Source organism: Crinia signifera, chromosome 6, assembly GCF_055691185.1.
Source record: "Crinia signifera chromosome 6, ASM5569118v1, whole genome shotgun sequence".
Classification (NCBI taxonomy): Eukaryota; Metazoa; Chordata; class Amphibia; order Anura; family Myobatrachidae; genus Crinia; species Crinia signifera.
The window spans coordinates 43,157,448-43,217,499 of NC_139222.1; the positions used below are offsets into that span (position 1 = coordinate 43,157,448).

The 60,052-nt window shown below is 48.8% G+C and overlaps 1 long non-coding RNA gene across 2 annotated transcripts; it reads left to right on the plus strand.

Moving 5' to 3' along the window:
• Positions 1-19,607: 19,607 nt before the first annotated feature.
• LOC146006933 (uncharacterized) lies at positions 19,608-31,741 on the plus strand. Of its 2 annotated transcripts, none has more exons than XR_014444131.1 (3): positions 19,608-19,689; positions 25,793-25,983; positions 28,128-31,741. It is a non-coding gene; the product is annotated as an uncharacterized LOC146006933 (long non-coding RNA). The 2 variants fall into 2 exon arrangements; XR_014444132.1 differs by lacking the exon at positions 19,608-19,689 and adding an exon at positions 24,752-24,873.
• Positions 31,742-60,052: the final 28,311 nt, after the last annotated feature.

Genomic DNA, 60,052 nt, shown 5'->3' on the forward strand with positions numbered 1-60,052 from the left:
ATAATCTATTGGCAAATGAATCAACATACACAGTCACGTGTCAACATAATGGTCCCACGTCGACATATATCCTCACTTTGAATTATTACCTAACTTAGTGTGCACACTGACTACGAGCATGGCAGAGCAAATTAACAATCCCTTCAATAGGGTACAGGCGGGTTCCCGTTACCTAGGGCAACCCCCTGCTAGACATACAACGAAGGCTGTAGATATAGGCTTGGCAGTGGTGGAAAATCTGGCATGCAGCCAGAGGGGTGTTGCAGGTGTCTCTGGGCTGGTAATGTCGCAGGGTGATCAGCACCCCAATAACAGTTGTCCCCTATGCAGTGGAGAGCCACTTCAATAGCTGGGTAAAGTGGGCCAATTTGGGGTGCAGGCCAGCCTGGGGGTAGGGGAGCTCCTGTACCTTAACTCTCAGCTGCAGATGCCAGCTCCTGCTGGTCATGACTCTTCAGGGTCTCTCACTCCTCTCTGGGTCTCACTCTCCTCTCTGGGTCTCTCACTCCTCTCTGGGTCTCTCACTCCTCTCTGGGTCTCACTCTGCCTGGCACCTATCAGCAGCACCTGATCTCCTCTTCAGTGCAGGACAGGGGAACAGCTTCTCCATTCACTGCACACACGCTGCTGGGCTTTCTACTTCTCCTCTCTCTGCCTGAGTATCACCCTGCTTCCAGCACGTCTTCTCACTCTCTGGGATCACCTCTGACCTCTCAGCTTCCTGTCACAAGTGCAGGGGAGCTGGGACACTAGCTGTCTGTTAACCCCTCACAGCCCTGCTGTTTCTATAAAAATGCAGTTCTTTCTCTGAGCAGCATTAGCTGCAATTGACCTTCTTTGAGGGCACAGGGACACCTCTGGGGTGGACTGCCACACACCTCCCTGCTGGAAATTTGCCTGTCCGCAGGCAACTTACCCGGACCAACAAGTTCTTGACAAAGTCCTGTCAATGTCCATGACAACATTCAAACGCTAAATGAAAACAGGTGCGATCAATTATACATTCAATAACAACTATAAGCATCACTACCTTCCTGCCACCTGATATCTAATGTGGGCTCCCCAGGTCAACCATCCCTCTGCCACAGGACATCCATCCCTCCGCGGTCCAGCTTCTCCAAGGCTGTCAATGGATGGCGCCCACTCTCACGATGTACGCATCTTTAGGCATGTCTCACCTCTCGATCTTGCCTCTTCGACCTCTGTATCGCCTGCTGGATTCTGAGGGCGAATTCCTCTCCTGAGATGGTCGTATATTCACCACTTGTTACCGGCTTCCCACCGATGAAACAGATCTTGGCCTTGTCTTCTCTCTCTGGTGCTTCTACCTTGGCCTTGGATTCAGGCAGTGGCACAACTGGTTCTGCTGCTGACGGCTCCACTGTCTGTGTCACAGCCATGTGAACCACAATTTCTGGGCTTCTCTGCTGGTCTACCATTCCGACATTTCTCGGCCTTAGATTCGCCACCCGGTAATCGGCATCGTCCATCCTGGGCACATACTCCCGCGACGGCTCCGGAAGTTGAGGCCTGGTCGCTTTTTGCCAGTTCTGATGGACTGCCTCACTCCGCACGACCGGTTTCTTGCTTGACCTCGTGATGTCAGGTTCTGGTGGGCGGGGCATCTGTCCTGGTCGAGGAGGGTTGGTGTTGACCCTTTCGTTCTCCTGCTTGACCACTCTCGGTTCAACTCTGCTTCCGCTATATTGGTGGTAGGGTGGAGGCTCTTTACGGTGCGGGTAGTGCCACTGATGTTCTGGGGCATGTCTGTTGCGTAGCACCGGTGTTCCATTCGGCCCCGTCACTTTTGCGGCCTTGGTGCCTTTCTTCCCGCTTGTTAATTCGAATTCGACGGCTTCACCATCGCTCAGGCTCCGAAAGCAATTCTGGGGGTCTTCATTCTGTATTGCGGTGTAATGGACATAGACGCTCCGCCCAGTATCCGCACGTCTAATGTATCCATATCCGCGTGGCACATCAAACCACAGGACACGACCTGTGATCCTTCTTGGGCCGGTTCGCGGCCTATCAGTCATCTGCGTTACACCGGATGCTCTTGACGTGTTCTGGAACACTGCCGGTGGACCTCTTCTCCCATGCCATCTCACAGTCTGTGGGCATACATCGGCTCGGTCACGGTGTAGTCGTTCCGACCTCCATTGGCGATTCTGTTGCCATCTATGCCTTCTGCCACCTTCACGTTGCTGTCTTTCCTTTTCATCCTCCGCCCATTCCTGACGCATCTCACGGATCATCCTGGTCATTTCGGTCATCGCTTCGATGATGGCCCCAATCGAGTTCTGATTGGCTTGGGCTGGTGGAGTGGCAGTTCTTCGCATCTCCAGCGGTTCTATGTACTGCGATCGCCACATCTTGCCGTTCACAGGGGTCTTGTGCAATCCTGTTCGTAGACGCCAAGTGTGACAGTGCCCCTGTACGGTGTGGTGCAAGATGGCGTACCTTAATCTGGAGCTGGTGACGGCGGCGGCTTCTGGATTCTTTGCGGCTTCTGCTGGGGAACCTGTGGCAGGGAACGGCACAACCCAAGGGACCCACAAAAGACAACTCTACCACGATTAGCAGCGACAGTAATTTATTTACTAACACACGGATTGACCGCTGCAATATCTCAATGACAAATGACAAGAAGAAATACTCAATGAACAAACACCTACAGTAAAGCATACAATCAAACAATAATCATTCTATCTAGCAATCAATTTAAATGGCTCAGAAACCTTAATATAATCTATTGGCAAATGAATCAACATACACAGTCACGTGTCAACATAATGGTCCCACGTCGACATATATCCTCAGTTTGAATTAGGACCTAACTTAGTGTGCACACTGACTACGAGCATGGCAGAGCAAATTAACAATCCCTTCAATAGGGTACAGGCGGGTTCCCGTTACCTAGGGCAACCCCCTGCTAGACATACAACGAAGGCTGTAGATATAGGCTTGGCAGTGGTGGAAAATCTGGCATGCAGCCAGAGGGGTGTTGCAGGTGTCTCTGGGCTGGTAATGTCGCAGGGTGATCAGCACCCCAATAACAGTTGTCCCCTATGCAGTGGAGAGCCACTTCAATAGCTGGGTAAAGTGGGCCAATTTGGGGTGCAGGCCAGCCTGGGGGTAGGGGAGCTCCTGTACCTTAACTCTCAGCTGCAGATGCCAGCTCCTGCTGGTCATGACTCTTCAGGGTCTCTCACTCCTCTCTGGGTCTCACTCTCCTCTCTGGGTCTCTCACTCCTCTCTGGGTCTCACTCTGCCTGGCACCTATCAGCAGCACCTGATCTCCTCTTCAGTGCAGGACAGGGGAACAGCTTCTCCATTCACTGCACACACGCTGCTGGGCTTTCTACTTCTCCTCTCTCTGCCTGAGTATCACCCTGCTTCCAGCACGTCTTCTCACTCTCTGGGATCACCTCTGACCTCTCAGCTTCCTGTCACAAGTGCAGGGGAGCTGGGACACTAGCTGTCTGTTAACCCCTCACAGCCCTGCTGTTTCTATAAAAATGCAGTTCTTTCTCTGAGCAGCATTAGCAGCAATTGACCTTCTTTGAGGGCACAGGGACACCTCTGGGGTGGACTGCCACACTTTGTCTCCTTCATTCCTTGTGAAAATGAAAAATTTTGAGCCAGAACTGCATTTTTGTGTAAAGAAATGTAAACCCCTGGGGGTTTGAAATGTACACTATACCCCTAGATGAATTCCCTGAGGGGTGTAGTTTGCAAAATGGGGTCACTTGTGGGGGGGTTCCACTGTATTGGTGCTTCGGGGGTCTTGCTAATGCAACATAGCACCCACCATTCATTCCACCAGAATGTGTGCTGCAAAATCCAAATATCACTCCTTCCCTTCTGAGTCCTGCCATGCACCCAAATGGTATTTTTTGGTCACATATGAGGCATTGCCGTACTCGGGAGAAATTGGGGCACAGATTTTGGGGTGCTTTGTCTCCTTCATTCCTTGTGAAAATGAAAAATTTTGAGCCAGAACTGCATTTTTGTGTAAAAAAATGTAATTTTTCATTTTCACAGCCCAGTTGTACCAAAATTGGTGAAACCCCTGGGGGTTTGAAATGTACACTATACCCCTAGATGAATTCCCTGAGGGATGTAGTTTGCAAAATGGGGTCACTTGTGGGGGGGTTCCACTGTATTGGTGCTTCGGGGGTCTTGCTAATGTGACATAGCACCCACCATTCATTCCACCAGAATGTGTGCTGCAAAATCCAAATATCACTCCTTCCCTTCTGAGTCCTGCCATGCACCCAAATGGTATTTTTTGGTCACATATGAGGCATTGCCATACTCGGGAGAAATTGGGGCACAGATTTTGGGGTGCTTTGTCTCCTTCATTCCTTGTGAAAATAAAACATTTTGAGCCAGAACTGCATTTTTGTGTAAAAAAATGTAATTTTTCATTTTCACAGCCCAGTTGTACCAAAATTGGTGAAACCCCTGGGGGTTTGAAATGTACACTATACCCCTAGATGAATTCCCTGAGGGATGTAGTTTGCAAAATGGGGTCACTTGTGGGGGGGGTTCCTAACTTTTAGCATCTTATGGTGCCTAGAAACCTACATGGTGCCTAAAAAATAATCTCATAAAAAGGAGGCTCCAAAATCAAGTAGGTGCTCCTTCTATTATGAAGCCTGTGGTTTGGTCAACGTGCACACTAGGGCCACATATAGGATATTTATGAAAACAAAAGAATTGGGGGAATCAATTTTTAATCACATTTCTCTAGTAAAATCTACTGTGTTCCTTAGAAAAATGTATTAAAATTGAAAATCTGCAAAAAAAATGAAATTTTGAAATTTCACCTACACTTTGTTTTAATTCCTGTGAAACACCTAAAGGGTAAACAAACTTCCAAAAAAGGGATTTTTGTAAGAACTTACCGTTCGAATCCCTTTCTCTGATATGGTCCTGGTGACACAGCTCAACACTGGGATGTAGGAGGGTCCGAAGGAGCCAGGCACCTATCCTAAAGTTTTAGAGGGTAGGCTCCTCCCCTACTGCATCCCTGGACTCTTCAGTTCATCTTTCAAAGCCACTGGAATACATTAACTCAGTACAAACGCCTGCACATATTATATGCACATTTTATAACAGAAAACTGTTAACTTTTAACCATTTTAACATGAACATCATGAAACTTCTGGCATACTTACTGAGCGTAAGGGAGGGATCGCTGTGTCACCAGGACCATATCAGAGAAAGGGATTCGAACGGTAAGTTCTTACAAAAATCCCTTTTTCTCTTTCAATGGTCCTGGTGACACAGCTCAACACTGGGACGTTCCAGAGCCGGTCCTTTGGGAGGGTACGCTCAGGTCTGCAGCTCTCAGCACTGCTCGCCCGAATGATGCGTCCTCCGACGCGAACTCATGGAATCTATAGAATTTGGCAAATGTGTGAACAGATGACCAAGTGGCAGCTCTGCAAACCTGCTCAGCTGTGGCCCCATGTCGAACCGCCCAAGAGGTGGCAACTGACCTGGTGGTATGCGCATTTATTTTGGCCGGTACTGGTCTACCCACTTTGGTGTATGCAAAGGCTATCACAGACCGCAACCACCTAGCAATAGTCTGCTTAGATGCAGGCCAACCAATCTTGTGTACGTCATACAATACCAACAATGTGTCAGTCTTCCTGACACTCTTCACTCTGTCCACATATATGCGTAAGGCACGCACAACATCCAAAGTTCTCAACTTGTCCCTTTTCTTAGAACCCTCTGGGGGTTGAAACACAGGTAGAACTATCTCCTGATTTAAATGGAAGGTAGATACCACCTTCGGTAGAAACTGAGGCACTGTTCTTAAAACAGCCCTGTCATCATGAAAAATTAAGAAGGGAGATTTACATGACAAAGCTCCCAATTCTGAAACTCTTTTAGCAGATGCTACTGCTAACAAAAACACTAGCTTCCACGTGAGAAACTTAAAGTCAGCCGACCTTAAAGGTTCAAAAGGTGCCTTTTGAAGGCATTCCAAAACCAGAGATAGATCCCAAGGTGCTACTGGTTGCTTGTATGGAGGTTTCAACCTGGATACTCCTTGTAAAAAGGTTTGAATTTCCGGCAAAATGGCTATCTTTTTCTGGAAATAGATGGACAAGGCCGAAATCTGCACCTTCAGTGACTGAAGGCTTAGGCCCGATGAAAAACCATCTTGTAAGAATTCCATCATTCTTGATAGCTTAAAATGAGATGTATGAGCCTTTCTTCTCTCACACCATCGAATGTAAGTCTTCCAGACTCTATAATAATTTGACGAAGATACAGCTTTTCTGGCTTTTATCATAGTCTGTACTACTGCCTCAGAAAACCCTTTTCTTTTCAAAATGGTGGTTTCAATAGCCAGGCCGTCAAAATCAATCGATCTGAATCCAGGTGATTGAATGGGCCTTGTCTTAGAAGGTCTGGTCTCAGAGGTAGACGCCATGAGTCCACAGACAACCTCTGAAGCCTCGAGTACCAGGATCTCCTTGGCCAATCCGGGGCCACTAAGATCACTGGAACCTTCTGCCCCTGTATTTTCTTCAGAAGTCTCGGTAACATTGGGACTGGTGGGAATGCATAAAGGAGATCTCCCTGCCAGTGAATAGTCATGGCATCCACTGCCTCCGCTAGTGGATCCCTTGTTCTGGCATAGAACCTGGGCACTTGACGGTTGATCCTGGATGCCATCAGGTCCACATCCGGAGTTCCCCACCTCGAAGTGATTTGGTGAAACACCTGAGGGTGTAAGCTCCATTCCCCTTCCTTGAGCTCCTCCCTGCTCAGGAAGTCGGCTTCTATATTCTCTATTCCTGGGATGAATATAGCCGATACAGCTGGAACATTCTGTTCCGCCCATAGGAAGATTCTGGACACCTCCCACATGGCCAATTTGCTGCGTGTACCTCCCTGGTGATTCAGATACGCCACAGCTGTGGCATTGTCGGTCTGAATCCTCAAAGGGAGGTTCTGTAACCTGTCTCCCGCCAAGGAAATGACTTTCCAGACAGCTCTCAGCTCCAAGATGTTGATTGGTAACGCTGATTCCTCTGCCGTCCACAGGCCCTGAAGCCTGAGATCCAGGACTATTGCCCCCCAGCCCCTGAGACTGGCGTCGGTAGTTACTATCAACCAGTCCCAGGTCTGTAATGACCGACCCCACTGAAGGGAATCTACTTCTGTCCACCATTTCAAGGATTCTCGGGTGTCCGAAGACAGCACTATCATCTCGGATTTCATGGTCAAAGTGTCTCCTGACCAAGCTGACAAAATGTTCCATTGGAACCTCCGAGAGTGGAACCTGGCAAATTGAAGCGTCTCGAATGACGCCACCATCTTCCCCAGGAGCTTGAGACACCTCCATACTGAAATGCTCTGAGCCCTGAGAATCTCCTGGACTAGGGTGACCAGATCCCTGGCCTTTACCTCCGGGAGGAATACCCGATGAAGATGGGTGTCCAGTATGACTCCCAAGAATTGGAGCCTTTGTGACGGTACCAACTGAGATTTTTGCAAATTTAAAATCCAGCCGTGAGCCTGCAAAAAACTGATGGCCTCTGCCAAGTGACTCTGCAGCATGGCTGCTGACTCTGCTTTGAACAGGAGATCGTCCAAATAGGGTATTACTGTGATTCCCCTGAGCCTCAGCACCGCCGCCATTACTGACATTATCTTTGTGAATACCCTTGGCGCGGTTGCTAGCCCAAAGGGTAACGCCCGGAATTGTAAATGCAGGTCTCCTATGGCAAACCTCAACAAGGTCTGATGCTCCGGGTGTATAGGAACGTGCAAATATGCGTCCTGGACATCCATGGACGCCAAGAATTCTCCCTGGTCCAGACTCAGGAGTACTGACCGTAGAGACTCCATTTTGAAATGGTCTACCCATAAATGAACATTTAGAGACTTCAAATTTAGTATTGGTCTGAAAGACCCGTCTGGTTTGGGCACCAGGAACAGCGTGGAGTAAAAGCCTTTCTTCCACTCTGTCTTGGGGACTAGTGTCACCACCCCTTTTTCCAAAAGGGAGTGCGCTGCTCTCACAAGAGCTGTACGCAGCCGTGCCTCCTTTGGTAAGGATGTGGGAATGAACCTCTTCGGAGGTGGCCCTCTGAAAGGGATTTTGTAACCCTGTGTTATGATGTCTAGCACCCAGGCATCCTGGTCTAGAGAAGCCCAAGCGTCCCTGAAGTGTGTGAGACGCCCGCCCACTTTTGTCACTGTCGGGCAAAGCCCCTGACAGTCATGCAGAGGGTTTATCCTCTCCTTTATTGGCAGGCTTCTTGTGAAAAGAGCCAAATTTTGACTTTTGTGTCTTGCCTCTAGAGGGCTGAAACCTTCCCCTGAAAGACTGTCCTCGAAAGGACGCACCACCTCTAGGGGAGGGCCGAAAGGACGGCTTAAAAGCAGAAAATCTGGACGTCTGCTTTGCTGAGGAGGCCGGCAGGAATGTACTTTTGCCGCCTGTGGCCTGTTTTATAATCTCCTCTAATTCGGTACCAAAGAGTACCTTTCCTTTGAAGGCTAATGTTTCCAGAGCCTTCTTGGACTCATTGTCTGCTTCCCAGGCTTTAAGCCAAAGCACTCTCCTGGCATTAATGGAGACTGTGGACACTCGGGTTGCCATTTTAATAGCTTCCTCCTCTGCTTCAACTGCATATTCTGCTGCTGCCTTAATCTTTTCTGCAAGCAGTAATGCACCCGGGTCAGCCTGCAGCATGGTGCATAATTCACCAGCCCACTCTATCATGGCCTTAGAAACCCAGGCTGAAGCAATAAGGGGTCGTAAGGTAAACCCCACCCCTTCAAAGATAGCCTTGAGGTTTCCCTCCAGCTTTTTATCCACAGAATCTTTAAAAGCTGCACCGCCCTGTACTGGTAATACAGTAGCCTTGGACAAACGTGCCACTGAAGCGTCCACAACTGGGACCCTTTCCCAGAGCTCCGCATGAGACTCTGGCATGGGGTACAGATTTAGGAATCGTTTTGGCATCTGAAGCCTCTTATCAGGAGTTTTCCAAGCCCCTTCTAACAATTCCTGTAACCCCTCATCTGAAGGAAAAGTAACAGCCTCCTTCCGCTGTCGCTTAAAAACACCTTTAACAGGAGTCTTATCCTCCACAGTCAGCTTTAAAGCCTGCTTTACAGCTACAATGAGATCCTCTATACCAGCAGCAGAGTTCTCTTCCAAATCATCACCCTGATCCCAGGGGATGTCAGTATACTCTCCTTCCTCTTCATCTACCACAGTAGTTAAAGCATAAGACCTTCTAGGGGTCCCTGCCACATCATCCATTTTGTCCAGCATTTCACTGAACCTGTTAATCCCTTTTGCAGTATCCTGCATCACTTGGATAAGTGCAGGATCTGCCTGGGTAAGAGGCAAGGAGCCAGACGACTGCTGAGATGATGGCATAGGTCTCTGTGATTCTACCAGCCCATCACTCTGCCTGTCCAAAAGCTGCACCAAAGCGTTTACTGACCTGCCTAGGGCCCTGGCCCACGCAGGTTCCATATGCTCTGCCCTATGGGGATCACTGCCCATGGGTCTCACATCAGCGCAAGTAATACATAAGCCCCCCTTGGCCATCTGCTCAGGGACAAACTTTTGTGTGCAAACATTGCACGCGCTCAGTGCATTAAGGGCTCCCTCCCCCAAAACCACAGCCTGATGCTCAGACATGATGCAAGTGATAAATGTATATCTATCAGTATACACAGTGCAAACAATGTACAAGCGTTTATACAGAGGCAATGCACCCAATCACTTATCTGTCTGTTGGTTTCAACTGCGGGGAAGCGATGCCCAGGAAATCCAAGTCACTCTGCCAGGATCAGTAAGCCAGCTCAGCTCCGCTGCAAGCGTTCTGAAAGGCGCCAAAGTCAGAGTGAAGGAAGAGACCACAGGTCCCTGCTGCTGCGGGGTCCGTGACCTTTTGGCGCCAACCACCCCCAGCAAGCCGCTCCTTAGGTAGGATTTCCTAGTTCCAGTGTCTCCCCCTCAAATGGGGATCACTTGGAACATGCCTGTCACAACGCTGCTGTCCTCTCATCTAGGAGCTCAGCGTGTAAGCTCCGCATAAAATGGCCGCCGCCATCACGGAGCGCCTGTCCCCCATGATCCCCACCTAAACGTGGAGCCGGTTTCAGGGTACTCCGGAGCCCAGGCAGCCTTTTAGAAAAGGCTATAAGCGCTGCACAGGGGGACCAGACAGTGTCTCCCTTGTGCACAGTGAGCTGACAGGACGCGCTTCTGTCAGCTCCTGCTGCGCAAGCAGTGTGAGGATTCACTATGAGAATCCTCACACTGTGCCTACCTAGCTAGGGTAAAAGTTAATAAAATAATAAAAATCCCCTAACTACTCTAATTCTTCGGCTGCTCCTGCAGCCCTTTAGAATAGCACCCACTCCAGTGGGCACCTAACACGAACTGAAGAGTCCAGGGATGCAGTAGGGGAGGAGCCTACCCTCTAAAACTTTAGGATAGGTGCCTGGCTCCTTCGGACCCTCCTACATCCCAGTGTTGAGCTGTGTCACCAGGACCATTGAAAGAGAAATGCTGTTTTGAATACTGTGAGGGGTGCAGTTTTTGAAATGGCATCATTTATGGGGGTGTCTCACATACAAGTCCCTCAAAGTCACATCAGAACTGAACTGGTCCCTAAAAAAATCAGTGTTTGAAATTTTCTTGAAAATTTGAGAATTTGCTATTCATATTTTAAGCCTCCTGGGGCGAAATGTAATAGGGTGTGATTTTTGGACGAGTTCCAAACTCGCCAGAAATCGCACCTTTAAAAATCGCATTTTTTGCTGCGAATTCGCATATGTAATGAGATGCGAATTAGCGGCAAAAAATGCGATTTGCCGCGATTTCGGGCGATTTTTAGTCATGAAAATGTGCGCATTTTCAGTCATGAAAATGTGCGCATTTTCATAAATGCGATTTTGTGCAAAAAAAAAAAAACGGCGTGGGGTCCCCCCTCCTAAGCATAACAAGCCCCGGGCTCATTGAGCCGGACCTGGTTCCAAAAATACGGGGGGACAAAAAGCATAGGGGTCCCCCGTATTTCTGAAACCAGCCCCGGACTCTTGGACCGGTCCTGGTTCCAAAAATACGGGGGACAAAAAATCTGGGGTCCCCCGTATTTTAAAACCAGCACCGGGCACCAACAGCCCACGGCGTCATGCCACAGCCGGGGGACACTTTTTATACAAGGTCCCCCGGCCAAAACATGAGCACCGTGGCTGGTCAGCCTTGGACGGGGTACCTGGAGGAGTGGGGACCCCCCCCCAAATAAAGGGGTCCCCCCCCCCCAGGCTTCACCCTTCCAGGGCTGAAGCCCGGGGCTGTCACCGGCGTCCGTGGCCAGTGGACGCCGGCCTGATAGGGTTAAATCGATCATACATTACATTGCTTTATACCGGAGAACTACAAGTGCCAGCAGACCTCCCCCGCATGCTGGGACTTGGAGAACCACAAGTCCCAGCATGCGGGGCATTAATGGGCCCGCTGGGACTTGTAGTCCACCTGTAAAAAGAATGTTTATAAAAAACACACACACAGAGAAGTAAAAGTTTATTACACACACACACCTCACTTTTACACCAGCGTTACTTACCATTCCTGGATCCAGCGCTGGTCTGGCTGCTTCACAGCCGGCTTCCCCCGAACTGACAGGCAGCGGGGAGAACCGGCTTTCTCCGTTGCCTCTAACAGCTTCTGTAGCGCTGTTGCAGCGCTACAGAGGCTGAGAGCGCGATTGGCCGATACATCTCCATGGAGACGCATAGCTCAGCCAATCAGGACTGAGCTATGCGTCTCCATGGAGATGTATCGGCCAATCGCGCTCTCAGCCTCTGTAGCGCTGGAACAGCGCTACAGAAGCTGTTGGAGGCAACGGAGAAAGCCCCCGCTGCCTGTCAGTTCGGGGGGGCTTTCCCCTATGCTTTTTGTCCCCCCGTATTTTTGGAACCAGGTCCGGCTCAATGAGCCCGGGGCTGGTTATGCTTAGGAGGGGGGACCCTACGCCGTTTTTTTTTTATAAAAACACTTTTACACATTTTTATTAACAGGACCATGCACAGATCTCAATGATCTGTGCATGGTTCTGTCAAATTCGCCTGTCAGAACCTGGTCTATTTTTTTTGCGATTTTTGGTAACATTTACCAAAAATCACACCCTATTACATTTGCGAGTTGTATACTTTATAATGGGAAAACATCTGGATGCGAATTGAAATGTGACTAAAAAAGTGCGATTTTTTACCGCGATTTTCAACCTATTAAATGTGCGATTTTCGGAAAATGTGCGATTTCGGCCGTTTTTGACCCAAAATCGCACATGTCCAAAAATCACACCCTATTACATTTCGCCCCTAGTGTCCAAAAAAATTAAAAGGAGGTTGAAATAATGATGGCAACATAAAGTAGACATATGGTCTTTGTTAGTTATTAACTATTTTGAGTGGTATGATTATTTGTCTCACAAGCAGAAAATTTAACATTTTGAAAATTGCAAAATTTTCAATTTTTTTACGACATTTTGGTATTTTTCACAAAAAAACACAGACTGTATCGACCAAAATTTACCACTAACTTAAAGTACAATTTGTCACGAGAAAACAATCTCAAAATCACTGGGATAAGTAAAAGCAATAAAAAGTTATCCCCACATAAAGTGATACATGTCAGATTTGAAAAAAAGGGCTCTGTCAGGAAGGCAAAAACAGGCTGCGGCGGTAAGGGGTTAATGAGATATCTTGCATTTATGTTGTATATGCACATCAAACACGTGTGATACACACAAATAATATATCTGTGCATGAAACAAGGTTATAAACATGAAACAAAGTCTGTGTACTATCTCAGGTACTGACTTTGAATGCCAAGCAATCATTTTCATGCACATATTTAGTGCCAATTACATATAATGTCCCCAGTAGCGCCAGTTACAGATCATGTCCCCAGTAATGCCAGTTACATATCATGTCCCCAGTAGCACCAGTTACAGATCATGTTAGAGTAGCACCAGTTACAGATCATGTCCCCAGTAGCGCCAGTTACATATCATGTCCCCAGTAGTGCCAGTTACAAATCATGTCCCCAGTAGCGCCAGTTACAGATCATGTCCCCAGTAGCGCCAGTTACAGATCATGTCCCCAGTAGTACCAGTTACATATCATGTTCCAGTAGCGCCAGTTACAGATCATGTTCCAGTAGCACCAGTTACAGATCATGTCCCCAGTAGCGCCAGTTACATATCATGTCCCCAGTAGTGCCAGTTACATATCATGTCCCCAGTAGTGCCAGTTACATATCATGTCCCCAGTAGCGCCAGTTACATATCATGTCCCCAGTAGCGCCAGTTACATATCATGTCCCCAGTAGCGCCAGTTACATATAATGTCCCCAGTAGCACCAGTTACATATCATGTCCCCAGTAGCGCCAGTTACATATAATGTCCCCAGTAGCACCAGTTACAGATCATATCCCTAGTAGTGCCAGTTACAGATGTCCCCAGTAGTGCCAGTTACATATCATGTCCCCAGTAGTGCCAGTTACATATTATGTCCCAGTAGTGCCAGTTACAGATCATATCCCTAGTAGTGCCAGTTACATATCATATCCCTAGTAGTGCCAGTTACAGATGTCCCCAGTAGTGCCAGTTACATATCATGTCCCCAGTAGTGCCAGTTACATATTATGTCCCAGTAGTGCCAGTTACATATCATATCCCCAGTAGCGCCATTTACAGATGTCCCTAGTAGCGCCAGTTACATATCATGTCCCCAGTAGCGCCAGTTACATATCATGTCCCCAGTAGCGCCAGTTACATATCATGTCCCCAGTAGTACCAGTTACATATCATGTCCTCAGTAGTGCCAGTTACATATCATGTCCTCAGTAGTGCCAGTTACATATCATGTCCCCAGTAGTGCCAGTTACATATCATGTCCCCAGTAGTGCCAGTTACGTATCATGTCCCCAGTAGTGCCAGTTACGTATCGTGTCCCCAGTAGTGATGGTACAGCTGTCACCAGTAGAGACAGTTACATTATCATGTCCCCAGTAGTGCCAGTTACATATCATGTCCCCAGTAGGGCCAGTTACATATCATGTCCCCAGTAGTGCCAGTTACATATCATGTCCTCAGTAGTGCTGGTACAGATGTCCCCAGTAGGTTTTTAGCCCCATACACACAAAAAAAAATTACATTCTGGAGATTATGGTTTTTGGAATAATTTGGAGAACGGATATTTGGATAAGGGATACTCAACCTGTAATTATATTATTACCCAGATCCGTTCCAAAGAAAATCATTGAATACTGTAGTTCTAAAATTCCTGGCATAATACAGAGACCTGGGTATCAGTGACTTACACCAGGAGCATAGTCTGCAGCAGTGGCACCTATGACGCTGCTTTGTCCTCATACGATGGAAGATGTTGTTCTCCTCCTCTAGAAGGGAATGCCGGTCTGTGGTACACGGAGCATCTACCAGAACCTGCAGATCCAAGATGAAGAATTATATTCTAAAACAACAATGGGCACAGTGGTGGGGGAGGGGATCTATGGGCCTGCAACCAACAGTGGCTTGTTGGCTTAGCTAAGACATGCAGGGGCTGAACAACACACAGGAGGAAACACTAGGGAGATATACAGTAGGTGACATCCACTCTAGTACATACCTCCCAAGTGTCCCGATTTCAGCGGGACAGTCCCGATTTTCGGGTCCTGTCCCGCTGTCCCACCCGCGGCTTGCATTGTCCCACTGTGGAGGGTGGCAGTTGGGAGCCCCCCCAAGCTGATTGAATAGACACTGTGCTCATGCGCACAGCGTCTATTCGCGGCTGAAAATGGGGTCATTTGCATAGGCCCCGCCCCCTAGTCCAGCAGCCAAGAAGTTGGGAGGTATGCTAGTATCCCAGTGTAACCCAGGTCCAGTGACCAGAAAACACAACCTGCACAGCTTGCAGGGTTGTAGCCAGAAAGCACTGATAATGGTCATTGGATCTCTGCCATTTTTTACCTAACGTTTTGTGTGAATAGCTATTACTGGGAGGGAGAGATTACAGCCCCCTTTATGGTCCTGACCACTCCAGTTTTACCCTAGGGAGATACATTACCCCCCCCCCCTGTGCCTGCCGGCAAGCGATGCACCAAATATGTTTTAAGAGACAGAGTCAGGCTTGTCCCCATCTATGCACAGGGGCCACGATAAGAGGCACATCTTCTCCTTACTGTATGCGTGCTGTGTATGTGTGTTGTGTGTATGTATATATGCTGTGTGTGTATGTATATATGCTGTGTGTGTGTATATGTGTATGTGTGTGTATGTATATATGCTGTGTGTGTATGTATATATGCTGTGAGTGTATGTATATATGCTGTGTGTGTATGTATATATGCTGTGTGTGTATGTATATATGCTGTGTGTATGTATATATGCTGTGTGTATGTATATATGCTGTGTGTGTATGTATATATGCTGTGTATGTGTGTATGTGTGTATGTATATATGCTGTGTATGTGTGCTGTGTGTATGTATATATGCTGTGTGTATGTATATATGCTGTGTATGTGTGTTGTGTGTATGTATATATGCTGTGTGTGTGTTGTGTGTGTGTATGTATATATGCTGTGTGTGTATGTATATATGCTGTGTGTGTATGTATATATGCTGTGTGTATGGTGTGTGTGTATGTATATATGCTGTGTGTGTATGTATATATGCTGTGTATGTGTGTTGTGTGTATGTATATATGTTGTGTGTGTATGTGTGTTGTGTGTATGTATATATGCTGTGTGTATGTGTGTATGTATATATGATGTGTGTGTATATGTATATATGCTGTGTATGTGTGTTGTGTGTATGTATATATGCTGTGTGTGTATGTATATATGCTGTGTATGTGTGTTGTGTGTATGTATATATGCTGTGTGTATGTATATATGCTGTGTGTGTATGTATATATATATGCTGTGTGTGTATGTATATATGCTGTGTGTGTATGTATATATGCTGTGTGTATGTGTGTTGTGTGTATGTATATATGCTGTGTATGTGTGTTGTGTGTATGTATATATGCTGTGTGTATGTATATATGCTGTGTGTATGTATATATGCTGTGTGTGTATGTATATATGCTGTGTGTATGTGTGTATGTATATATGCTGTGTATGTGTGTTGTGTGTATGTATATATGCTGTGTGTGTATGTATATATGCTGTGTGTATGTATATATGCTGTGTGTATGGTGTGTGTGTTTTTATCCTTAGTGGGTCTCCCCTTATCTTAAGTACCCCAAGCTCCCTGGATACTTAGGGCCGGATTCAGAGTTGATCACAAAAGCAAAATCTTTCTCAAAAGGGTAAAACCATGCTGCGCTGCAGGTGGGGCAGATGTAACATGTGCAGAGAGACCTGGGTAACACCATGCTGCGCTGCAGGTGGGGCAGATGTAACATGTGCAGAGAGACCTGGGTAACACCATGCTGCGCTGCAGGTGGGGCAGATGTAACATGTGCAGAGAGACCTGGGTAACACCATGCTGCGCTGCAGGTGGGGCAGATGTAACATGTGCAGAGAGACCTGGGTAACACCATGCTGCGCTGCAGGTGGGGCAGATGTAACATGTGCAGAGAGACCTGGGTAACACCATGCTGCGCTGCAGGTGGGGCAGATGTAACATGTGCAGAGAGACCTGGGTAACACCATGCTGCGCTGCAGGTGGGGCAGATGTAACATGTGCAGAGAGACCTGGGTAACACCATGCTGAGCTGCAGGTGGGGCAGATGTAACATGTGCAGAGAGACCTGGGTAACACCATGCTGCGCTGCAGGTGGGGCAGATGTAACATGTGCAGAGAGAGAGATTTGGGCGAGTTATTTGTTTCTGTACAGGGTAAATATTGGATGCTTTATATTTACACTGCACATTAGAATTCAGTTTGAACACACCCCACCCAAATGTATCTCTCTTTGCATGTTACATCTGCCCCACCTGCAGTGCAGCAGGGTTCTTCCCAATTGAGAAAGATTTTGCGTTCTATCCCCAGTGACAACTTGTGTCTGCAGACAGCCCTTTCCCCACTGTAGGTCTCCAGCCTGGCATTTAGGGGAGATCACTAGTTTCCTGTGACTTGGAGATGGCATCTTATCTCGGGTCAGCCCACCGTGTGAACAAGGTAAGTTCCAGATCTGACCCGGGACTTTGGTGGGAAGGGGTAGACGTTATAAGTTACACTGCACATAAGGCGCATTGTCGGGTGCAGTAAGAGTGGAGGAGATAAATAATAAGCAGCAAAGAGAAGGTTCATGTTTATAATACCCCTTTCACATCGCACCTAATTACCGGGTACAAGCCGCTTTCTTGCCGGTTCGACCCGGTAATTAGGGTGATGTGAAAGGCGTTTCCGGGTCCCGCAATCGGGTTGCAACACGGCAATACGAACTGGTAAAAAAGAAGGGTTCTTACCATTTCATTGCCGTGTTGCTGTGCAGTATGAATGGGTTAAACGGGTCGAGCAACCCTTTTCCCGTTCACACTATGGAGGAGACAGAGCTTGGAGCAGCGCCAGCTCTCCGATGACGCGCTGACACTGTTGCAGTGTGAACATGCACATGCAGGGTCGCACTGGGACTGAACCAGTTAAAAGTCCCGGTGCGACCCTGGATTTGCGATTTGAAAGCGGCATTAGAGACAAGTTACATAAGAAGGGATACAATTAGCTAACAGCTAATCCTGATTTTGTTACCCTGACCAACACTGATCACTGATTGGTCACTTCCACAGGCAGCCTCATTTAAAGGAGGTTTAGAAGGGTTGTGGATTTTAATATCCTTATCTTTTATCTTCGTTGCTTATTGTGTTCTACGGTGGAGTGCGTGGTAGTATACCTGCGCACCCAGTGATTAGCTGCAAAGCACTAGGCACGGTCTGACTTCACCGTCCTGATAAATAGACAGTCATAAAAAGTAGGTTTTTGTGCTGAGCTCTATTGTGTTCTACGGACGGGATGCAGTTAAAATCCCGGCGGTCGGGATCCCAGCGTTCGGAATCCCGACCGCCGAAATCCCAACATTTTCTCCCTCTGTGGGTGTCCACGACACCCCTGGAGGGAGAATAAATTAGCGTGCCGAGCGTAGCAAGGCACCGGACCTGCTGCGTGGCGAGTGCAGCGAGCCCGCAAGGGGGGGGGCGATCCACGTCCCCCCCTTGTCGGGATTTCGGCGGTCGGGATTCCGGCGTCGGGATTTCATACTGCTTCCCTATGGACAGACAGCCACTTACCCGGTCATACATGCCCTCCTCTGGCCAGTCTGTCCCATCCCACGAGGTGACACGCACTCTGTCTTCTGTACGCAACTCTTGTGGGATGTAGGCCTGTGGGACCCTGCGCGGGATGCAGTTAATATCCCGGCGGTCGGGATCCCGGCGTTTAGAATCCCGACGCCGAAATGCCGACCGCCGAAATGCCGACACATTCTCCCTCATGGGGTGTCCACGACACCCCTGGAGGGAGAATAAATTAGTGTGCCGAGCGTAGCGAGGCAGCGGGCCCGCTGCGTGGCGAGCGCAGCGAGCCCGCAAGAGGGGGCGATCCACGTACCCCCCTTGTCGGCATTACGGCTGTCGGGATTCCGGCGTCGGGATTCTGTACGCCGGGATCCCGACCGCCGGGATTCAATACTGAATCCCCCTGCGCAGGCGGTTGCAGCGGGAAATAGAGGAGTCGTTGGCTGCAAGGTATGCCTGAGGGGGACTATATGGGAGTAGAGCAGGGGGAGCAGAGGCGGTGGTCCTGCAGCGATGCATAAACCACAGCAGAGAGAGCCGGCACCGGGAAGGGTGATCCCTGGAGAGGACAAAGGCCTGTGCCGTGAGCTGCTGACCTGTAAGGAGCGGAGGCTGCGCAGCTGTGTGACCAGGAATGGCGCCAGGAGAGCCAGGCTCCTCCAAGTCCCCTACTGCTGCCACCTGCCAGAGGGAAGGGAACCGCGCTGCCCCCACTAGCTGCCAACCACAGGAGGAGCCCCAAACCCGGAGAGAACAGAATGATGTGTGCTGCCGAGGTGTCCTACATAGTGCCTGCCCGTGGGGGAGCCGAGAGGGTGAAGACTAGAACCTCGAGGAAGAAGGTGCTGAGGGGGTAAATTACCTGGGAGCACACCCAGCCGGAGGATTCTCCCGGGGTTGCTCCGAAGAAGATAGAGGACGCAGCAAGTGGAGACCAAGGACTGCAGGCACCGCGGAGGACACCCGCTCTCTAGGAAGGACATGCAAAGGACCCCTAGCTGGAGAGACCTGTAGAAGCCCCCTCAGTGGTGCGGAGCTGCCCTTAGAGTTGCCTGTCCAAAAGTGTGTTTTGAACACTAGGCAACATCAAGGACAAGAGCCGCGCAGAGGACAGGTGACAGCCCAGCAGAGGAGAGGACAGAGGAAGATCCCCAGCCTGATAGGAGCCGGGGGTGGAAGCAGAGGCCGACCCAGAACAGCACGACAGGCGGAGCCATGGACGACCCAGCACCTCCTGCTGCAGGAGCCGATGACACAGGACACAACAACAAGACAGAGAGTCTCTGGGAGCAGCCACAGCCATTACACCGCAACTGCGGAGCGCAGCATCCCGGGCGTGCTGTGTAGCGAATCCAGAGGGAATTGTGATGCAGTGGCGGTGAGTACTCCCCTAATCCCGGGTGCTTGTGGCCCTCCTTCCTGATATTTCCCCATATATTAATAGGTACGTGTGTCATATTGCAGGTTGTTTTATTAGTGATCTATCTAAAGTGCAAGAATAATGCAGGTATTTCACAATTATCTCCTATATATTTGGCTACATCTGTCACTCAAAGTGGGTGTCTGTGTCTATAACGCTCTGTTCCTGGACTTTCCTCTTAATGTGTGATTGCCTTCATCTGTGCTGAACACCTTTCTGAGAAATGAACCTGTTTAAAACAGGTGATGGCAATCATACATTAAGGGGAAGTCTAGAAACAGAGCATTGTGTCCCTCCTGGAGAGGGTCATGTTGGGAGGTATGTGACAGAGAACCAGCCCAGTGAGCCCACAGACAGTGCCAGACACCCACTGCCTTCCCATGTTGCCCAGCACTGCTACTCCACAGCCACCAGGTGAGCGCCCCCCTCCCGCGATTTGCGGCAAAACCTCCCCCCCCGCGCCCCCCCCCCTCCCGCGATTCGCGGCAAAAACACCCGCTCCCCCGCGACCCCCCCTACCGCGATTCGCAGCAAAAACACCCCCGCGACCCCCCCTCCCGCGATTCGCTGCAAAAAGAACCCCCCCACGACCCCTCCCGCAATTCGCGGCATAACCACCACCCCGCGACCCCCCCCTCCCGCGAATCGCGGCAAACCCTCCCCGTGACCCCCCCCCCGATTCGCGGAAAAAACACCCCCCCCGTGACCTCCCTCCCGCGATTCGCGGCAAAAAGAACCCCCCCCGCGACCCCCCCTTGCACGATTGGCGGCACCCCCCCTGCGACCCCCCTCCCGCGATTCGCGGCACCCCCCCCGCAATTCGCAGCAGCCCCAGGATTAAATGGCACATGCAAAACACTGACATGGCTATGGTCGACAATGAAAAAGGTTGACATGAGTTTTTGAAGATTTATTTTTAATTTTTTTAATTTTTTCATATTCATTGTCATGTGTCAACATGGACACCAATGAAGTGGCACACTTATGTCAACATTTACATGTGTTGACCTTTCTGTGTTGATTTTTTCTTGTGGCGATTCGCGTCACACCCCCCCGCAACCCCCCCTCCCGCGATTCGCGGCACCCCTCCGTGACCCCCCACCTCCCGCAATTCGCGGCAACCCCCCACCGGAACCCCTGTGAACCCCGCCCTCCCGCGATTCGCGGCACCCACCCCCGCGACCCCCCCTCCCGCAATTCGCGGCACCCCCCCGTGATTCGCGGCAGCTCCAGAATTAAATTGCACATGGAAAACACTGACATGGCCATGGTCGACAATGAAAAAGGTTGACATGAGTTTTTGAAGTTTTTTTGTCATTTTTTGAATATTTTCATATTCATTCTCATGTGTCGACATGGACACCAATTAAGTGCCACACTTATGTCAACATTTACATGTGTTGACCTTTCTGTGTTGATTTTTTTCTTGTGGCGATTCGCGTCACACCCCCCGCAACCCCCCCTCCGGCGATTCGCGGCACCCCGGCACCCCCCCCGCGACCCCCCCTCCCGCAATTCGCGGCAACCCCCCACCGGATCCCCCATGAACCCCGCTCTCCCGCGATTCGCGGCACCCACCCCCCGCAACCCCCCCCTCCCGCAAATCGCGGCACCCCCCGCGATTCGCGGCAGCCCCAGGATTAAATGGCACATGCAAAACACTGGCACGGCTATGGTCGACAATGAAAAAGGTTGACATGAGTTTTTGAAGATTTATTTCATTTTTTGAATGTTTTCATATTCATTGTCATGTGTCAACATGGACACCAATGAAGTGGCACACTTATGTCAACATTTACATGTGTTGACCTTTCTGTGTTGATTTTTTCTTGTGGCGATTCGCGTCACACCCCCCCGCAACCCCCCCTCCCGCGATTCGCGGCACCCCCCGTGACCCCCCACCTCCCGCAATTCGCGGCAACCCCCCACCGGAACCCCTGTGAACCCCGCCCTCCCGCGATTCGCGGCACCCAACCCCGCGACCCCCCCCTCCCGCAATTAGCGGCACCCCCCGTGATTCGCGGCAGCTCCAGAATTAAATTGCACATGGAAAACACTGACATGGCTATGGTCGACAATGAAAAAGGTTGACATGAGTTTTTGAAGTTTTTTTTTTCATTTTTTGAATATTTTCATATTCATTGTCATGTGTCAACATGGACACCAATGAAGTGGCACACTTATGTCAACATTTACATGTGTTGACCTTTCTGTGTTGATTTTTTTCTTGTGGCGATTCGCGTCACACCCCCCGCAACCCCCCCTCCGGCGATTCGCGGCACCCCGGCACCCCCCCCGCGACCCCCCCTCCCGCAATTCGCGGCAACCCCCCACCGGAACCCCCATGAACCCCGCTCTCCCGCGATTCGCGGCACCCACCCCCCGCAACCCCCCCCCCCTCCCGCAAATCGCGGCACCCCCCGCGATTCGCGGCAGCCCCAGGATTAAATGGCACATGCAAAACACTGGCACGGCTATGGTCGACAATGAAAAAGGTTGACATGAGTTTTTGAAGATTTATTTCATTTTTTGAATGTTTTCATATTCATTGTCATGTGTCAACATGGACACCAATGAAGTGGCACACTTATGTCAACATTTACATGTGTTGACCTTTCTGTGTTGATTTTTTCTTGTGGCGATTCGCGTCACACCCCCCCGCAACCCCCCCTCCCGCGATTCGCGGCACCCCCCGTGACCCCCCACCTCCCGCAATTCGCGGCAACCCCCCACCGGAACCCCTGTGAACCCCGCCCTCCCGCGATTCGCGGCACCCAACCCCGCGACCCCCCCCTCCCGCAATTCGCGGCACCCCCCGTGATTCGCGGCAGCTCCAGAATTAAATTGCACATGGAAAACACTGACATGGCTATGGTCGACAATGAAAAAGGTTGACATGAGTTTTTGAAGTTTTTTTTTCATTTTTTGAATATTTTCATATTCATTCTCATGTGTCGACATGGACACCAATGAAGTGCCACACTTATGTCAACATTTACATGTGTTGACCTTTCTGTGTTGATTTTTTCTTGTGGCGATTTGCGTCACACCCCCCCACAACCCCCACTCCCGCGATTCACGGCACACACACACACACCTCCCCCGCGATTCTCGGCACCCCACCCCGTGACCCCCCCTCCCGTGATTCACGGCACACCCCCGCGACCCCCCCTCCCTTGATTCGCCGCAACCCCCGCCCCGTAACCCCCCCACCCGTGATTCGCGGCACCCACCCCCGCGACCCCCCCTCCCGCAATTCGCGGCACCCCCCCGCGATTCGCGGCAGCTCCAGAATTAAATTGCACATGGAAAACACTGACATGGCTATGGTCGACAATGAAAAAGGTTGACATGAGTTTTTGAAGTTTTTTTTTTTCATTTTTTGAATGTTTTCATATTCATTCTCATGTGTCGACATGGACATCAATGAAGTGCCACACTTATGTCAACATTTACATGTGTTGACCTTTCTGTGTTGATTTTTTCTTGTGGCGATTCGCGTCACATACCCCCACCCCCCCCCGCAACCCCCACTCCCGCGATTCACGGCACACACACACACCCCCGCGATTCTCGGCACCCCACCCCGTGACCCCCCCTCCCGTGATTCACGGCACACCCCGCGACCCCCCCTACCAGGATTCGCCGCAAGCCCCGCCCCCGTAACCCCCCTCCCTCGATTTGCGGCAACCCACCCCGCGACCCCCCTCCCGCGATTCTCTGCAATCACTCCCCTCCCGCGATTCGCAGCATCCACCCCCCCACAACCCCCCCTCCCGCGATTCGCGGACACCTAAGTTGCAATACAGGGCATCTTTCATACAATTCTAACCATATTTCTCATATACAAACGTTCACAAATTAAGGGGGCGCAGCCCCTTACGACGGTGTGAAGAGCGCCCGTAGGGCGCGATGAATCACCTAGTATATATATATATATATATATATATATTATATACACAATTACACACTTTGGATGAGATGTTTTTGGCATTTTGGACTGGCTCCCATCGACCAATCGGGTTCTTCCTGAACTTACCCACCTCCTTTTGACAGACTATGGTTTGATCTTGGCGTCTTCCTAGTTTGTGGTATCTTATCCGCAGTAATGAAGGTGGTGATCCCTTATCTATTATTACATTGGCATACGTGTGGGAGGGTGACTATAGCGATACTTAAACTTGAGTGGAATTGAAGGTGTTAATATAAGCATGCAAAGGTCCTAATTTATCAAGGAGTGATAAAACTCACTGTGAATGATAACACATGTTGCGTATGATAAATAGTGCTCCAACCAATCCGCCCCAACCGCCATGTTTTCAGCCTCTGTCATTTGTTTTAAAAAATGACTGTTAGGGGCGGATTGGCTGGTGTACCAATTATCATACGCAACAAGTGTTATCAGTCACGACGATTGTTATCACTCGTTGAAAAATGAGTAACTCTGTAGCGCTTTTAGAGGCTCCTACCCCTCGGCCTGCATGAAGAAGGACTGAGTGTGCGTCCATGTTGCTTTTACTGCAACGTCACCAGGACCCAGTGAACGTGCAGGTCATTTGGTTATGTAGCCAAAATCGGACTGCATGTTCAGCCTATGGGGGTGGTCGATAACGATATTGAGTGTACACGAGCCCTTGTCAGCGATATTATTATTATTTTTTAAATCCTAACGTGTGCATGGGACGTCACATTTATCTAGCACTGTCCATAATGTGACAATATGCAGCTCATTGGTTGCTGAGGCCAAGTTCTCTTTCGCATTACTGGCCAGATTTCCTCCTCTCTGCATTCCACAGCATTGATCTTGCTAACGATGTCCTCAAGCACGGCCGACAGAGGATGTTGCTGACTATGTTTGGGAGTGCGCATAGTCAGCCATGTAGGGGGTAATTCACTCCTGATTGCAAGACTAAAAATGTGGAGGCCGGGCGATTAAGGAATGTCTGCGCATGCATATAGGTCCTAGTGCTCAGGCCATCCACTGATGAAATACAGCGTCTCTTTTTTTTTTTTTTTTATAATCAGTTTCCATAAGCAAGATGATTGACAGGGACCCAGTGTTTGGGGGTATGACCCGTCCGTTTTCTGAACGTGTCTGGGAAGGCGTGTGACATCCCCTCTGGCCTCGATTGCAGCCACCGAGTAAGTTCTGGGCTTGGCACAGGCTGCACACACTGGGAAAATCATTCAGTGGTGAGTGAGTTGCGAATGGATTTAGCTATTCGCAGGTAGAGTGGCCAATCCCAGGAACAGCGGGATCCTGGGATTGGGCCCCAACATTGGCCGGATTTCTAGATTGGGCTGTGCACCCACTCAAATGCTGCCCGGCTTCTCCCGTCCCTGGCTCTGCGCAGCGTGATGTAGTCAGAGGTCAGGCTGCGCAGGGCCGCAGCGCCCACCCGCCCGGCATTTGTTATATTAAGTAAACCAATCCTGGGATTGAGCATTTTACAATCCCATATCTCCGGATTAGAAAAATGCCCAGGGATTGTTATCCCTAAGCGCAAACCATTCGCAGGTTGGCACGGGGTGGGATTACACTCTGTCGCTATAACTAATAGCAGTATAGTCATAAGGTGCTGCTAAAACTGACCGGAGCGATCAGGTCTGAATAACCCCCATCGGGCGTAGCAACCCTTCTAATAACCGGGTCGAATGGCCGAGTTGGTCGACCTGGGTTATTTGGTTGGGAGCTTTCACACCGCACCTCATAGCATCAACCCTGCAATAATTCGGGTTTAAGGTGCGATGCGAAAGGGGTATGGTTTTGTTTGTTTTTGGTGTCAATGCCAGCTGGGTATCTGTATATAGGGTAAGGGTTGATACCCAGGTTGGCACTGTCCTGGGTTACACCCATAACAGACATATAAGAGAGCCCATATCCAGCCGCACGCGCAGTCTCTATCCCTGTGCAAAGTGGGGATTCGGGATGATTTGCGATTCCATCGTAGACTCTGATGTTCTGTGCACTGTGTCTCGGACTAATCTGAGGGCAAGGAATCACAGTGTGAGCTCTGCACTAAGTCATTAGCCACTATTAATGTCATCGTTTCATTCATAGATGAAAACTGTACCTGCTAGAATCGTTTCCTAACCAGAAGCCGCATAACTGCGATACTTACACATAGGAGAAGACTTCCATCTAGATTATCTGATTTACTGAGAATGGAGAACGGAATGCAGGAGAAGAATCACATCGCTAATAAGCTATTGAATATAACCTTGGAGATCATCTGCCTGCTGACTGGGGAGGTAAAGTCACATGGACATCACTCTTATCTCTATTACTGACACGGGGACCTGACTGGGGAGGTGAGTGGGTCTGGGAGCGTCACAGTGACATCACTCTTATCTCCATTACTGACACGGGGACCTGACTGGGGAGGTGAGGGGGTCTGGGAGCGTCACAGTGACATCACTCTTATCTCTATTACTATCAGAGGGACCTGACTGGGGAGATGAGGGGGTCTGGGAGCGTCACAGTGACATCACTCTTATCTCTATTACTATCAGAGGGACCTGACTGGGGAGATGAGGGGGTCTGGGAGCGTCACAGTGACACCACTCTTATCTCCATTACTAACACAGGGACCTGACTGGGGAGGTGAGGGGGTCTGGGAGTGTCACAGTGACATCACTCTCACCTCTATTACTATCAGAGGGACCTGACTGGGGAGGTGAGGGGGTCTGGGAGCGTCACAGTGACACCACTTGTATCTCTATCGCTAACACAGGGACCTGACTGGGGAGGTGAGTAAGGGGACGTTATATTTTAACACTGGAGGATGTGACCGCGGAGGTGTCTGCTGGGAATAAGAAGTTCTACAGTAACACTGAGGGATGTGACCAAATAGGTGACTGCTGGGAATGGGACATTATACAGTAACACCGGGGGATGTGACCAGAGAGGTGACTGCTGGGAATGGGACGTTATACTGTAACACCGGGGGATGTGACCAGGGAGGTGACTGCTGGGAATGGGACATTATACAGTAACACAGGGGAGGTGACTGGGGAAGTGACTGCTGGGAATGGGATGTTATACAGTAACACTGAGGGATGTGACCAGAGAGGTGATTACTGGGAATGGGACATTATACAGTAACACTGGTGGGTGTGACCGGAGAGGTGACTGCTGGGAATGGGACAATATACAGTAACACCGGGGGATGTGACCGGAGAGGTGATTGCTGGGAATGGGACAATATACAGTAACACAGGGGGATGTGACCTGAGAGGAGATCGCTGGGAATGGGACATTATACAGTAACACTGTTTGATGTGACCGTAGAGGTGACTGCTGGGAATGGGACATTATACAGTAACACAGGGGGATGTGACCGGAGAGGTGACTGCGGGGAATGGGATGTTATACAGTAACACTGGGGATGTGACCGGAGAGGCGACTGCTGGGAATGGGACATTAAAGAATAACACCAGGTATGTGATCGGAGAGGTGACTGCTGGGAATGGGAGATTATACAGTAACACCAGGGGATGTGACTGGAGAGGTGACTGCTGGGAATGGGGATATTATACAGTAACACAGGGAGATGTGACCAGAGAGGTGACTGCTGGGAATGGGACATTATACTGTAACACTGGGGGATGTGACCGGAGAGGTGACTGCTGGGAATGGGACATTATACTGTAACACTGGGGGATGTGACTGGAGAGGTGCCTGCTGGGAATGGGACATTATACAGTAACATTGGGGAATGTGACAGGAGAGGTGCCTGCTGGGAATGGGACATTATACAGTAACACAGGGGGATGTGACCGGAGAGGTGACTGCGGGGAATGGGATGTTATACAGTAACACTGGGGATGTGACCGGAGAGGCGACTGCTGGGAATGGGACATTAAAGAATAACACCAGGTATGTGATCGGAGAGGTGATTGCTGGGAATGGGAGATTATACAGTAACACCAGGGGATGTGACTGGAGAGGTGACTGCTGGGAATGGGGATATTATACAGTAACACAGGGAGATGTGACCAGAGAGGTGACTGCTGGGAATGGGACATTATACTGTAACACTGGGGGATGTGACCGGAGAGGTGACTGCTGGGAATGGGACATTATACAGTAACATTGGGGGATGTGACCGGAGAGGTGACTGATGGGAATGGGACGATATACAGTAACACAGGGGGATGTGACCAGAGAGGTGACTGCTGGGAATGGGACATTTTACAGTAACACCGGGGGATGTGACCAGAGGGGTGCCTGCTGGGAATGGGGCATTATACAGTAACACCGGGGATGATTTGCGATTCCATGGTAGACTCTGATGTTCTGTGCACTGTGTCTCGGACTAATCTGAGGGCAAGGAATCAGTGTGAGCTCTGCACTAAGTCATTAGCCATTATTAATGTCATCGTTTCATTCATAGATGAAAACTGTACCTGCTAGAATCATTTCCTAACCAGAAGCCGCATAACTGCGATACTTACACATAGGAGACGACTTCCATCTAGATTATCTGATTTACTGAGAATGGAGAACGGAATGGAGGAGAAGAATCACATCGCTAATAAGCTATAGAATATAACCTTGGAGATCATCTGCCTGCTGACTGGGGAGCTAAAGTCACATGGACATCACTCTTATCTCTATTACTGACACAGGGACCTGACTGGGGAGGTGAGGGGGTCTGGGAGCGTCACAGTGACATCACTCTTATCTCCATTACTGACACGGGGACCTGACTGGGGAGGTGAGGGGGTCTGGGAGTGTCTTAGTGACATCACTCTTATCTCTATTACTAACACAGGGACCTGACTGGGGATGTAAGGGGGTCTGGGAGTGTCTCAGTGACATCACTCTCACCTCTATTACTATCAGAGGGACCTGACTGGGGAGGTGAGGGGGTCTGGGAGTGTCACAGTGACATCACTCTCACCTCTATTACTATCAGAGGGACCTGACTGGGGAGGTGAGGGGGTCTGGGAGCGTCACAGTGACACCACTTGTATCTCTATCGCTAACACAGGGACCTGACTGGGGAGGTGAGTGAGGGGACGTTATATTTTAACACTGAAGAAGTTCTACAGTAACACTGAGGGATGTGACCAAATAGGTGACTGCTGGGAATGGGACATTATACAGTAACACAGGGGGATGTGACCGGAGAGGTGATTGCTGGGAATGGGGCAATATACAGTAACACCGTGGGATGTGACCGGAGAGGTGACTGCTGGGAATGGGGCAATATACAGTAACACCATGGGATGTGACCGGAGAGGTGATTGCTGGGAATGGGACATTATACAGTAACACTGGTATATGTGACCAGAGAGGTGACTGCTGGGAATGGGACAATATACAGTAACACCGGGGGATGTGACCAGAGAGGTGATTGCTGGGAATGGGACAATATACAGTAACACAGGGGGATGTGACCTGAGAGGAGATCGCTGGGAATGGGACATTATACAGTAACACTGTTTGATGTGACCCGAGAGGTGACTGCTGGGAATGGTACATTATACAGTAACACAGGGGGATGTGACCTGAGAGGTGACTGCTGGGAATTGGATGTTATACAGTAACACTGGGGATAAGACCGGAGAGGCGACTGCTGGGAATAGGACATTAAAGAATAACACCAGGTATGTGATCGGAGAGGTGACTGCTGGGAATGGGAGATTATACAGTAACACCAGGGGATGTGACTGGAGAGGTGACTGCTGGGAATGGGGATATTATACAGTAACATTGGGGAATGTGACAGGAGAGGTGCCTGCTGGGAATGGGACATTATACCGTTACACCGGGGGATGTGACCGGAGAGGTGACTGATGGCAATGGGACGATATACAGTAACACAGGGGGATGTGACCAGAGAGGTGACTGCTGGGAATGGGACATTTTACAGTAACACCGGGGGATGTGACCAGAGGGGTGCCTGCTGGGAATGGGGCATTATACAGTAACACCGGGGAATGTGACCAGAGAGGTGACTGCTGGGAATGGGACATTATACAGTAACAACGGTGGATGTGACCGTAGAGGTGACTGCTGGGAATGGGACATTATACAGTAACACAGGGGGATGTGACCAGAGAGGTGACTGCTGGGAATGGGACTTTATACAGTAACACTGGGGATGTGACCGGAGAGGTGACTGCTGGGAATGGGGCGTTCTACTGTAACACCGGGGGATGTGACCAGAGAGGTGACTACTGGGAATGGGACATTATACAGTAACACAGGGGGATGTGACCGGAGAAGTGATTGCTGGGAATGGGACATTATACAGTAACACAGGGGGATGTGACCAGAGAGGTGACTCCTGGGAATGGGACGTTAAAGAATAACACCGGGTATGTGACCGAAGAGATGACTGCTGGGAATGGGATATTATACAGTAACACCAGGGGATGTGACTGGAGAGGTGACTGCTGGGTATGGGGATATTATACCGTAACACCGGGGGATGTGACCAGAGAGGTGCCTGCTGGGAATGGGATATTATACAGTAACACCGGGGAATGTGACCAGAGAGGTGCCTGCTGGGAATGGGACAATATACAGTAACACCGGGGAATGTGACCGGAGAGGTGACTGCTGGGAATGGGACGATATACAGTAACACCCGGGATGTGACCAGTAAGGTGACTGCTTGGATTGGGACGTTGTTCAGTAATAATTACATGTAATTATAGCAGCTCACCCTGTATAGCACTGGCTTACTGACGCATTGTGTGCAACTATAGTAGCCTTCCCTGTATAGCACTGGCTTACTGACGCATGCATTGTGTGTAACTATAGTAGCCTACTCTGTAATAGCACTGGCTTACTGACGCATTGTGTGCAACTGTAGTAGCCTACTCTGTAATAGCACTGGCTTACTGACGCATTGTGTGTAACTATAGTAGCCTTCCCTGTATAGCACTGGCTTACTGACACATGCATTGTGTGTAACTATAGTAGCCTACTCTGTAATAGCACTGGCTTACTGACGCATTGTGTGCAACTATAGTAGCCTACTCTGTATAACACTGGCTTACTGACGCATTGGGTGACATTCTATGGGATGAGATAATCTGACTTTGGCGAATTTTATCGCAAAAACGTCAGTTTTCGCACTTTTTCCCTAAGTCGCATATTTAATGAGATGCGAAAATCTGCAAAAAGTGCGGTTTTGCCGCAAAATCGCACTTTTTCGCCAGAACTCGCATCCAGATGTTTTCACATTGAAAAGTATACAATTCGCATATTTAATAAGATGCGAATTTGAAAAATGTGTCTAAAAATCTAAAAATAATCAGACCAGGTTGTGATATGCGATTTGGCCAGAACCCTGCACAGATCATAGAGATCTGTGCATGGCCCTGTGTTAAAAAATGTGGAAAAGTGTTTTTTGACAAAAAAATAGAGTGAGCCGGGGCTGGTTCCAAAAATATGGAGGACAAAAAGCATAGGGGTCCCCCGTATTTCTGAAACCAGCCCCGGACTCTTGGACCGTTCCTGGTTCCAAAAATATGGGGGACAAAATATCTGGGGGTCCCCCTTATTTTGAAACCAGCACCGGGCTCCAACAGCCCTCGGTGTCATGCCACAGCCGGGGGGACACTTTTTATATAAGGTCCCCCGGCCGAAACATGAGCACCGTGGCTGTTCAGCCTTGGACGGGGTACCTGGAGGAGTGGGGACCCACCCATAAAGGGGTCCCCCCCCCCAGGCTTCACCCGTCCAGGGCTGAAGCCCGGGGCTGTCACCGGCGTCCGTGGCCAGTGGACGCCGGCCTGATATGGTTAAATCTTACATACATAACATTGCTTGATACAGGAGAACTACAAGTACTAGCAGACCTCCCCCGCATGCTGGAACTTGGAGAACCACAAGTCCCAGCATGCGGGGCATTAATGGGCCCACTGGGACTTGTAGTCCACCTGTAAAAAGAATGTTAAAAGAAAACACACACACAGAGAAGTAAAACTTTATTACACACACATTCACACACCTCACTTTTACAACCACATACTTACCGATCCAGGTCCAGCGCTGTCCTCTTCACAGCCGGCTCCCCCCGCACTGACAGCAGGGAGAACCGACTATCTCCGATGCCGCTAACAGCTTCTGTTGCGCTGTCCCAGCGCTACAGAGGCTGAGAGCGTCTTTGGCTTATGCGTCTCCATGGAGACGCATAGCTCAGCCGAGACGCACCGGCCAATCACGCTCTCAGCCTCTGTAGCGCTGTTAGCGGCATCGGAGATAGTCGGTTCTCCCCGCTGTCAGTGCGGGGGGAGGCGGCTGTGAAGAGGACAGCGTGGGCAGGGGTCCTGGGGGAATGGGGACCCCCCAAAGAAGGGGTCCCCCCTCCAGAGCTTACCTGCCCACGCTGAAGCCCGGGCTGTCCTCGATGCCCCTGGGCAGTGGGCATCGAGCTTATACTTGTGTAAAAAGATAGAAAAACGATTGTATACTGCTGTGGAACTATGAGTCCCAGCAAGCCTGCACCACATGCAGGGACTTGGAGAACCACAAGTCCCAGCATGTGGGGCAATAAAGGGCCCGCTGGGACATGTAGTCCCACAGTAGCACAAATGGTTAAATAAATACACACACACACACACATGTACAGTACAACTTTATTACACACGGAGTCCATTCATCCATACATACCTATGTTGCCATGAAGGATCGGTCCCCTTGTCCTGTAGAATCCACTGGGGTACCTGTGGAGAGAAAACATACTCACAGACGTCTTCAGTGCTTGTCCGGGAGCCCAGCAGCACTGTAATCACTGTCCCGTCCACCAGCCAATCATGGACTGGGACAACCACCATGGCGGACCGCCCAGCGGGTTGCAGCTGACCGCCGACCGCCCAGCGGGTTGCAGCTGGAGCCATACTCCATTATTCTCTGGCTACCGCAGGAACTTGGGATTGGACATAAACTAAGAGGTATTGCCGCACTAAGTGTTTTTTTCCCCCAAAAGTAATTGTGGATTAAACCCATTGTGGACACAAAGTGTGACTAATTCCCTAACCATTCATTCCACGCCACTGTTCTTATATTTACAGTGACAGCCTCATGTGAACTTAGAGTCTTGTCTAACTGAATGTACAGAGGCGCTAGGAATCCGGAGTTGGTTATAACAGGAATATACCTCATGAAATCCTTTATGAGGAGCTGATATGTTTTATATTATTATTATTGTTTTTACACCAATTGTGTTTAGATAATTGAATTGTGTTTATATAATTGAATTGTGTTTAGATAATTGAATTGTGTTTAGATAATTGAATTGTGTTTATATAATTGAATATTTGTAAGTGAAAAATTGCTATTCTTACAGTGATGTGTGCGGCGCTCTCTGTTACTGTTAGGTGCACTATTGTACTAATCTGATAGGTTCCAGAGTATTTAATATATATATAGTGTTCATAAGCAATTTCCAGCATTGCCGTGGGAGCAGCCTTATTATCAATGTTCTTTATAGATTATTCTTTATCATTCATGTATATATATATTCAGGCTTGATAACGGTAATAAACCGAAACGTTGCTGGACTTTTGTGTCTGTTGCTTTGTTCTATCCTGAAAGACCCACGAGTGCCACTACCGTCTCTTCCTATACGTTTGTGCGGGAGCACACGAGGAGGCACCGGGGCAGCATTATCTATTATCTCAAGGAGTGCCCTGAAAATCTTCTTTATATATATATATATTGAATAGTGGAGCGATATTCTTTATTCTCGCACCCGATTGTTCTGTTTGTATATGATGTGCCCACTCTGACTTTCTTACAGACTTCTGGGACCGAGGATTTCATACAGCAGGGAGCAGTGGTCCTAGAAATAATGTGGGGTCCTCGTGCAAATGTACTCAAAGTGACATACTTGGAGTATACAGCTGGACCCGTATATATCCATTGGTTTTATTTGTCTGTAACTACTATGCACCTGTAATTAGAGATGAGCGCGTACAGATCCTAGAGATCCGAACACCCCCGAACTTACCTGTTCTGAAGCATTCACAAGCTGTTCGCGTCCATCCCACCGATAATACGAACCGAAAACAAGGCCAAAACGTCATCATCCTCCCGCATCGGATTCTCACGAGACCGGATCTCTATAAGTCCCGGCTTCCATCGTCATCTTCGCTTGGCACGGATGTGTCCATACTGTCTGCAGAGAGGGGAGGGGACATACACATGGGCATGCTATGGGGGCTGCAGGTGGGGGACAAACTAAAGGGGGAACTAACAGGCTGCCTAACTTTATGGGGGCTTGTGAAAACAAAAGGGGGAACTACTGAGTGGCAGGGTACAACTACTAAGGGGAACTACTGTAATGGACTCACTAGGGGTGAGATGTAGTAATATACATCGCTGCCCGGCCGCAGTGATTCTAGCACATATGTAATAACGTATGCGGCTAGTAGGGTTACCACCCGTCCAGGATTATTCCGGACAGTCCGGTAATTGACACCGGCGTCCGGAGTCCGGAAGGGTGGCTGTCCCGGACTATACATAGTCCGGGAATTGATCTCCAACCCCCCCCCCCCCCCGCCCGGCCGCTGCGCCGGCACCGCAGATTACATTACTGCGGTGCGGGCAGCCATCAGCGACAGTGTGTGAGTGGCAGACATCGGAAGGGTCCCGAGCCGCGCCATCCCCGCACGCACAGCAGTACTGGGATTGTAGGAGGGGACGCGGTCACGCGGCGGCCGCACCAACCAATGGCGGAGAGGTGGCTGCTGCGTGACCGCGTCCCCTCCCACACTCCCAGTAATGCTGTGGGGGGGATGGCGCGGTCATATATGTATATACAATGGTATAAAGTTGGAGATGAAGCATAATACCACAAAGCAACGGTTACTATAATCAGGCAAGTCGTTTGCTTTAACTTGTATTTGCACCTTTCTTCAACTTTGCTATTTAATTTTGCATTGGGCTACGTTTTTCCTAAAAAAAGGTTTAGTTAATAAAACAAGCATCTTAAAAGATACCTCATGCTTTGAATGGTGCCCAATGGAAATTTGCTGCACCTGAATAGCATACAGAAGAAAAATGGGTTTATTATGTTATTGGTGCAGCTCTATAGTGAAGTGCAGTGAGAATTCCCCATGAACAGACTCAGACCAGAGGAAACCCCCACGGTCCAGGTATTAAGTATATCCATGCTTGGCCACAGGTGACTTAATTAGTAACTCAGTCAGTCTGATTTAACCATCTGTGCTGAGCCATGGATATACCTAAAACCTGGACCGTTGGGGTGCCTTGAGGACTGCGTTTGGGAACCTCTGCCTTAGACTCAGACCCCGTATGTGGAGCAGAGACGGCTTGTGAGGACTTCCGCTGCACCACCATGAGTATCGAGTTTTGCATGCCGTTTGGTCTGCCGGTGTCATAGGAGAGTGGGGGGCACAGCCCACTGCTGGGGGTGGGGGGACCCCGGACAAACACTGGCAGGCTGCTGTAGTAGGAAACATTTTTTCCTGTCAAATGCTGATGGGCTTATTTGGATGAGGGGCCTGGAGCTGCAGTTCCATCCACCCCATTGTTTATCTGGACCTGCCCCTACATAGTGTTACATCGTAACCAGTGTGAGAAACCCTCTGATTATTAAGTGTTCTCCCCCCAAAAAAACACAACACCACCCCACCATATTTTGAAATAGAATAGAATAGAAATACCTGAATATGCTAATACTGTGCCTCTCATTGGTGCATTTTAACATCAATCACCATAAGGGGCAAATATCAGATAAAATATATAATAAGCAAATTACCCCAGTATCAGTTGGAGCCTATGTATTACTATGCTGCAGGCTGGTGAGTAATGATTTGGGATGGAGCAGATGTTAGGGGAAGATGTGATGGCAATGGGACAGAGGATGAGATTTTACCATGAGACATACCAGCCAACTGCCACCATTGCTGCCACACAGTCCCAATCTGTGGCCTTGCAGGGGAGGTGCTTATGGGGTAGTGGGTGGGGCTTTATTATAAAATCTGTAGAAATATTGTGTAAACTACTCAATACATTCATGGGAATACATATTCTCAATGGCTGGTTTTCTCTATGCCAGTAACAAATATGGCCGCCGGAGTGCAGTTCTGAGAGCTGATTGGCCAGTTTGAATCCTATGGACAGGTATACAACCCATGCAGACTGGACCATCAGTGGCATTTGATGAGTTGAAGCGGTTGAAGCAGTTTATGCGGATGTGCTAGACTCTTGCCTCTGGAAGAGCGAACTAGACTGTCTCGGCATCTAGTGTTATACTTCCGGCTTTGGTTCCTGATACACAGCGCACAATAAAATCTGTGCTTTCCCTGGATTTTTTTATTTTATATTTTCCTTTGCAGCATCTAACATCTGGAGATGAGCAGAAGAGAGCTGAGACGGCTTCTCCAGGATCAGAGAAGATGGAGGAGCCGTCATGAAGATCCTGGTAAGTGATGTTAGGGGCAGTGATTCTATACTAAGGGGGCAATTTTTCAGGGCCTGGGGAGAGATGAAGTACCAAACCGCCAGCTCCTAACTGCCACCCAAAATGACAGTAAGGAGCTGACTGGCTGGTACTTTATCTCTCTCAACACTGTACCTTTCTAGATGCTGTGATAAATCTCCCCCTCTGTCCTCTCACCCTGTGTGGCATGCGGGCGGCAGTTGAAGTTAGCTGCACATTAGTATAGGTCCTACCTTATACTCTGGGGGAGATTCATGACAGCTTGGAGAGAGATAAGATGGGGAGAGGTAAAGGAGACCATTTATCAGTGAGTTTTTGTGATTTAAAACCCAATGTGTATGTTAAGTGTTGCTCCAGCCAATCAGCTCCAGTCATGTGTCTGAAAAATGATAGTTGGGGCTGATTGGCTGGATTTATCATACACATTGGGTTTTAAATAGCTAAAACTCATGATATATGCGCCCCCAAAGTGATGTATGTACTAAAACTTGGAGAGAGATATAGTGGACAGAGAATGACTGCCAACTAACCAGATCCCAACTGCCATTTTACAAATACACCATGTGACATGCCAGCTAGGAGCTGATTGGCTGATACTTAATCTCTCTAAGCACTGATAAATCTCCCTCCATGTCATTGTACCCTATGTGGCATGCGGGTGACATTTGGAGATGTGGCCCCCATACATCAGCAATGAACTGGGGCAATTTGGCATTTTACAGATGATTGTGTAAATGAAATCTACAATGTACGGGGGTCACAGATGGCAGATTCTGATCATAGTGATTGGGATTGGTAACGCAGGTTTTCATACAATCTAATATATAAAAGCAAAAATGTGTCTGTCCTTCTGTCTTTCTATACAAATCCACAATTTACAAGGGAAGATCGTGACATTTTACAAACGAGCGCATTAAAACATGGCTGAGGCAACTAAAAAAAATCCAAATAAAAATGAATTACTGTTCATGTTTTATTAATTAATAACCACCATTTTTGCTTTACGCTCATATCTATGTTCAAGCATAACTCCGGAATGACTGCAGCAATTTACACCGGACTTGGTACACATATTACTTACAATCTGGGAACAAACACTGTGGGGGCTGAGGCACCAGCACAGAGTATTTCAGCAGAAAGCATAACTCCAGAATGGCTGGAGCAATTTACACAAAACTTCGTACACATATGACTTACAATCTGGGAACAAACACTGTGGGGGTAAGACAGCCCTAGCACCCCTAAGGAGTGAGGCACCAGCACAGCATAACTCCGGAATGACTGCAGCCATTTACACAAAACTTCATACACATAAGACTTACGATCTGTGAGCAAACACTGTAGCGGTAACGCACCCCTAGCGGGGAGGCACCAGAGTATTCCAGCAGACAGCATAACTCTGGAATGACTGCAGCAATTTACACCAGACTTGTACATATATGAATTACAACGAGTGAACAAATACTGTGGGGGTAACACACCACTAGCCTCCCTAGAGGTATGGCACCAGCACAGAGTATTTCAGCAGACAGCATAACTCTGGAATGACTGCAGCAATTTACACCAAACTTGGTACATATATAAATTACAATCTGGGAACAAACACTGTGGGGGTAAGACACCCCTAGAGCTGTGGCAGCAGCACAGAGCTTTTCAGCAGACTGCATAACTGGAATGAATGGAGCAAGTTACACCAAATAGTACGCATATCAATTACAATCTGTGAACAAATACTGTGGGGTTACCACGCCCCCTAGCACCCCTAGGGGTGGAGCAGCAGCACAGAGTATATCAGGACATGCATGATATCAGAGGTGTACCTATATATATTCGTGGGCCCCATAGCAATAGTTTGTAAGGGCCCCTATTTAGCAACTGATGGTGATAAATGTATGTAAAACATATTACTACACAGCAAAGATGGGCCCCTTCAGCTCTGGGCCCCATAGCAGCTGCACCCCTTGCACATATGGTAGTTACGCCCTTGCATGATATGTCAGCATACCTCCCAACTTTGTGACGTTTAAAATAGTGCCCGAAAAGGGGGCGTGGCGTATACAAATAAGGGCGCTGCTTACGCAAATTAGGCCACGCCCTCGTTTCCGGTCACGAATAGATGCTGTGCGCATGCGCACAACGTCTATTCTGTGAGATTGGGGGGGGACGACTCCCAACTGCCCGCCCCCCCCCGCAGCGGGACACTGCCGGCCGCGGGAGGGACGCGGAAACGTCCCCAAAAATCGGGACGTTCCTGCGTTTAGCGGGACAGTTGGGAGGTATGTGTCAGTGATGACAGGGCTGCATGTGACAGGGACAGTGACATGATGTGAGGAGGGGAATGGAGATAGCATGAAGAGTCTATGGGGGGGGGGGGGGGGGAATCCTGCACTGCACACCCTAATTGTACACACACATCGAGAGGTGCTATCATGCTGGGACTTGTAGTTCTACAAAGAAAGGACACTACAGTGCTGATGCCCATGCTATAATAATTATAATAAGCTCTGCTTTCTAATATTGTGCAATAACAAGGTTCTATATATAGTATATTATAGTATAGTAATACTAGTTTGGTATTTATGCAGATTTATAGGGGGCTTTTTGAGGGTAAAAACATAGTATGAGGGATCCACAAGAGACGATGTCACCTTTCAAGAGTCAGATCTGAAATCACTGATATATATCATAGTTACCTCCCCTCCTGCATTCTGCAGGAGACTCCCTGACATAGCAGCAATCTCCCTCATTAGTCTAGCAATCTCCCTCATGTCACCTAGCCCACATTACACTGTTACATCATAGTTACCTCCCCATCTGCATTCTGCAGGAGACTCCCTGACATAGCAGCAATCTTCCTTAATTAGTCTAGCAATCTCCCTCATGTCACCTAGCCCACATTACACTGTTACATCATAGTTACCTCCCCCTCCTGCATTCTGCAGGAGACTCCCTGACATAGCAGCAATCTCCCTCATTAGTCTAGCAATCTCCCTCATGTCACCTAGCCCACATTACACTGTTACATCATAGTTACCTACCCTCCTGCATTCTGCAGGAGACTCCCTGACATAGCAGCAATCTCCCTCATTAGTCTAGCAATCTCCCTCATGTCACCTAGCCCACATTACACTGTTACATCATAGTTACCTCCCCCCTGCATTCTGCAGGAGACTCCCTGACATAGCAGCAATCTCCCTCTCTCCCTCATTAGTCTAGTAATCTCCCTCATGTCACCTAGCCCACATTACACTGTTACATCATAGTTACCTCCCCCCTGGATTCTGCAGCAGACTCCCTGACATAGCAGCAATCTCCCTCATTAGTCTAGCAATCTCCCTCATGTCACCTAACCCACATTACATTTTTAATTTTTTGGGGAAAAAAAGAATGAGAGAAAGATACGTTTACATTGAATCACCAGCATAATTTCCCAGCACTTTTCCAAGTATAGTAGCTCTTACTAACTGCTTTGGAGCTCATTTACATTTGGATATAAGTCATTTTAAAAGATTCCTCTCAGATGTAGCAGTACACGCCCACGCTTCTAGGTGCCACGTTCACAATCTCTTTTCACAATCTCTCCATATATGGAACTAGACACGCCCTTTGGGTGGAGCATGACACGCCCCCTCAATGGGGCGCTGTGCAAAATTCTACTACCAACTATAATCTCCCTGAAACTCATTTTCAAAAGTAGGCAAGTATGATATATATCTGTAATGTATGGGCGCAGATTGAGGAATCTCTAAATTGGGGAAGGGATCTCTATATTGGGGGGGGGGATAATCACAGAATTTGTGAAAATAATTTTTTTGTTGAGTCTGTGAATCATTTCTTTGTGGTTACTAGTGATGTATGGGGGCCACAGCGGTACATGGGGGCCACAGTGATGTATGGGGGCCACAGCGGTACATGGGGCCTGATTCGGGTTCAGTTGTAGTTTTCCAAACAATTGCAGAACTGTAACTGCTGACTCCAGCATGCGGAGGAGCGACCAGCACAGGACAAGGCCGCCCGCTGGCTGCGTCCCTCCATGTGATGAGATTGCAAACTATAAAAACAAAACAACAACCAGTAAAAATGCATTTTAATTTGAATTTAATATTTAACTTTGTTACTGTACAAATAACATATTGTATACATATATTGCTGAACTGGATTATTGGCTATTTGGACTTGTGCTATTCTATCTTAGGAGCTGGGTTTTCATGTTTGGAATTTGCCAAGTTAGCAAATGGATAAATACATATAAAAAAAAAAAATCAAAACCCCTAAATGTTATTGCTGTGATTATTTGGCTGCTATATAATGTATATATTTTCAGATGACGCTTCGGAGACCGTGTTTGAGGAGCGGCTGCGGTCCCAGCGCAGAAGAAGAAGAACTCGCCAGCAACATCATGAGCAGCCGTCATCAGGAGAAGCATCTGCTCGTCTGCAGCCACCACAACGAGAGGACAGAAGCCGTTCTCCTCCACCTGCTTCTGCTTCAGCGAGGGACAGACCAGGCCCAGATCATCTCCCCGGGCCAAGCCATTTTCATCAGCCCTGTCAGCAACCAGCAGAGAATGGGCCGAATCTCCCAGCCATCGTTTCGGAGATCAACTTCATCATCACGTCGGCCATGCTGCTGGAGATCAGCGGGCGGAACCTCCCAGCCTTCATGCTTTTTTTCGCCGGACCAGGTGAGGATTTCCAGGTCATGGAGGCGAAGATCACCAGCAACAATCTTCCGGCCAGGTTGGTGGAGATCAGCGATCTGAACAACCCTCCCATGGTGGCAGACATCTGCGGATTCCCAGCTCACCATGCTACAGAGGATGAAGCCGCAGAATCCTGTGTCATCTGTCTGATGGACTTCGTGCCGGGAGAGCTGGTCGCCGTCCTGCCCAGCAGCCACATTTTCCACGCAAGCTGCATCTACGAGTGGACGGACACAAACCCCAGCTGCCCCGTGTGCCGAGGACCGTGCATCCCATCGCCGGTCATGTTCCGGATCTCCTGAGTACGGCAGGAGGATAAAGATCTACATCACCGTACAATCAGGTAATTCCTCCTATATCTCTCTGCTGTTATCCTGTTTCCTTCTCTCTTCCCTCTTTTTCTCACTCTTTCCATATTTCTCTGTTTCTTTTCCTTCTCTTCTCTCCTTTCCATACTATCCCAGCTCTCTGTGCAATTCCATCAGCACTCTGCCATCTTCTATCTCCCCTGCTCTCCCCGCCCTCCTGCGGCGTGGAGCAGATGTATTTGCAGACACAGGGGGAGATTCTCTAAACTAAAAATGAGGTAAAAACCCCGTTATCAGGGTGTTTACCGCATTTTGGGATGCTCTAAGCATCCCCCGCCGGGTTACCGCGACGGGTGGCATCGCCAGAAAAATCTGGCGATGCCCCATAGAAGCCTATGGGCTTCTAACACGAATCCACCGCCGCTCCACACTGACCCACCGCCGCCCCGCACTGACCCCCCCCCCCCCCCTCACTGTGTCTGGGCAGCACAGAGCTGTGCTGCCCGGACCTCCTCCTCCCTGCACTATGATCCTCAATCCTGCGTGATCTGTATTATGGAGTTCCAAAATGGAGAGCGGGTGTCAGTTCTGCCCTGTGGCCACAGATTTCATCCGAGCTGCATCTACGTGTGGACGGACTCAAATCCCAGCTGTCCTGTGTGCCGCAGACAATCCACTCGGTGGCCGGTCCTGTGTCGTCTCTCCTGAATACACCGAGAACATGAAGATCTTCTCCACCGTACATCGTGGTAATTCCTTCTATCTCTCTCCTCACAGGTGTTATCCCATTTTGGGTCTTCTTCTCTCTCCTCTTTTCTTTACACTCTTTTCTGTCTTTCGCACCATCACAACCGCTCTATCCCATCCCAGCAGCTTTCAGCTGCCTCTATTACACTCCACCCACACTCCTGCGGCCTAGGGCTGACATGACTTGGGAGCATTTTGCCACTCGTCACCGTTAGCGGTGAGGGTCCCGAGGGATTTTCCCTGTTATCTCCTGAATACACGGTGACACTATTGGCTCGTGTTCTCCGTGCAGGTTTATCAGGAATTTCAGGTTTTTACCTCGGGCCAAGTCGTCTCACCCCCTCCTACCACTCACTTAGCATTAGTCATGTTAGTATTTGGTTTTACTACACTCCACACATACTCCTGTGGCCATTTTGGGTTTTCTTCTCGCTCCTCTTTTCACAACCTCTCTATCCCATCCCATCAGCTTTCAGCTGCCTCTATTACACACCACACACACTCCTGCGGCCTAGGGCTGACACGACTTGGGAGCATTTTGCCACTCGTCACCGTTAGCGGTGAGGGTCCCGAGGGATTTTCCCTGTTATCTCCTGAATACACGGTGACACTATTGGCTCGTGTTCTCCGTGCAGGTTTATCAGGAATTTCAGGTTTTTACCTCGGGCCAAGTCGTCTCACCCCCTCCTCCCCCCTCACTTGGTATTAGTCAGGTTGGTAATTATTTTTACTACACCCCACCCACACTCCTGCTGCCTAGGGCTGACACAACTTGGGAGCATTTTGCCACTCGTCACCGTTAGCGGTGAGGGTCCCGAGGGATTTTCCCTGTTTTCTCCTGAATACACGGTGACACTATTGGCTCGTGTTCTCCGTGCAGGTTTATCAGGAATTTCAGGTTTTTACCTCGGGCCAAGTCGTCTCACCCCCTCCTCCCCCCTCACTTGGTATTAGTCAGGTTGGTAATTATTTTTACTACACTCCACCCACACTCCTGCTGCCTAGGGCTGACACAACTTGGGAGCATTTTGCCACTCGTCACCGTTAGCGGTGAGGGTCCCGAGGGATTTTTCCTGTTTTCTCCTGAATACACGGTGACACTATTGGCTCGTGTTCTCCGTGCAGGTTTATCATGAATTTCAGGTTTTTACCTCGGGCCAAGTCGTCTCACCCCCTCCTCCCCCCTCACTTGGTATTAGTCAGGTTGGTAATTATTTTTACTACACCCTACCCACACTCATGCGGCCTAGGGCTGACACGACTTGAGAGCATTTTGCCACTCGTCACCGTTAGCGGTGAGGGTCCCGAGGGATTTTGTCCTGTTTTTGCCTGAATACCCGGTGACACTATTGGCTCGTGTTCTCCGTGCAGGTTTATCAGGTTTTTCAGGTTTTTACCTCGGGCCAAGTCATCTCACCCCCTCCCCCTCACTTGGTATTAGTCAGGTTGGTATTTGTCTCTTTTACACTTCTCCAACACTCCTGCGGCCGATGGCACAGAAACTCAAATACTAAATTAGCATATTGGGCCCGAATCATAATCCAAAGCTGTAGTGGCACATTCAGTAAAGTACTGATATTTGGTACCCTGCGCATGTGTTGGACCCATACTGCCCATGTACAGTATGTGTCCACAACATTGGTTGAACTATGGCATCAGACAGTCAGTGATTGATAGTCTGATGCTGCTTGGGGATGGCATGGGGATGGAGGTTGTTTGTGAAAGATGGGGCCAGGATCTACTTCGGAGGACTGAGATTTTCAGACCTGATCGGAGTAGATTCCATGGTCGGCTTGCATGACCCAACTGGGTCGGAGCTGGCCAAAGTTGTCACAGGAGATCGGATACTGCAGCCCAGGATGCCGTTCCGATCAGTAACGCAGCAGGAGGTGCAATGCCTATCATTGTATATAGGTCTATTCGTCAGGTGGTGTGGGGGTGGGCTAGCGGTTTGGGGTTGGGGCCGCCTGTGTCGACCAGTCAGCTGCTCCATGCACTTTTTATTATAGTGTAATCCTGCTTGATCGGCAGGGCGGCTCCTTCAACGATCTGCTTCCCCACTTTCTACACCACATCACGAATAGACAAGACTTGGGAGCATTTGCCACTCGTCACCGTTAGCGGTGAGGGTCCCGAGGGATTTTCCCTGTTTTCTCCTGAATACACGGTGACACTATTGGCTCGTGTTCTCCGTGCAGTTTTTTCAGGTTTTTCAGGTTTTCACCTCGGGCCAAGTCATCCCACCCCCTTACTCCCTTGGCATTAGTCAGGTTGTTATTTCGATAGTTCTGGAGATGTGGACATTTTGATTGTAGGCTAGCTAGGGGCTGACTCTTTAAGCCTGGATTCCCCACCCACCCTAGCCCAAACTTTTTTTTTTCTTTTTTCTTGCCTGTTGGGGTTGGTCAACCTCTCTGTGGCGGGAAATAACGTCAGTCCAGTGGCTAATGCGCTGCTTTATGGAGGAGCGCTCTCTTTTCAGGGTGTGGTATGACTGTCCAACAATCGGGATCATGACAGTCAGTATACCGACATCGGAATCCCGACTGCCAGTTAGTGCTCTGACAAGGGGGTGAGCGCAAAGAAGCCCCTTGCAGGCTCGGTGGCTCGCCACAGGTTCTATTCTCCCTCTATGGGGGTCATGGACCCCACAAGGGAGAATAGACCCTGTCAGTTGGGATCCCCCATGTCAGAGCACCGGCAGTCGCAATTCCTATGTTGGTACACTTACCGTCAGGATCCCGATTGCCGGGCAGTCATCCGGCACCCCTCTTTCTAATACACTGATCTAGTGTGACCTACCCTCCTGGGGGTCAGGGCCACTGACTGTCTAGTTGGCCTATTGTGGTGTACTGGCCAATTGGCTTATGTCACTGGTAAACTGGCCGTTCTTTCTCTCTGCCACCATAGTTATTTAAAATGTTACAAAATAAAAAGGTTGACTGATTTTAATGGCATTACTGTTGTCCGTGTCATTATTTTACATAAGTTAGATTTTATCCACTAGCAAATATGGTTAATGTGTGAGGTCACACTCAATCTCACATCTGCCGACAGGAAGTTTCATTAATAATATTACACCATCCAGCCCATACTAATGTTTTATTGCTGGAATCCCCTAATATCTGGGAAATCCTCTTCATTTTTGGAAGTTAATACAATGGGTGAGATTTAATAGGATGAGAGATTCAAAAAGTGAGATTTGGTAAGAAATCTCCAGTTTTTTAAAGTGGCAATCATTTACACGGCAAAATCAAACTGGTTTTGCAGAGTAAATGATTGCCGCTTTAAAAAAAACTGGAGATTTCTTACCAAATCTCTCACTTTTTGAATCTCTCACCCTATTAAATCTCACCAATATGTTATCATCAGGTGACATATATAGCATCAGGTGACATATATAGCATCATGTGACATATATAGCATCAGGTGACATAAGAAGCATCAGGTGACATATATAGCATCAGGTGACATAAGTAGCATCAGGTGACATATATAGCATCAGGTGACATATATAGCATCAGGTGACATAAGAAGCATCAGGTGACATATATAGCATCAGGTGACATAAGTAGCATCAGGTGACATATATAGTATCAGGTGACATATATAGAATCAGGTGACATGTTAAATACTTTAGCAGGAACCGATGGATCGGAATAACAGAACTAAAATCTAGTCCAGGCATTCCCAATCACAGTCCTCAAGGAACACCAACAGTGCAGGTTTTGTAGATATCCAGGCTTGAGCACAGGTGACTTAATTAGTATCTGAGGGATTCTGATTAAACCATCTGTGCTGAAGCCTGGATATCACTAAAACCTGCACTGTTGATGTGCCTTGAGGACCGTGATTGGGAATGCCTGATCTAGTCTAATGCAGGGGTAGCCAACTCCAGTCCTCGAGAGCTACCAACAGTGCGTGTTTTCCAGGTTTCCTCATAGAATCACAAATAAAGTAATTAGCTCCACCTATGGATCTTTTAAAATGTGTCATTGAGTAATGCGTGCACCTGTGCACAAGCTAGGTGCTCTGAAAAATGTGAATTGTTGGTAGCTATTGAGGACTGGAGTTGGCTACCCCTGGTCTAGTGTGTACGCACAATGCTGATGATGTGCACTCACACAACTTGTCAGCAATGTAACATGGAGCCTGCACCCCCACCGTCGCTCGTTGCGGCTGGCATTAACAAAAGTGTGTATGCACTAGCCGATGCCAGCACCCCACCGGGTCCCATCTCGGAGGATGCCGCTGGGTAAAGACATCATCCAGTGCGTATACAGCTATATACTGACTTGTGTTATAGTCTAGTAGCTATACTTCCATGCCTCATAGCAGTCACATAAAGCTGCTCAGCATGTACTGTACTTACTGTAGCAGTCACATAAAGCTGCTCAGCATGTGCTGTACTTACTGTAGCAATCACATAAATCTGCTCAGCATATGCTGTACTTACTGTAGCAGTCACATAAATCTGCTCAGCATGTACTGTACTTACTGTAGCAGTCACATAAAGCTTCTCATCATGTACCGTACTTACTGTAGCAGATAAATAAAGCTTCTCAGCATGTACCGTACTTACTGTAGCCGTCACATAAAGCTTCTCAGCATGTACCGTACTTACTGTAGCCGTCACATAAAGCTGCTCAGCATGTGCTGTACTTACTGTAGCAGTCACATAAAGCTGCTCAGCATGTACCGTACTTACTGTAGCCGTCACATAAAGCTGACAGCATGTACTGTACTTACTGTAGAAGTCACATAAAGCTGCTCAGCATGTGTTGTACTTACTGTAGCAGTCACATAAAGCTGCTCAGCATGTGCTGTACTTACTGTAGCAGTCACATAAAGCTGCTCAGCATGTGTTGTACTTACTGTAGCAGTCACATAAAGCTGCTCAGCATGTACTGTACTTACTGTAGCAGTCACATAAAGCTTCTCAGCATGTACTGTACTTACTGTAGCAGTCACATAAAGCTGCTCAGCATGTGCTGTACTTACTGTAGCAGTCACATAAAGCTGTTCAGCATGTACTGTACTTACTGTAGCAGTCACATAAAGCTGCTCAGCATGTACTGTACTTACTGTAGCAGTCACATAAAGCTGCTCAGCATGTGCTGTACTTACTGTAGAAGTCACATAAAGCTGCTCAGCATGTGCTGTACTTACTGTAGCAGTCACATAAAGCTGTTCAGCATGTACTGTACTTACTGTAGCAGTCACATAAAGCTGCTCAGCATGTACTGTACTTACTGTAGCAGTCACATAAAGCTGTTCAGCATGTACTGTACTTACAGCTATACTGAGCGGACCGACTCATGGACAGATTAGGTCCTATATATCGGACTGTACCTGCTGTCACCATACTATTTATTCCCTGATTTAGCACATTACAGAAATCTGACCTCACTTACTGGATACCCAGGTAAGTCACAAGGCTACGGTCAGGTGCTGCCACGGTGACGGGTCATCACAAATCAGTAAGCGAATATTCAGAATATGTTATTGATTGTTCTGCACAGATAACAAGGTTTCCCCCATGGACATTGGAATGTGGGAAAATGAGAAAAAAAACAATTGAAAATTTGGTCTATTAAATAACTGAATAATATGTATATTGTCACCGGGAGAGGGTGTAAATCTGACTCATCCGCGCCATTGCTGAATTCCATATGGTAATGCGGGAGTCTCCCGTGTACACTAACAATCCACACGTGAAAGCCTGTCCCGCCCACTGCAGTCATCATTAGTATCTGGGCTCGGACCCACTTCATGCTGGGTACAGAAGATACGTCTGAATCAGTTTCCATCTGAAAGCTACTATGAAGGAAGAAGCCGGCAGACGCATCCACAGTACGGAGTAGTTCCGGGCATCGCATGGTGCACCCAGGCACTACTCAGAAACATCCATAATACAGACAGTGTGTCCCGTGATTGTAAGAGTTTACACACTTCATCCAACATGGGTCAAGGCTGTAACAAACATGTACTGTAACAAGAGTGTAATGTGATTACAAGAACATATGGTTACAAACAGCGTCCCTTTACTTCATACAAGAAAAGTTCCTGTAATACATATAGATACATTATGCAATCATTGTCCTGACTGGCTGATTATCAGTGGATCCGGCCAATGAGTGCATAGTGGGTAGCTGCAACCAATCAGCGATGATCGGCCTGTCGGGCAAGAGACATTTTCCAACATTCCAAACTGAGCGCCCATCCTTTCACCTGTTCTGTCACAGGGGAGGCATGGGGAAATGTTCCCTCTACAGGGAAGGAACCCGGATCATGTGGCCATACACTACTATCTCATAGCGTATATCTGCTGGTCTGACAGACATTGCATAGTGTATGCCCAGCATAAGACGGGTATGGGTCATAGGGTCAACACAAGCATTAGGTCGACGATAGGGAAGTGAACAGGGAGAAGGTCCTAATGCAAGCATGTCCAAACTATGGCCCTCCAGCTGTTGTGAAACTACAAGTCCCATCATGCCTTGCCTCAGTTTTGCTTTTAGGGAATGTTAAACTATTGCAAGGCATGCTGGGATGTGTAGTTTCACAGATTGAGACAGGGGTTGGGCTGGCACAAGCTTAGGGGACAATTATTGAATATAATTTAGGTGTTTTTAATTGATGTGAACCAACATAAACAAAAGGCCATGCGGGAAAAACCCTGACTGGCTGTTGACGGTTGGTGGTGCTCCCAAACAAAGTTCAGAATATACACTGAAAAGGGATGTAGTCTAAAGGAGAAGACTAAAGAAGAACCAAAAAGGTTTTTGGGGCACACTTGATATGATAAAATACAGTTTAATTGATGTACATATGATATAACGATAAAACGTAACTTTTAATGGAAAGCTTTGTTAATAAAATAGATTCATATTATTATATCCACACACCGTTTATGTGATTATTGGAGAGCACCAAATATGGTGGACTCACGTCAATTATTGTGACAATATCAGAAATCAAATTATTACAACAAGAGCGAAAATGTTTAGGTAATAAATTGCCTAGTCCCAAATTTTTATATATAATATACGGTTATCGGCAACAAGAGGACACTGGTCACTGCAACAACATGTGTAGTTTCACAATAGCTGGAGGGCCATAGTTTGGACATGCCTGTCCTAATGAATGAAGCATTCTCTGTAGAGTAATAAAGACCTGGTAATATTACAGTCCCGCACTCGCTGTCCCTTCCCAGTGATATCTGGGCCTCTTAGCAGCCCGTGGTTCTGTGAGAAAGGACCGGCAAGTGTGTAGTATAAGGAGGACAGTAACGTATCTTTATTGCAGTTGACATTTGGGCCGAATAGTAACACTTGGCTCAAACAAAACGTCTACACAAGTACCTACCTCGGGAGGTTTGGAGCAGATGCCGACGTCACCACAGCAGATGGGGAGGAAGGTGTTGAGGGCTGCGGAGATTCTGGGGCTCTTGGAACCCTTCCCATTTGGTACCAGATGCCCATACTGTTCAGCTCCCTATCCAGGAGACATACACAAACACATGAGTATATAACTATATTAGTAAGGCTGATTAATGTGGTGGCTCAACATCCTAACAAAAGAAAAATGGGATATTTCTGCCCTGAGGTAACGTACTCATGGGCCTAATATGTTCCTCTGTAATGCAACCAAGCACATAATGGACACATTAAATACAGGGATTGATCTGTATTGGATATACATCTTGATTACCAATGGCATTTCACCATAAAGGAAAGAGTCAAATCACTGAATGTTTTATGAACATCGCTTGGCTATGTCTGGTATATCAGCCACAGAAAGATTATGAATAAACATTGTTCTATAATAATGATGCACGTTCCCCATTTCCAGCTACCCGATGTGTACCCAGCATAATATCACTAGTGTTCCTTCTAAGCTTCTTTTATAGGGTGCTGCACCCTGCCCGTTTTTAAAACCTCAAAATGCTCCCTGCGCTTTTTGTGTGTGGCACTCTGCGCCCTTGCGCTGCCCCCCACCGTGTTGACGTGCCGCTGAGAACTTTCGGTGTGTGCCATCATGTGTAATGGGTATTACGGTGTGTGGTATAATGTGTAATGGCCATTGTGGTGCATGGTATAATGTGTAATGGTTATTACATTGTGTGGTATAATGTATAAGAGGCATTACAGTATATGCCATAATGTGTAAGAGGCATGGTGTGTGGTGTAATGTGTAAGAGTCATTACAGTGTGTGCCATAATGTGTGATGTCATTAGGTCATAATATGTAATGGACATAGCTCAGTATGACAATGTGTAATGGGTATTAGGGTGTGTGGTATAATGTATAAGAGGTATTACAGTGTATGCCATAATGTGTAGTTGTCATTATGACAGAAAATGGAATGGACATAGCTCAGCATGACAATGTGTAATGGGTATTACGGTGTGTGGTATAATGTGTAATGGGCATTATGGTGTGTGGTATAATGTGTAATGGGTATTTTGTTGTGTGATATAACATGTAGTTGTCATTATTACAGAATATGTAATGGACATAGATCAGTATGACAATGTGTAATGGGTAGTAGGGTGTGTGGCATAATGTGTAATGGGCATTATGGTGTGTGTTTTAATGTGTAATGGGTATTACGGTGTGTGGTATAATGTGTAATGGGCATTATGGTATTTTGTTTTAATGTGTAATGGGTATTACGGTGTGTGGTATAATGTGTAATGGGTATTACGGTGTGTGGTATAATGTGTAATGGGCATTATGGTGTGTGGTATAATGTGTAATGGGCATTATGGTGTGTGCGGTATAATGTGTAATGGGTATTACGGTGTGTGGTATAATGTGTTTTCATTGCGACAGAATATGTAATGGCCATAGCAGAGTATGACAATGTGTAATGGGCATCATTCTTATAATTTTTGCTGTTTCTGATGTAAATTTCTAGTATAAAATGTGCTCTTTCGATTGAAAAAAGTGTTCTGCCTGATGGTCAGCGCCCTGCCCTAAAAAAATCAGAGTGTGAACACTAGTGGGGTATTGCCAGCAGCCACTTTACGGGATATGGTCGTATTGTCGACACCACTTAGGTCGACAGTCATTAGGTCGACACCGTTGGGTCGACAGGTGGCAGGTGGGGTATGGGCAGCAGTCACAGTAACATATACACAGAGGGTTAAAGCCAGCAGTCACAGTAACGTATACACAGAGGGGTATGGCCAGCAGTTACAGTATCGCATACACAGTGGGGTTAAAGCCAGCAGTCACAGTAATGTATACACAATGGGGTTACGAGCAGCAGTCACAGTAATGTATACACAGTGGGGTATGGCCAGCAGTCACAGTAATGTATACACAGTGGAGTATGGCCAGTAGTCACAGTATGCACCGAAGTCCAGTAGAAAAAAAAAAAAAAATTACAGCAGAGTGCGCAGCGGAGCATGCAAAGCGCAGGCTTCCATCCAATATAATGGCGCAGAGCCGCAGTCGCACCGAATTCTGTGGGATGCAATTCTCTGGAGAACCCAAGGCCGGGAAGATGGCACTGAGCCTCGTTGGGGGATGTGAGTCTGGCGGAAACGCCCATTGTTCGGAGCATCTCTTTTATTTGATATGTTTGTTTGGCCCCATCACACACAATGCTGGCCCCCACCGTAATGCCCATCACACATGATGGCCCACACTGTAATGCCCATCGCACATGATAGTGGCCCCCACCGTAATGCCCATCACACATGATGGCCCACACTGTAATGTCCATCACACATGGTGGCCCACGCTGTAATGTCCATCACACATGGTGGCCCCCACCGTAATGCCCGTCACACATGATGGCCCACACTGTAATGTCCATCACACATGGTGGCCCCCACCGTAATGCCCATCACACATGATGGCCCACACTGTAATGCCCATCACACATGATGGCCCACACTGTAATGCCCATCACACATGATGGCCCACACTGTAATGCCCATCACACATGATGGCCCACACTGTAATGTCCATCACACATGATGGCCCACACTGTAATGCCCATCACACATGGTGGCCCCCACCGTAATGCCCATCACACATGGTGGCCCCCACCGTAATGCCCATCACACATGATGGCCCCCACTGTAATGCCTATCGCACATGATGGCCCACACTGTAATGCCTATCACACATGATAGCCCACACTGTAATGCCCATCACACATGATGACCCACACTGTAATGCCCATCACACATGGTGGCCCCCACCGTAATGCCCATCACACATGGTGGCCCCCACCGTAATGCCCATCACACATGATGGCCCCCACTGTAATGCCTATCGCACATGATGGCCCACACTGTAATGCCTATCACACATGATGACCCACACTGTAATGCCCATCACACATGATGGTTGTCTACACCGTAATGCCCATCGCACATGATGGCCCACACTGTAATGCCCATCGCACATGATGGCCCCCACTGTAATGCCCATCGCACATGATGACCCACACTGTAATGCCCATCGCACATGATAGTGGCCCACACTGTAATGCCCATCGCACATGATGACGGTCCACACTGTAATGCCCATCACACACGATGACCCACACTGTAATGCCCATCACACACGATGACCCACACTGTAATGCCCATAACACACGATGACGCACACTGTAATGCCCATCACACACGATGACCCACACTGTAATGCCCATCACACACGATGACCCACACTGTAATGCCCATAACACACGATGACGCACACTGTAATGCCCATCACACGCGATGACCCACACTGTAATGCCCATCACACATGATGACCCCCACTGTAATGCCCATCACACACGATGACCCACACTGTAATGCCCATCACACACGATGACCCACACTGTAATGCCCATCACACACGATGACCCACACTGTAATGCCCATAACACACGATGACGCACACTGTAATGCCCATCACACACGATGACCCACACTGTAATACCCATCACACACGATGACCCACACTGTAATACCCATCGCACACCTTAACAGCGACTACATATGATGGCACATAAGAGCCTCTTACCTACATGCTCATTGCCAGGGGTTTCTTACTCAATGCCAAAGGTTTTATGCTTAGTTGCCAAGAAGGTTTCATGCTCGTTGCCCAGGAGGTATTATATCCTTGTTACCCAGAATGGGAAAAGCAACCCCAGCAAGCCCTCCTGTCTGTGGAGGGAGGGCTTAGCCGGCAGGAAGAGCTGATAGCCACTGCTAGCAGAGAGCAGCTTAGCGTTGTGGCGGGGGGGGGGGGGATTTGTCACTTTAAAGAGCTGCCATGCCGCTCACTTCTCAGGACTTCAGCAGTGGTAACAGCATGAGGGACGGTGGCGGGCTGCATCTGTAACAACAGACACACAGCTTTCAGCAGAGAGCTCATCAGCGTTTCAGTGCATGCAGGGGGGCGGATGAGAAAGTTTGCAACGTGGTGTCAGCGCACCAGGGGGGCAGCGGAAGGGCGCAAAGTCCCAGACACAAAAAGGGCAGGAACACTAATTTCTGTGTCCTACGGATGAAAGGAGGAGGGTGATATGGTCAGATGTATCTGCCTTCACCGTGGTTCGCAACAAGAGGACTAGCGCAGATTTTGACCCAACTTGAATAACTCTGCAGCTCTTAAGGCCCCCATATGCTAGGGTGGGGAATCGCCTGTGGTACCCCGCCAACTCACCCGGCAGCTGCTACGTTCAGTTCACAAATATTTCTACCCATGCATGTTGCCCAGGGGCGGATTGGGGATCAAAAGTGGCCCTGGAAAATTTCTGGAAGCGGCCTCAAGTGGGCGGCACCAAACCAAAATGGGCAGGGCCAGCATAACAGTAGGTGGGGTTACTACATCAGTATACCTGCCGAACTTGAAGCTGCACGTGTTTCTACCTAATAACTAGTGTTGCGCCGCCCAAGCAATTCAGCCGTGGACACTGCAGAAAACAGGGCTGATTACTTTGAATACATACACTTAAAAAATATGTATATGAAGTTTTCAGCCCATGTATAATTCTGAACAATGGGAGGAGGGAGAGCACCTCTCAGGGAGGGGGAACATGTTCATGAGCTCCCCTCCCAAAGCCTTAAGGGGCGTACACATGGGGCGATTTCAGACCCTTTTCTAAGTGATCAGAAAACCGATGGCTGAATAAGCTGGAGGTGACATAAACTACCGAAGGAGTCTGAGATGCCTGCACTTTGGTTGTGGTTTATGTTTAGGCTATGATGCTGCAGCTATAGCCAATTAGGGAGTAGGGAGGAGTTTCCTGTTGTAGGAATAGCCAGAGGTCAGGTGATCTGCACTCTGGTCCGGTTTTCCCCACCCTCCCTCCCTATTTTTCTATCCTTTCTTGGCGGCGGTAAAGAACGGTCCTTGTTCAAATGAAGTGTTATGAGGATAGTGGGGTGCGCTCTCCCGTCAATGATACGCTTGTAGCCCATGCCCCTTGGACAGGGGTGGGATGCACCACTTGCCCGAGTGGGTAGCGTGGGAGAGTTGAACACCAATAATGTATGAATGGTGTGATGTCACCTTACCCCTCCTTTTCTCTATGACCGTTCTTTAGGGCCGCCACCCTCTTCTATAGATTAATATATATAGTTGTCAATTAATAAATTTGACATTCATTATTTGAAACGCCAGCACTTGTGTCTGTCTCTTTATTTGTAGTGTTAAGTTAGATAAGTTTAGATAAGTTATTAAAGTGTTATGGCATAAAGATTGCCGATGGTACGTTTATGACTAGATCACCTTCACTTGCCACAACTTTACTAACGGTAATAGACACATGAGGGTAGTGGCGTGGACCCAGGGTGGTGATGTAGTACGCCTAGAGTCCTAAGTAAATTCTGTAGCATAATCTGTTGCCGCAAAGATTAGGACGAATACACCAGAGAGAGAGAGAGAGTTCTGGAGACGGCGGCACTCGCCAGGAGACTGGATGTATCACCGACGTTTCTAAGCTGTTGTACAAGTCCAAAGATGTTGCTGTGGTTACTTGTTAGTACTAGGTTAGGCTCACACACTCGGCATTTATGTTTAGTTCATATCATTTTTTATTATATGAATATTTGAATATTTGTAACATTAATTGGTTTATTTTCACTTCCGTTTTCACTCGGCACATGATTGACATGCGCCCTTCCAAGTTTTGTCTGCACTGTCACATTTGTATATAATTCATGGCTACTATATGATTTATTATTATGTATGTAAGTGTTTTAATGAATGTCTTTATATTTCTATTATATTCAGAATTGTGTGTCCCCGCCCCCAATTCCCCGTCTCTCCACTGACCGGGGCCGGCGGTGGTGATGTCATCAGGTGGCGCCCCATCTGCTCGGCGTACGGCGTGGATGGCGTGAGAACAAGGAAAAGGTATTTAAATCATTGTACACTGTTTGACAATTGTCTTCTGCACCTTGATAAAAAAAGCCGCAACGGCTTAGAAACGTCGGTGATACATCCAGTCTCCTGGTGTTATTTCTTTCATCGAGTGCCGCCATCTCCAGAACTCTATATGCATAACCTGCAGTTGCAGGCTATTATTGGCGGGCACCGTGTTGTTTGATTGTCTTGATTGCCTTGGGAGTGCCGCTCCACACAGTACACACACACACACACACACACACACACACACACACATATATATATATATATACTAGGTGATTCATCGCGCCCTACGAGCGCTCTTCACACCGTCGTAAGGGGCTGCGCCCCCTTAATTTGTGAACGTTTGTATATGAGAAATATGGTTAGAATTGTATGAAAGATGCCCTGTATTGCAACTTAGGTGTCCGCGAATCGCGGGAGGGGGGGTTGTGGGGGGGTGGATGCTGCGAATCGCGGGAGGGGAGTGATTGCAGAGAATCGCGGGAGGGGGGTCGCGGGGTGGGTTGCCGCAAATCGAGGGAGGGGGGTTACGGGGGCGGGGCTTGCGGCGAATCCTGGTAGGGGGGGTCGCGGGGGTGTGCCGTGAATCACGGGAGGGGGGGTCACGGGGTGGGGTGCCGAGAATCGCGGGGGTGTGTGTGTGTGCCGTGAATCGCGGGAGTGGGGGTTGCGGGGGGGGGGGGTGGGGGTATGTGACGCGAATCGCCACAAGAAAAAATCAACACAGAAAGGTCAACACATGTAAATGTTGACATAAGTGTGGCACTTCATTGATGTCCATGTCGACACATGAGAATAATTATGAAAACATTCAAAAAATGAAAAAAAAAAACTTCAAAAACTCATGTCAACCTTTTTCATTGTCGACCATAGCCATGTCAGTGTTTTCCATGTGCAATTTAATTCTGGAGCTGCCGCGAATCGCGGGGGGGTGCCGCGAATTGCGGGAGGGGGGGTCGCGGGGGTGGGTGCCGCGAATCACGGGTGGGGGGGGTTACGGGGCGGGGGTTGCGGCGAATCAAGGGAGGGGGGGTCGCGGGGGTGTGCCGTGAATCACGGGAGGGGGGGTCACGGGGTGGGGTGCCGAGAATCGCGGGGGAGGTGTGTGTGTGTGCCGTGAATCGCGGGAGTGGGGGTTGTGGGGGGGTGTGACGCAAATCGCCACAAGAAAAAATCAACACAGAAAGGTCAACACATGTAAATGTTGACATAAGTGTGGCACTTCATTGGTGTCCATGTCGACACATGAGAATGAATATGAAAATATTCAAAAAATGAAAAAAAAACTTCAAAAACTCATGTCAACCTTTTTCATTGTCGACCATAGCCATGTCAGTGTTTTCCATGTGCAATTTAATTCTGGAGCTGCCGCGAATCACGGGGGGTGCCGCGAATTGCGGGAGGGGGGGGTCGCGGGGTTAGGTGCCGCGAATCGCGGGAGGGCGGGGTTCACAGGGGTTCCGGTGGGGGGTTGCCGCGAATTGCGGGAGGTGGGTGGTCACGGGGGGTGCCGCGAATCGCGGGAGGGGGGGTTGCGGGGGGGTGTGACGCGAATCGCCACAAGAAAAAATCAACACAGAAAGGTCAACACATGTAAATGTTGACATAAGTGTGCCACTTCATTGGTGTCCATGTTGACACATGACAATGAATATGAAAACATTCAAAAAATGAAATAAATCTTCAAAAACTCATGTCAACCTTTTTCATTGTCGACCATAGCCGTGCCAGTGTTTTGCATGTGCCATTTAATCCTGGGGCTGCCGCGAATCGCGGTGGGTGCCGCGATTTGCGGGAGGGGGGGGGGGGGGGGTTGCGGGGGGTGGGTGCCGCGAATCGCGGGAGAGCGGGGTTCATGGGGGTTCCGGTGGGGGGTTGCCGCGAATTGCGGGAGGGGGGGTCGCGGGGGGGGTGCCGCGAATCGCCGGAGGGGGGGTTGCGGGGGGTGTGACGCGAATCGCCACAAGAAAAAAATCAACACAGAAAGGTCAACACATGTAAATGTTGACATAAGTGTGCCACTTCATTGGTGTCCATGTTGACACATGACAATGAATATGAAAATATTCAAAAAATGAAAAAAAAAACTTCAAAAACTCATGTCAACCTTTTTTCATTGTCGACCATAGCCATGTCAGTGTTTTCCATGTGCAATTTAATTCTGGAGCTGCCGCGAATCACGGGGGGTGCCGCGAATTGCGGGAGGGGGGGGGTCGCGGGGTTGGGTGCCGCGAATCGCGGGAGGGCGGGGTTCACAGGGGTTCCGGTGGGGGGTTGCCGCGAATTGCGGGAGGTGGGGGGTCACGGGGGGTGCCGCGAATCGCGGGAGGGGGGGTTGCGGGGGGGTATGTGACGCGAATCGCCACAAGAAAAAATCAACACAGAAAGGTCAACACATGTAAATGTTCACATAAGTGTGCCACTTCATTGGTGTCCATGTTGACACATGACAATGAATATGAAAACATTCAAAAAATGAAATAAATCTTCAAAAACTCATGTCAACCTTTTTCATTGTCGACCATAGCCGTGCCAGTGTTTTGCATGTGCCATTTAATCCTGGGGCTGCCGCGAATCGCGGGGGGTGCCGCGATTTGCGGGAGGGGGGGGGGGTTGCGGGGGGTGGGTGCCGCGAATCGCGGGAGAGCGGGGTTCATGGGGGATCCGGTGGGGGGTTGCCGCGAATTGCGGGAGGGGGGGTCGCGGGGGGGGTGCCGGGGTGCCGCGAATCGCCGGAGGGGGGGTTGCGGGGGGTGTGACGCGAATCGCCACAAGAAAAAAATCAACACAGAAAGGTCAACACATGTAAATGTTGACATAAGTGTGGCACTTAATTGGTGTCCATGTCGACACATGAGAATGAATATGAAAATATTCAAAAAATGACAAAAAAACTTCAAAAACTCATGTCAACCTTTTTCATTGTCGACCATAGCCATGTCAGTGTTTTCCATGTGCAATTTAATTCTGGAGCTGCCGCGAATCACGGGGGGGTGCCGCGAATTGCGGGAGGGGGGTCCCGGGGGTGGGTGCCGCGAATCGCGGGAGGGCGGGGTTCACAGGGGTTCCGGTGGGGGTTGCCGCGAATTGCGGGAGGTGGGGGGTCACGGAGGGGTGCCGCGAATCGCGGGAGGGGGGTTGCGGGGGGGTGTGACGCAAATCGCCACAAGAAAAAATCAACACAGAAAGGTCAACACATGTAAATGTTGACATAAGTGTGCCACTTCATTGGTGTCCATGTTGACACATGACAATGAATATGAAAAAATTAAAAAAATTAAAAATAAATCTTCAAAAACTCATGTCAACCTTTTTCATTGTCGACCATAGCCATGTCAGTGTTTTGCATGTGCCATTTAATCCTGGGGCTGCTGCGAATTGCGGGGGGGGGGGGGGTGCCGCGAATCGCGGGAGGGGGGTCGCAGGGGGGGTGCCGCCAATCGTGCAAGGGGGGGTCGCGGGGGGGTTCTTTTTGCCGCGAATCGCGGGAGGGAGGTCACGGGGGGGGTGTTTTTTCCGCGAATCGGGGGGGGGTCACGGGGGAGGGTTTGCCGCGATTCGCGGGAGGGGGGGTCGCGGGGTGGTGGTTATGCCGCGAATTGCGGGAGGGGTCGTGGGGGGGTTCTTTTTGCAGCGAATCGCGGGAGGGGGGGTCGCGGGGGTGTTTTTGCTGCGAATCGCGGTAGGGGGGGGTCGCGGGGGAGCGGGTGTTTTTGCCGCGAATCGCGGGAGGGGGGGGGCCGCGGGGGGGGAGGTTTTGCCGCAAATCGCGGGAGGGGGGCGCTCACCTGGTGGCTGTGGAGTAGCAGTGCTGGGCAACATGGGAAGGCAGTGGGTGTCTGGCACTGTCTGTGGGCTCACTGGGCTGGTTCTCTGTCACATACCTCCCAACATGACCCTCTCCAGGAGGGACACAATGCTCTGTTTCTAGACTTCCCCTTAATGTATGATTGCCATCACCTGTTTTAAACAGGTTAATTTCTCAGAAAGGTGTTCAGCACAGATGAAGGCAATCACACATTAAGAGGAAAGTCCAGGAACAGAGCGTTATAGACACAGACACCCACTTTGAGTGACAGATGTAGCCAAATATATAGGAGATATATATATATATATATGCTCGAAGTATAAAGAACAAAGTGTTTCAACATAGTGTACCGAGACATTTTATGAACTGCTGTGACTCTAATGTTGATAATCTAACGTTCAAAGCCATTGAACATGTTACTCTAGATGAGCGTGGTGGGGATATCCAGAAAAAACTAAGCAAAAGAGAAACTTTCTGGATTTACACGCTGGGAACTATGGCCCCTAGAGGTTTAAACGAGGGTTGTGACATCACCCCCTTTCTGTGATTAATCGGTGCCCTGGTATCGCTGGCCCCCTGGTCTGATGGACAATGTTGAGCTGTGCTCTGTACTTCAGACTAATAGGAGGTCATGATCGGACATCGTGTTCACAGTGGTGATGCCGACCCTTGTGTCGACATAATGTATGAATATCTGATACCATGTTCTAATCACTCTCTTATCATCTTCATCTCCTATATATTTGGCTACATCTGTCACTCAAAGTGGGTGTCTGTGTCTATAACGCTCTGTTCCTGGACTTTCCTCTTAATGTGTGATTGCCTTCATCTGTGCTGAACACCTTTCTGAGAAATGAACCTGTTTAAAACAGGTGATGGCAATCATACATTAAGGGGAAGTCTAGAAACAGAGCATTGTGTCCCTCCTGGAGAGGGA